Source organism: Tenrec ecaudatus, chromosome 13 (genome assembly GCF_050624435.1).
Source record: "Tenrec ecaudatus isolate mTenEca1 chromosome 13, mTenEca1.hap1, whole genome shotgun sequence".
Lineage (NCBI taxonomy): Eukaryota > Metazoa > Chordata > Mammalia > Afrosoricida > Tenrecidae > Tenrec > Tenrec ecaudatus.
In genome coordinates, this window is record NC_134542.1 from 5,486,078 (window position 1) to 5,557,644 (window position 71,567).

General features: G+C 51.6%; 1 protein-coding gene across 1 annotated transcript; it reads left to right on the forward strand.

The window, feature by feature from the left end:
* The first annotated feature begins 29,566 nt into the window (after nucleotides 1-29,566).
* ARL4C (ARF like GTPase 4C) lies at nucleotides 29,567-33,480 on the forward strand. Its single transcript, XM_075529356.1, has one exon. The coding sequence runs from the start codon at nucleotides 29,875-29,877 to the stop codon at nucleotides 30,451-30,453; it is 579 nt and encodes a 192-aa protein (XP_075385471.1). The 5' UTR covers nucleotides 29,567-29,874; the 3' UTR covers nucleotides 30,454-33,480.
* Nucleotides 33,481-71,567: the final 38,087 nt, after the last annotated feature.

Below are 71,567 nucleotides of genomic sequence, written 5' to 3' on the forward strand. Positions count from 1 at the left end.
TCTTCTCTCCTTCCCTCTCTTCCTTTCTCTCTCTCTCTCTGTTTGCATATATATATATATATATATATATATATATATATATATATGTTTGCATTCTCTAAGAAGAAAAAAGGCCAGATCACCATGCCCCCTCCCTGAAGCCCAGCACAGAAGTATCCCGGGCAGAGATGGTCTGGAGGGTTGGTCTCTATAACAAGCTGGGGTCTTTGGCCTGAAGCAGCCCTGAATCGGGGAATCCAAAGCATCTCAGAGCTCACCCTAGATGGCTTCTGCTCAGCAGACTCCTTTAACCCCCAGTGTGACAGCCTTGAATTCAGGTCCAGGCTAATTCTGACTCATGGTGACCCTATAGGACAGGATAGAACTGTCCCATAGCGCCCTAGACTGTGAGCTTTAAGGATGCAGACAGGTAGACAGGTCTTTCTCCTGGGGGACTTCTGCGATTGCTCCCCCTCCCTCCATTCATCCTTCCAGTGGCAAATCTCTGGGAACGAGATTCTCGAAAACTCTAGTCAAACAAAGAAATGTCCCTTCTCACCTCTCTCCAAGGGCCCTTCCAAGTATGTGGACAATTCTTTGGGGTTCTCCATCACATGTTGAAAGTTCTCCACCACGTGTTAAAAGTGGCCAGTATCCCCCCCTACTATTCCCAGAATGCTTCACCAGCCAGCATACCCCAGTATTCCCAGAATGTTTCACCAGTCAGCATCCCACCATTATTCCCAGAACGCTTCACCAGCCAGCATCCCACCATTATTCCCAGAAAGCTTCACCAGCCAGCATCTTCCCTGGGACGTCTAGACTTCTTCATTGGGCCACATCCTAGCTGGGACTTCCAGCAATCTCCTAACTCAGAGTGTCAGGGTGGTGCCCGAGTGTATGTGGTACCATCAAGTCGGAGAGACTGATGTACAGCAGAACAAAACACCTCCTCATGATTGTCCTTCGGTTGGAGCCTATTGTTGCAGCCACTGTGTCCATCCATCTCATCGAGGGTCTTCCTCTTTCTCGCCACCCCCCACCGTACCGAGCGATGTCCTTCCCCTGGACGGGCCTCTCTTGACGCCATGTCCAAAACACCTGGGAGGAAGTCTCACCTTCCTCGCCTCCAAGACCCACGTGTTGGTCGTTCCGGCGTCCGCGGTACTTTCGGTGCGCTCCGTAGCACTGTCATTCAGACATGTCACTTTTCTTCTCGGTTGTGGGGAAAGCGACTCTCGTGGGTCCTCGTCTTCTGGTGTTGTAATAAACACCCAAAGTGGTGATTTTAAAGAACAAACACGTACTTTCTCACAGGTGGCAAGGTCAGGCTCAGGGGCACCAGTGTAGAGCGAGGCCTCTGTTCACTCTGAAGGACCAGACCATCCTTTCTCTCACCTTCTGCAGTGCCAGCGGTCCTCAGCTCGCTCGTGATCTCCATGTGGCCACTGTCTGCACCCATGAGGACTCGGTTCAGTGTTTAATGTGCCCTGGTGGCATCCTAGTTACACGTTGGGCTGCTAACGGCAAGGTCAGTAGTTCAAAACCACCAGCTGCTCCTTGGGAGAAAGACAAGGTTTTCGATTCCTGTAAAGAGTTACAGTCTCGGAAACCCACAGGAGCAGTTCTGCCCAGTCCTATAGGGTCACTATGAGTCGGCATCAGCTGGAGGGGAGTGTGTGTTTCCTTCACTCAGAAGTGACGAGGTTTGAGCACCCAACGTTGATGCAGCCTCCTTAGCACAGCAGAAGAAACCCCATTTCCAAAGAGGATCGGATCATGGGCCATAAGGTTTAGGATTTCAACACGCATTGGGGAGGGGGCTTCCATAGAATGCCCCTCTCCTATCCACCCTAGGGCCCTTGGAGGCTGAGGTGGGTCCAGGGCACTTCCTGTGTTTGAAGCTTCCAGAATATTGAAATATTATCAAGAAATACCAAGACAGGGTTGTTACACTTGTGGTGTATTTTAAAAGTGTCGATCCAACACATTCACATTTTTAACATACCCCCAAAAGTCAGAATTGTAATTGTATATGAGAAAACACAGAATTGATTGAAGCAACAAAAAGAGAGAGCGATTGATTGGGGCACATGAAATCACATGATTCACAAGGTCATCACAGAGTGTACTTGCATGTGTGACACTCTCTGCTCTACCTAGGCAGTTGTGCCCACGTGACAGACTGAGGGTCTCCACAGACACGAAACAAGACACTGTCACCTCATCTCTCCTTTTGCCCACGTGTCTATGTGACCGATGCATCCTTTCCGGCAGTAAGGCCAAGGGTCTCACTGTGAAGCCCTTTATACAGATGAAGTGTGGTCCCCTGTGTGGTCCCAACTCACAGCCCAGGGCCCTGGGGGATGTCCCTCTGGCTGTCATTGGCCTCCGCTCTGTGATGGTCAGATGGGAAGTCCTGACACATGATTAAATCAGACAGAACAGGTTATGCTCCACCATGATGTGAATGGGCGATGTGTATCCCATCAGAGGCCTGAAGAGCAGCATGGGGCTGCCCTGGGTGTTCTCAGCCTCCAGGCCACAATCCACATTTTGCTAGAGCCCCTTCGCCCTTCACCCCTCGCTTCACCTGACCTATGGATTTGGGGATACAAGACAGCAGGAATCTTCTGTCTGTCACCTGGTCCACAGATCTTGGGCCTGGTCAACTTCTCCTCCACCCCAAAATCATTCCATTCAATTCCTTAAAATAAATCTCTCCCTCTTTTACTCTCTTTTTATGTCTCCATAGCATGTCAAACTCCCTGCCATCAAGTCGATGATGACCCACAGGACAGGGTCGAATCCCCTGTGAGAGTCTGAGACTGCAACTGTTTGCAGATGTAGAAAGACTCATCTTTCTCCTAAGGAGTGGCTGGTGGTTTGGAAAGGCTGACCTTGCATTTAGCAGAGCCCACTAGGTGATCAGAGCTTCATATCATGTAGCTAACTCAATATCCATCTCTATCTTATCCATCCTTCCATCCATGTGTTGTCTATTTATATAGATTCTATATGTATGCATCTAGCTAGCTAGGTATGTCTATATGTACATATGCATCTATCTATCTTCCACCAACTGTCTGTCAGTTTATTGTATATGTTGCTGAGTTGGAATCTATGTTATGGATATTTCACAGACCCACAGGGTCACCCAAAGTAAGCAGGAGTCAGCAGAGCTTCCAGACTGAGGACAGACTACGAAGAAGGACCAGCTTGTCCACAATCAATGCTCATGGAAGCAGCAGTCAAGAAACCAAGCAACACATCGTTTGCACTGGACAATTCTGCTACACAAGACCTCTTTAAAGTGTGGGAAAGCAAGGGTGTCACTTTGAAGAATAAGGTGACCCAAGCCATCTCGGAGTCCTGGTGGTGTGGTGGTTATACATTGGGCTGCAATCCACATGGTCAGCAGTTCAAAACCACCAGCAGCTCCACGACTAGGCTTTCTACTCCCATAAACAGTTGCAGTCTCAGAAACCCACTGGGGGTTGCTATGCATCAGAATCAACTCTATGGAAGTGAGTTTGTTTGTTTGTTTGTTTGCATGGTATTTTCAATAGTCGCATATGCAGATAAAAGTTGGATGTTGAATAGGGATGAGCAAGGAAGAGTGAATGCACTTGAACTGTGGTGTTGACAAAGAATATTGAAAGTACCGTAGACAGCCAGAGGAACAAACAGATCCGTCCTGGGAGAAGTACAGGCAGTGCTCCTTAGAGGCCGGGATGATGAGACTTTGTTCCATGTGCTGTGGACATGCGGTCAGGCAAGACCTGTCCCTGGCAAAGGACATCATGTGTGATAAAGCAGAAGGGCAGGGAAAAGAGGAAGCTCACCAAGGAGATGGATTGACAGTGTCTGCAGCAATGGCTCAAACACAGCCACCTGTGTGAGGATGGGGCAGGAGGACGTGGTATTTCTGTATGCATGAGGTAGCTTTGGGTCGGAACCAACTGGATGACATCTAACAGCATCTTATGGATTCATCTATCTCTACCCATCTGATTGTCACTCTGTCACTTTTCTATCCACCTACCTCTATCACATCTCAGATAGCTCTATGATCTCTCATCTCTGTTTCTCACCCACCTACCTACATATCATCTCGGTCCTCTGTATATCTATGCATCTATCATCTGTTTATCAATCTGCCATCTCCCTGTCCTCTACCTATCATCTGTCATCTACTACCTGTCTCTATCATCTATCTATCTACTGTCCATCTACTATCTATCTATGTATCTATCTATTGATCTATCTATCTACCTATCATCTATCATCTTTCTGTCACCTATCTTCTCTCCATCTTACTAGTTCTGTTTCTCTAGGGAACCCAAAGGGTCTCTGAGGAGCTTGCTGTGTGCTCTGTGCCGTCTCTCTATTTAGAAATGCACGCCAGGAACCGATGTCACAGATTCAAGTCCAATGTACTGCAAGGCCAAGGAGTGACAACATCTTCCCCACAGGCCCTTTCCTTGCAGAGCCAATCCATCCCCAGTCACACGGCAGGTGGCCACCCGGTGCTGCACCTGTCAGCTCTGAGTTCCAGCTCGCTCCCTGCAGGTCCAGGAGGGAAGGAAGTCCGCAAGGGGGCAGGCCTTGCCGAAACCGACCCTAATGAATCACTGTGCTGACTCTGTCAGACCCTTCAGGGGTGACTCACCAGTGACACCCAGATAGAAGACTGGGCTGCTGGCTACACACCTCTCCAACCAGTTCTAAGTCTTCCCTCACATTCATTCCAGGACCCCTCAATCCTTCATTAAGTGGAAGCAACACTTTTCCTGTGAACCAGCTCTCCTTCACCATCGGCCCCTCCCTCTGCACCCAGCTGCTGTGAACACTGGTCATTTGTCGGAGGCCCTGCGACTGGACGCCTGTGCTTTGTTTCTCCTGCAGCTTCAGGTTTGGTGGGGAAATGCACTCACTCCTCAACACAGAACCCCCATTTGTTCCCACATCCCCTGGCAGATTTGGCTTGCACCTGTGACGTGGGCTTGGCCAACCAGACACCCCACCCCCAAGTTTTATCCATCCACACAGTGCGCAAGTTGGCAAAGGTGCCCTTCTTCCAGAAGGCCAGTCCTGCCCCAAGGTGTGTGGCTCAGCATGGGGGGGGTAATAGGGTGGGGGTGGTAGGGTGGGGTGGGGGTTGCAGGCACTGGGATTCACGTGCAGATCATCCAGCATTGAAACGCAGGAGGCAATGGTAGGATGGGTTCTAGATGCTACCTTCAATGTGCTATGGTGGTGTTTCCAGTATCCATGAGTTGAATGATGTTCTACTCCCTGAAAAAGAGAGGTCGAGGTGTCCATCCTGACACGGGTGAATTTGACTTTGTTTGGGGAGCGGGGTTTTGCTGATGCAAGGAAGAATCTCAAGACGAGCTCATTCAGGGTGCTCAGTGAACTGGACTTTTATGCATGTCTCCCTCTCTATTTTTCTCAAATGACTCTTTTGGTCTCTGGGTCCTCAGCTGTGAAACAGGGGAATGCAATGAGGATCACAGAGACCAAGGACATTTCCTAATTCTGCCTTACGGATCAATGCAGGAATCCCCCTGCAGTACCATGATCAACTAAGGAGAGAGGAGACAGACCGTCCTCCAGTCAGCACAACCAGGACAGCTTCCGGCTTCTTCTCAGCCATGCCACTGCCGGGCCTCCTCCTGTCCTCTAGCCAATTGTGGCAAGTGTGACAGCTTGCCAAGGGCACCTCATTCTGCAGTCTTGCTCTGTGGGTCGGCGAGCTCACTGTACCCTCACACAGCTCCCTTCCTTCCCGCTACGTGTGCTGCTGCTGCCCTGTCTCCACCACGGGCCTCCTCTGCTGTTGCCTTGTTTCTCACTGTGCTGCATCACATCCCTCGACAGCCTTTAGCTCCTGAGTCTAGCAGGTTCTCAGCACAGGGAGCCCAGGTCCAGAGGATGTGTTTCACTCCAGGATCTTCTCCTCAATGGAAGTTCGGTTCCCCAGATCCTCTATGGGATTGGCCCTGAAAAGACCATAGGATGGCAAAACCAGCCAATCCCTGCCTAGGTGAACCACATCACTTCGTTTGCATAGTAATTGACCAAGTCCCACAATATCACTTAGTCCTAACTGTGGTTTTCCACACCCTATTTGCCCAGGAGCCCTGGTGGTGACCAGTTGGGCTTCTAACCCCAAGACCGGCAGTTCAAAATCACCAGCCACTCCTTTGGAGAAAGGCTTGGACTTGCATTCTGGAAGCCCCCAGGGGCAGCTCTACTCTGCCCTACAGGGCTGCTGGGAGTCAGGATTGCCTCGGGGGCAGTGAGTTGGGTTTTTAGTTTGCATCGCAGAACGAGTATTCTTTTTCAAGATCATGGCCTGGCCACTTGCTTTTGCAGAGTTGTAAACACTCCATCCAAACCCAGAAAGACCCCGTGTACAGGGAAGCCCGTAGGAGCAGAATTGACCGAAGTAGGAGCTTTCTGTAAACAGGATGGCTGGCAAAAACACAAAGAGGACGCTGACCTTCGAGCTGCCGGAGGTTATTAAAGGAAGCAAAGACGTCATTTATGGGGCAAAGGAAAGATAGTGCAAATTGACGCCAAACCCAGTTTCTTGCACTTTGTATAGATGGCTGAAGATCCGACTTCTTGGTGCCGGCAATAAATGCATATGGCTTGCATTTCCCCGAAAAGGCCAAACTCCGATGAATTTTTAAGAAGCGATATCTAAATATATTCTGCTGAGAAGGCACACCTAAAAATAAAATGACTCAGAAAGGTTAAAAATTTTTAAAAGGCAGAGATATATTTGGTAAAGGTGTTGAAAAAAAGGCAGGAATAAAAAAGAAGTTCAGAAGGAGACAGAAGATCCAAGGAGAAAGCATTAATTAAGTCCAGAGATGAAGTTTTGGACTTGTCTAACATTCACCATAAGCGAAAGACTCCATAATCGTGGATATTCATACGTCAATAAGTCATCATTTATAAAGACTTTAAAAGCCCAAGTATCACATGCTCTGGACATGTCAGGAAAAACCAATCCCGAGCGAAGGACATGGTTTGCTAAGTGGCGGGGCAGAGAAAGGAGAGGGGTGGACACAGAGGCTGAGGCAATGGGCCCGGGCAGAGGAACCAGTGAAAGCTCGGCGCAGGACTGGGCAGTGTGTCCTTCTGTTGTGCTTACGGTCCCTCTGGATTGGATCCGACTTTATGGCATCTGACAACAACAACGAAGAAAAGTGAACGGAAATCAAGGGGTCGGTAAAAAGAGCAGACATCACATAATGGTGGGTTTGCAAACCTTATCTGGTTTCCTCTGTAACTGCATCTCCATCTCCGCACTTATGAGGAACCTAGCAATGAATATGCATAAAGCAATGGTCACACTCTAGTGACGGAACCCTGGTGGTGCAGTGGTTACGAATTGGGCTGCTACCTCAAGGTCTGAAGTTCAAAATCACCAGCTGCTCCATGGGAGAAAGACGGGACTTTCTACTCCCATAACCAGTTACGTTCTCGATGACTCACAGGGTCAGTTCTCCCCTATCCTCGAGGGTGGGCTGTGACTTCCTGGCAGTGAGTGTGGGCTTGGGACTCACTAGCTAGACATACATGACCATTTACTATCCAGACGCAGAGACCTGAAATAATCATTAACAAAAATATCCTCTACTGAAAAATTATAAAGCCATATAGTAACTATTTAGAAAAGGTACAGAGAAGCCACCAGAGAAAAGCATGCTGGTCTCTATATTTTTTCCCTTCCAGATCAACTTCACAATTATTTAATCAGGTTCTCGAGCTGTTCCAGCAGGACCAGGAATGAACATGTGCTGACTGTGTTCGTCCCATCCAATAGAAGCGCTCTCAGCCCATTGTGTCAAGCCTTCTTTTCTCTTGGAAAAGCTCTATTGTTTTCATCTGGTAGATCGATACATTTTACACAGCTAGCTTACCTCCGATACCAAATACTCATGAAAACAATGCAAGAGAGAAACTATAGACTCATCACATTCAAAAACACACAAGTGGAAGCCCTAAAGAAAACCTTAGCAAAGAGAAGTAAGTGGTGTATGAAAACAACAGCACCGCAAGACCAGATCATTTCTCGTGATGAAAGCTGCACTCAGCAAATGCTACAGCGGTTGACAGAGAACGAGGGGATGCCACGGATCACCGGAAGGACAAACAAATTCACCTCGAGGCGTAACCCCCTGGCACCGAGCCAGCTCTAGCTCATAGTGATGCTGTAGGGGAAGAATAGCCTATAACCTGGGTTAACCCTATAACTCTTCACAGGAGTAGGGAACTTCATCTTTCTCCAAGGAGCGGCTGGTGAATTCGAACCGATGACCTTGCAGTTAGACGCCCAATGCTCCTATTTTGGAAGGAGTATAGCCAAGATGGTCCTTAGAAGCCAACGTGGTGATGGGAGACAGCAGATGGTGTAAGATATGAAAATAATACAAATTTATAGTCTATCAGGGGTTCAAGAGGGTAAGAGGGCAGGAGAGGGAGGGAACAAATGAGGAGCTGATACCAAGTGCTCAAGAAGAAAGAAAATGTTTTGAAAATGATGATGGCAACATATGTACAAATGTGCTCGATACTATGGATAGATGGATGGTCATAAGAGCTGTAAGATCCCCCAGTAAAATGATTTCAAAAACGAAGAAGAAGAAAAAAGGGTGAGATGTCTTCTTGCATGCTGTGGACATGTTGCCATGGAGAACCAGTCCCTGAGGAAGGACCCCCATACTGGGTAAAGCAGAGGGACAGCACAAAGAGAGGAAGGCCCTCAACAAGATGGGTTGGCACAGTGGCTGCAACAATGGGCTCAAGCACAGGAACAATTGTGAGGCTGGCGCAGGACCAGGCAGTGTGTCCCTGTACATGGAGACTATATGAATCTGAGCAGCACCTCACGACGGCAAGTATTATGGAATGTGCATGAATAAAGCTAACCGTCTGCTTGTGTGGTCAATCGGATGAATCTAGTTGTCAGTTTATTTTCACTAAATTTGCATGTGGGAGTGGGTGGGAGAGTCGGTCATGTGGTGTACCTGTGCAAGTTGTTTAGGCTGCCTGGGGTTCACCTGAGGATTTAAATAGTTCTCTAAGCTTGTTGGGCTGGGTTGTCTAGAGAAACAAAGCCACTGACACCCACCCATGTATCAGAAAGAGCTGTGTGTATAAAGAAGGAATCATAGCAAGAAGGCATCTCAGTCCGATCCACCTCAAGCCCATTGGTCCTGTTACCTGGGAGCCTTCTTTAGATGCACATCGCTGCAGGTCAATGATGCAGGAAGATCACAGGGTGGCGGGTACAGAGTCCTGTGGATCCCAGGTCAGTGGAAACATGGCAAGGAACCAACCGCTCTCAGGGTCGTGTGACCCATGAGGGACTTGCCCTGGAGGCAGGCACAGAGTCCCAGCAAGCAGGCAGGCTGAGGAGCAGCGAGAGGGAGAGGAGTCCCCAGCATCTCGCTTATAAGAAAGCCACACCTCCCAGGAGGCATCATCAGGCTGTGACCTGATTGACAGGTTGGACTCCACCCCTCCACCTTCATACAAACTCAAGCCGACGTAAGATCTAACTGCTCTTCTAGGGCAATGAAACGGAGCTCCCCTCCAGGTTTTTCTAAATGACTCCAAGTTGATTCTGACACACATCTCCCACAGAGAGCACGGTAGAATTTCCCCATAGACTCTTATTTTATAGACTCTAATCTTTAAGAGAACACAATCAACCATCTTTTTCCTTGTAGAGCCGTTGAGTGGGCTCCAAGCGCTGACCCCTAGGCTCACAGTTGAATGCCCAACCATTGTGCCAGTGGGGCACCTTGAGGCACCAATCAAAGATCTGAATGACTCACTCAGTAGAAAGACGCCTGCCGTGTCAAGGGGAGATCCCACGCGGCTGATATTAAACCAGCCCCTTCATGACAACCCACATGTTCCAGAGGAGAACTTCCCTCAAGAGGGTGCAGCGGATGATTTTCCAGAATTAGGTTTCCACCAGCCACGGAGCTCAGGGTGGGTTAGAACTAGCAACCTTTCCACTCACAGCCGAGCACGCCAACCACTTGCCCCACCCAGGGACTCTCAGTGCAAGTTAATATGATTTTGAACAAAGTCTCCAGACAGAGGCCCAAGAAAGAAGGCCTTGCTTTCCATCCACCGACGAGCCATGAGGCTTCTTCCCTCCAAGTAGCTGAGAGCTGGTGTCAACTTAGGTAAGCCAGGATTCTCCCATGATAGGTCGGCTCCCTGATGGGATATCCTGTGAAGAAGGAAAGCAGTTGTGAAAAGAAGAGGGTGGTGGTGTCAGTCAGGGTTGATCAGAGAAACCAATTCATTGACTCTCATATGTGTATAAGAAAGAGCTTTATATACAAGAGCCAGTGAATATTGAGAAAGAAAGAGCTTTATATACAAGAGCCAGTGAATATTGAGAAAGCATCCCAGCCCAGTCCAGATCAAGTCCATAAGTCTGACATGAGCCCATAAGTCTAATACTAGTCCATAAATTCCTCTTTAGACTGACGTAGCACATGCCATGATGCTGAATGCAGGAAGATCACAGGCCAGTGGGTAGAAAGTCTTGTGGATCCAGTAGCAGTGGAAACATCTCAGCTCTGGTGAGGGTCTCCACATGTCTCCTCCAGCTCTCTGAATATCTCAACAGCAGGAAAGGGAAGGCAGAGAGAGTGGGTCTGGTCTCCAGTGAGCTATTTATCTCCGCCATGCCTCCAAATGAGGTCATCAAGCTGCGACCTGTTGACAGTCTAGACTCCCCCCCTCCATGCTCAAGTTGACAGGAGATGATGTAACTGTCACCGTGGAGCGCCACAGTAAATAAGAGGAAGGCCCGTAAGGAGACGGATTGACCCAGTGGCTGTGACCACAGGCTCAAGCATAGGAACCACTGTGAGGATGACACAGGACCGGGGAGTGTTTCCCCCTGTGGTGCATGGGGTCACTGTGGGTTGAAACTAACTCAGTGGCATCTAACAACAACGACGATGACCTCCTTAATCTGGTCGCAGTCTTGATAGAGTACAGGGCGGTGTCATCCAGGCCAACTCTTGGTATGGATTGACAGTGTCAAAGCTCCTCCATGTCTACTGCTGGATCTGGACCCTGAACCTGGGTCATCAACCTCTATTACAGCCTGCTGATGCAGGAGCCATCAGGGAACTGCCAAGCTTGGGTTCACTCGGCTCTGCATCCACCAGCCTGTGCAATTCCTGGTTCATCTCCCTGCTTCCTGTTCATCAGCCCCTGCAGCTACTGGAGTCCAGCTGCCATCTGACCCACGGACTGGAGCCGGACTGACCTTACCCACTTGTACCACCATGTGAACCCTTTCTTGATGTCAATTTCTTTCAGCAGAAAGACACGTGCAAGTCTCGCTGTTGTTGCTTCTATGGAGAACCCAGCCTAACACCGGGCTCTCTTCCATCAAGGACGAGGGTGACCTCCAGCAAGCTCTGGGTCTCTGGTCAATTCTGCTTGGGGACATGCCCGTCACTATTCTCGGCCACCACCCCAGTGGCTACAGCTGAGTTCTCAAGACCGTTCTGGAATTCATGTTTGGCTAGGACCGCCTCTGCCATCCCCTGGTGGTCACTCCTCATTTAGGGTACAGTGAGGCTTGGCTTGTTTGGGTTTGGTTTGAATGTGTAGAACCTGCATCAGGCTGGACCTGTGATGGTTTGGCGGTAGATTCCTTGCCTTCCACACAGAGGACCCAGGTTCAATTCCTGGCCAGTGCATCTCATGCTCAACCTCCACCCACCCTCCACTGGAGGCGTATGTGTTGCTAGGATGCTGAAGAATTTCAGGGGAGGGTTTCAGGCAAAGCTGGAAGAGGAAGAAAGGCCTGGTGGTCTAGTAATTCTGCAAAGCAGCCTCTGGACTCCCTCTGGATCAGAGTTGGTCCATTGTGTGGGGGGTCCCAGGGGTGGAAGGCAGCTAAGAACAGCTACAGCTGCAGCGGACAGGATTCACACAGCTTCTCACCCCGACTGACCGACCCACCAGAACCACTCTGAGCCTGTCACCTGGACCAAGGTGCTCTGCTCCTTCCTTGCTGACGCCATCTCATTTCAGGGACATCCTCAGAACACGCTCCTCTTTCTTTACCAAATCAGCAACGAGGGTGTCCCCCTCCCCTGAAGGAGTGACATGCAGAACTGGATCTAAGAATAACAACCCACCCACATGATCCTCATCATGACACTGGAGACGGCCGGCTTGATCCTGTATGATTGGGTTTGTTCTTCGGGTCTTTGCACCCATTCACCCAGCAATTCATGTGCAGCGCAATTCTGGTCTGAAGGGTAATTCTGCACCCGGGGCCGATCTCTGCTCTGGGCTTAGCTGGTGGCATCCTTTCGGGCTCAGTCTCCTCCTCCTCAATGTAGACTTGACTCAGAGACGAGAGCCAGACACACGGCTGGCGTTCCAAAAATATTTGCAATGAATGTGCCAGTGAATCACCAGTTCCCTTTCACACTCCGCGGGGGCTGACTTACACACGCCTCAGACTCCGGGTGAGCCGGGGGCGGGGTTTCAAGAGGACACGGAGCGGTGGGTGAATGGTGCCATTTTCCCATAGTGCTCCCGAGTCCTTGCCCGGGAGTCCAATTCACTTCATTCACAGCGAGGCCAGCCACCTCCTCTGGAATCTCACATTGTAATTGCCCCACTGGCTCCATGGGGGTCCGTGAACGGACAGTCTTCGTGAGTGCCGTCAATGTCTACCGCGCTGGACCTTACCTTATACCAGGCCATTGTTGATGGCTCAGGCCTCCAGTGCTCGGCCAGCTCTCACTGCTGTTGGGTCCATTCTGATGGGCAGGGTAGACCTTCCCCTGTGCTTTCCGAGACTAAATATTTATGGAAAGCCAAACCCCCAACTTTCTCCTGCAGAGTGGCTGGCGAGTTTGAACTGCTGGCCTTGCGGTGAGCAGCCCGACACGGAACCCACTACACACCACGGCTGCTGCTTCTTGTTCGGGGCCGTGGAGAGAGCCCCGACACCCAGGGACCTGATGTACCACAGGATGAAACGCTGCCTGGTCCTGGTCCATCCTCAGGATAGTTGTCATGCCTGAGCCCATTGTTGCAGCCACGGGGACCACTTCGCCAGTCAATGACGAATGTCCTTCTCCAGGAACCCGTCTTTCCTCATGACAGCTCCAAAGCACGAGACACCAAGCCTCACCAGCCTCTCTTCTAAGGAACATTGCTGCCTGGACTTCTTCCGAGGCAGATTGGGTGGTTCTTTTGACGGTACATTCTTGCTCCTCCTCCGTCTCTGTCTCCTCCTCCTCCTCCTCCTCCTCCTCCTCCTCCTCCTCCTCCTCCTCCTCCTCCTCCTCCTTCTTCTTCTTCTTCTTCTTCTTCTCTCGCTCTCTCTCTCCTGCTTTCTAAACTGCTACCAAGTCGGTGCTGACTCACAGCAACCCTGTAGGACAGACAGAGTAGACCTTCCCGGTGAGTTTAGGATTAGAAAGTCCCATTTTCCTCCTGAGGAGCTGATGGTGGTTTTGAGCTGCCGACCTTATGGATCACTGCCCAACACGCACCTGCTATACCACCAGCCCATGACATATTCAATATTCTTGGCCAGAACCATAATGCAAAGTCCATGGTAAGTCTTCAGCCTTCCTTGCCCAGTGGCCCACTCTCAATGTATGAAGAGCAAGGACAGACACCATGACTTGCTCGGGCCAGGCACACCTGAGTCCACAAAGTGGCCCCTTTGCTTTTGAACTCCCCAAAGGGGTCTTCTGCATCAGATGTACCCAGTGCAATAGTGCGGTGCCAACGAGCAGTGACGGTGGGTCCAGGTGAGATGACACCGGGACCACTGCCATGTGGGCCCCATGTTCTACCACGCTGTCTCTGGTCCCCACGTTCTGAGGAGAAGCTGGAGCAGGGCAGGGAGGAATCTGGGCTCTGCCTCTTGGGACAAGGGTGGTGCCTTCCGTGGGTGTCCAGCTCCACCCCTCGTAGTACCACATCCTTCTTGCGTGTCCCTGGAGCGCTCCTTCCTCCCACGCCGTCTCTAGACTTTCACGTCCTCTCGATTCACTTTGATTTTTCAAATACATGCGCAATCTGTTCGGTATGGAGACAGATTGCATGCGCAGAACGGTGCAAAGCAAGACGCTGGCCTCGGGGTAACTGGGAGGAGCATGATGCCAGCAGTGGGCAGTCGTGGAGTGCACTGCGGCTGCAGCAGGTGGCGCCAGTAGACATCACCATGCCAGTGTCACAGTGGAGGGAATGGAGGCAGAGAGGGAATTCCGCACCAGGCAAGGGAGCGGGAGCCCCACCCTCCCTTGCGAAGGGCCCCAAGCACCAGTTTATCTTCACCACCTGCTCATAAGCATTTGCACCCATAAAGCCTGCCACCCACTTCTCCACACTCCCCTTGTCTCCCCCACTGCCGATTGCTCAGGTGGCTCCTTAGATGTTGTCCGTTGAGTCCTCACAGGACCAGGAGACGGAGGAGGGATAGATGGAAAGGTGGGGTGGAGTGCAGCTCGGAAAGGTCTCGGGTGGCAGAGACGACAGGGGACAATGTAAGATCCCGCCGGCTTACTCAGAGCCTGTCCCCCGGTCCCTCTGCCCTGGGTTGATGCACGTAGTCAGTGTACATGTGGGGGGAGGGGCATATGTGCATGCATGCAGTGTGTTCACTACTGTGTGTGTGCACACATGTATTTGCACATATTCCGTGTGTACATGTGTGTGGTGCATGCATGTATGTACTGTGTGTGTACTCCTGCATGTATGCATGGCTGTGATGTATGTAAGCACATGTGCGAATGCTGTTTATAGTATTCTGTTTGTACAATGTGTGTTCATGTGCATGCTGTGTTTGCATGTGGGGTGTATGTTTATGTGATGGGGTGTGTATATATGTGTATGTTGGGTATGTGAGTGTGCTTGTTTGCATGTAGAATGTGATACATATATGTGTGTAATGTGTGTATGTGCCTACATGTATACATGGGGGGGGAATATGTATGTGTGTTCCTGTATGCATGATATCTGTACATGTTTATGTGTCTATGTGTGGTATGTGTATATGCCTGTATATGTATGTATGTGTATGTTTATATGGCATGTGTTGTGTGCATGCACCTGTATGTGTGTGTCTACCTGTATGCATGTGTATGTGTAGATGGTGTGTGCTAGAGCCTGTAGATATGTATGCCGTGTGTGTGCTGTGTGAACCTGCACCTGTTCTCACACCCACATGCACTTTATCATGACAGAGCCGCCCTGCCTGCAGATGCTGTTTCTGGCCATCAGCATTGGTGGCCTGCCCAATGTCACCCGGGGCACTTGGAGCTTGTTCTGCACCCGGTGCTGATTGACACTCACATCACCCAGATGCCGTCCTGCAGGGTGGTCTCATTAGGAAGACAGTGCTGCTGGGCCTCTCTTCAAGGCGCACAGTCAGAGTCGGCGGGAGGGATCTGGGGGCCAAGATGGCACAAGGGCGGGCACAGCTAGGAGGAGGGGGAGTAAGAGTGCAGGATGCAGGGCAGTAGGTAGAGGGCAATGGAGGGGGGAGGGGAGGGGATTGCAAGGGGCAGAGGGAAGGAGGAGAGATGCTGACAGAGATCCAGCAAAGGAATCCCTTTCGGGAGATCTTGGAGGCGGCAAAGGTGCGTTTGGTGTGAGCGGACCGGAGCACAACCGATCCCTGGGTCCCGCTCATCTGTCCCGCCACACTCCAGTCTTCCTGGAATTATGATGTTTTAGCCACAAGTCTTGGCCATGCTCACCTTACTGAAAAGGTCAATGTACTAGAGATGGTCTGGAAGGATTCCTTCCATAAGGCGTGCCTGTGGCAGGGGCCACCCCAGCTTGAAGGGGAGGCGTGTCCACTGCTGTTGCATGTGAACCCTGAACCTGGAGTGGATCAGCAGGACTGACAAGGGGGCAGTACTCATCCTAGACCCACTTGCTTCATTTTGCCCAAGCACCAATGCCAGGTGCCCTCAGCAGAGCTGTGCTCCTCGGGGGATTTCAAGGAAATCACCAGGCCTTTCTTCTGAGGCACCTCTGGTTGGACTTAACCCTCCACTTAGTACTGTGAAGAGCTGAGTCCATAAACCGCTCATCCCACCCAGGGACTTCTAGAGGAAGTGGGGCGGGAGATGAGGAACACTGTGTGAGACCCACTTTCCCGATACCTACAGAGACAACCTTCCCTCGGAAATGCTTCCCCCGCACCTCGGTGAGATAAGGTGTTAATGATATGTAGATTAAATGTCATTATGAGAAATAATTTGCATGCACGCACAGCAGAAGGAAGCTTCTTTTCTTTTTTACACATCTAAGTCCTGGCACAAGACATCATCAGTACCCTTGGTACAGGAGCCCTGGTGGCATAGTGGGTTACATGTTGGGCTCTCAAGGGTAAAGTTGGCAGTTCAACACCGCCAGCTGTCCCATGGGAGAAAGATGAGGCTCCCGACTCCTGTAGAGACTTAGTGGAGTAGGAAGTAGGGGGGCCATTGAAAAGCAAAGGGACCTCGAGAAAGAGGAAGCTCCTCAACGCAATAGATGGACGCAATGGCTGCCACGTTGTGCCCAGGTGCAGGGACCACTGTGAGGAGGGCGCGGGATCACGCAGTGTTTTGTTCTGTGTGCACAGGGCCACTGTGGGTCAGAACCCACTCCATAGCACCTGACACAGAAGACTTGCAGTCTTGGAAACCCACAGGGGCGGTTCTACCCGACCCTACAGGCTCGCCGTGAGTCGGGATCAACTCCATAGCAGCGAGTGAGGAAGGCCATTAGGGAACCCGAGTGGCCGAGTGGTTATGCATTGGACTGCCAACCACAAGGTCAGCAGTTCGAAACCACCAGCCACTCCGTGGGAGAAAGAAGTGCTACCCGGTCCTATCGCGTTGTTATGAATCAGCATCGACAAGACAGCTGTGAGTTTGGTTTGAGCTTCAGTTTTAGTCCGGGTACCTCAGGGCCAGCCCTGAAGGGAAATCTTTGAAAGCCCACGAAGGACTTAAGGGACCTGTGCCATTCCACATCCTGGAAGTAGGAGGTGTGAGGAGAGTTGCACTTCCTTCGTACTTCCACCTGCACAGGAAAACAAACGCTTCCAGGGGCAAATGTTTTCATTTGACCTTGCCACTCTGATCTTGAGCTAGCAGAGTACCAGACCTTGAGCCAAAGGATGCTCCTCATGAATTGGTCCATACGCTTTCCTTTCTCCACTCCCATCTCACAGGCAGACTTCTCAAGACCCTGATTCATTTCTTCACAGACAGTTGTTCCCTCTCTGAGCACTGCCCAGGTTGTTCTTCTGCATCCCTCATAAGCTAAGTAGGAGACCTGGTGGCCCAGTGGTTATGCATTTGGCTGCCAACCAAAAGGTCACTAGTTTGAAAGCGCCAACTGCTCTCCAAGAAAAAGGTGAGCCTTTCTACTCCTTTCAAGAGTGATCACACTCTCAGAAAGGGTTATTACATGTTGGAAACGCACAGGCATTGTTCTGCTCTGTCCTCTCGCGCTGCCAAGTCAGAACCACCTCTATGGCCTGGTGTTTGGTTTTGATCGTTAGCTAAGTGTCTTTTTGTTTTGTTGTTTAACTTCTTGTTTCTTGTTCAGGAGCTCTGGTGGTGTCCTGGGTTAGGACTCGGCTGCTCGCTGCAAATTCGCCCCTGGAAACCAGCAGCGGGTCTGCGGGAGAAAGAGCAGGCTTGCTCCTCCCATCAAGAGCTACAGCCTCAGGTTCACCTGTCCGAATTGATTGGATGGCAGTGAGTATTATTTCGTATTATCGGGAAAACAGTATTTTCAGCCACCTAGAAAACAATTCAGACGTCATCCAGGGTTGACAATGAAACATCCCAGATAACTCCATTCCCAGAGAAAATCGCCACCAATGTGTATCTATCTGGGAAATTCCCAGGCATTCCCTAAGTCTGTATCTATCTATCTGTGTGCATGTGTATGCGCGTGCACAGGTGTGTGTGCAGTTTCTCACATAGAGAATGTGAGATGTGGTGTAGAGGTTGTGAACTGGGCTGGCAACAGCCAGGTCAGCAGTGGAAACCACCAGCCGCTGCACGGGAGAAAGGCGGGGCTTTCTGCCGCAGTACAGAAGTAGTCTTGGAAACTCCCAGGACCCGTTCTGCCCTGTCCTACCAGGTTGCTATGACTCAGAATTGGCTCAGTGACAGTGCGTTTGGTTGGATACTTTTGTCCCGTGCCATACTGGGTGAACTGAGCCCAATCAATATATACCAACTCATCTTGCTGCTTTTCACGAGTCTCAAGTGTTCCTTCCTTGGTGTGGCCCATCATCTTGCTGTGGGTGGAAATTCCAGCTCCGGGGCATTACAAACAACCTTTCCAGTGAGCTGATTCTGAGAGGGGGCAAGGATTTTGTCGCTGCCGGTTGTGAAGGATGGCAATCACCAGGCCTTTCTTCTGCTGCACTGCTGGATGGGTTCTAGATGCCCACCTTGCATAGCTGAGCACTCACCATTGGTGCCAACCGGAGACCATCTCAAGGAGCCCCCCACCCCTGTCTATAACCACCCCTGTGTCCTGGGGAGACCAAGCCGGCCCCCACATGATCTGCATCTTCCTGTCTAGGGTCTTTGAGTTTTCCTCTTTGAACGGAAGGCTCCTTCGGCAAAGAGAGCCTGAGGGGCGTCTCATGTCACCGTCCGGCCCACTGGGCATGAGATAACATCACAGAGCAGACGTGGCCTGTGAGCGGCAGGCTGGAGTGGAAATTAAGTTAAACAAAAATTCGAATTGAAAAAAAAAATCCCAACGTTCAATAAACACTCACACATTTCTTCTGTCACAGGAATTAGATTGCATCTAGTTTCTTGGCTTTGGTTTGACTTTTTTTCTCTTCTTGCTTTTCAGTTGTAGCTGAGCGGAGCTTCCCAGCTGACCTGCTGGAGCTCCCATGGTGCAGTGGGCTTTGCTCCTCCCTGCTGAGTCAGCCATTCATACATCAGATGAGTCGGGGCTGCAGGGCCACCCAGGACGTGGGTCAGTCACTGGAGGCACTGATGCAGGAGACAGCCAGGAGAGACCTGCGGGGGCAGGACCAGTACCAGGACACCATAGCCAACGACTGCAGAGCTGGTGATGACGTAACCAACCCCCACCACCCAATGTCTCCTCTCACCACTCTGGAAACTTGAAGTTCAGCATCCAGATTTGCGCAAGGCCGCAGTCTCTCCAAAGGCTGCCGGAGAAAATGGCCCATTCCCCCATCCTGGAAGCCTTCCTGGGAGCCCGTGGCTCACAGGTGTGTCTGTCTCTGCCTTCATCTCCACGTCATTGTGTCTGCTCTCCTCTTGGACAGGGGCACTCATTCATACTGGACTAGGGACACCCCTCCCTCACCCCACCCTCTAACACACACACACACACACACACACACACACACACACACACACCCCACTCCAGGCTGGCCTCTGGTTAACTTAAGGGATAACATCTTCAAAGGCCCTGCAGGCACATCGCAGAGGAGTTGCTGGCTCATTTCCAGAGCTTGGCAGCCAAGCCAGTCACACGAGATTTTTGGTTTCCTGGGACACCGAAGTGCTGGTGGCACTGGAATGTGGTCTGCAGCATGGTGGGAAGGTCTGACCTGCTGTGAGACTCACCTGTGTAGGGCGCAGACTGGACGTGAGTGCCCTCTGTGGGAAAATGGCACCCATAGAATTCTCCGTGGTTCCCTAGAGGCCAGACATCCTGAAAACCTGTCCTGGAGGCTGAGGACGAGGGGACTGGACCGTTCTTGGATCACTGTCAGGGTTGCAGGTTGAGGCTGAAGGTCTCGGTCCTTCACGGCCACCTCCCTAGAGCAGGAAGAGCCTCAGCAAGAAAGATGACCGCAATGGCTGCAACAGTGGGAGCACTCATGGGAGCAGTTCTGAGGATGGCCCAGGGCGAGGTGGTGTTTCACGCTGGGGGACTCGGAGAGGTGATGACCGTTCCCCCAAAAAATGGCAAGCTTGGGTGATGACAGGGGGGCAATGAAAAAAGGAACATCTCTCAGTGAGGTGGACTGGTCCCGTGGCTGCCACCATGAACCCAAGTATGGCAACCATGGGGAGGATGGCAAAGAGCCAGGAGGCATTTGGCCCTGTTGTGCCTGGGATCCGTACGCTTGAGAGCCCATGACATTGGACATCAATAGCTCCCTGAGCCTGTGGATGTCTCCGCCCCAGGTGGTCACCCCCGAGTCTTGAATCTTCGGGGCAGCGCGTGGAATGGGGAAGGGTGACGGAAGACTGCCACTTAGCCAGGCCATTTGGTTTTCTTAGGGAAGACTTTGGTTTTCATTAGGACCAGAGGGGCCAACGAGGTCAGCTGAATGGTCAGGGAAGAAGGAAACAGTGTTAGTCTGAGTAGACTAGAGAAGCAAATTCATAGACACTTATATGTATATGTATATACAAGAACAACTGAATATTGAGAAAACATCCCAGCCCAGTCCAGATCAAGTCCATAAGTCCAATATTAGCCCATGTGTCTGATACCAATCTATAAAGTCCTCTGCAGACTCATGAAATCCATGCAATTATGCTGAATACAGGAGGATCACAGGCCAGTGGGTTGGAAGTCTTCTGGGTCCAGTGGCGTTGTAAGCATCTCAGTGCTGGCAGGGGTCTCCACAGGGCTTCCCCGGCTTCAGAGATCTGAGTGCATCAGGGAAGGTCCATGTGGCTTCTTCAGCTCAGGGCACTGGCATAGTTCCATGTGTCTTGTCAGCCGCAATGTCTCCCAGGGAGTGAGCAGAGAGAGAAGTGTCTCCTATCTCCAAGGAGGAAAATTGCCAGAGTTCCCAGAATTCTCAGGAGAAGGCCATGCCCACACAGAGGCCTCATTGGTTACAGTTTGATTGACAGGCCTGACTCCATCACTTCAGTCATGATCCTCTCACATTGACAACAGTGAATGGAACCACCACAGAAACCAAAAGGCCTGTGGCGTTCTCCAGGAATCCCCAGGGATCTGGGAGAGCAGTTTGGGAAGATTGGAAGAAGCAGGTGAAAGAGATTAGAAGAGACGCACTATGACGGGTGGAGTAACAAGCCTTGGATGACAGGAGCCCAGCGTGCCCACCCCTACAGGGGAAACCATCATCTCAAAGTGGCCATCCCGCCAACAAAACGGGCCAAGGGACACTGCTTGGCTGCTGGGGGCTCATTCACCTGGGGGCTAGCTCCCCCAAAAAGCCAGCTGTTGGATGAGGGGGGACGCGTGCCCTGGAGTGACCACTGCTGGACACAGAGGGAGCTGGCAACACACGCTGTCCTCTCTGCTGCAGAAAGGGAGCCGACGAGGCTGATGGAGGCACAAAGCCACCATTGTATCCTTCACTTGCCCGTGGGTCCGGCCAGCTAGCTGTTAATTAAATGAACACGATAGGCCTCCAGCTCACCTGGGGAGAGGGGAGGGACGGGCAGGTAATCCAAGTTTCCATCAAAGACTTTTCGGCTCACAGTGCTGCCCTCGAATCACCCCACATTTATGGTGAGTCCCTTTCTCTCCCCTTCCCTGTAGCGTGTAGAGTGTAGAAATTTAATTACGGCGATTGATTTATTAAGGGAATCAGAAATCACTTGTGCATACCAAATGCTTCCTTCTCCTTAAATAAAAAGGATACTAGCACTGACAAGGGGCTTTTCTGTCATTGTCGAAGCTCTGGCCCCCAAGCGCCCTCCCCTGTTTAGGGTCTAAATGCCCTCCAGGCGTATCCGTGTACGAGATGGTATTTAAGGACAAGAGCGTCTAAACTGTTTTATAAAAGCGGGCTTCCAAAAGACACCTAAAAAGAGAAGGGCACACCCCCCCGCCTCCCCAACTTGTTGAAGTTCCCTCATTTAAAGGGAATGGCTCTCAACCACAAGGCCAGCAGTTTGAGCCCACCAGCCTTTCCTGGGGAGAAAGAGGAGGCTGCCTGCTGCTTCCAGAGAGATTCACAACCTCAGAAGCCCTGCAGAGTAGCAGTTCTCAACCTTCCTCATGCCACCCCCCTTTCATACAATTCATGTGGTAGTGACCCCCAACCTTAAAATTATTTTTGTTGCTACTTCATAATGGTCATTTTGCTATTGTTATGAATCGGACGACCCCTGTGAAAGGGTTGTTTGACCCCCAAAGGGGTCACGACCCACAGGTTGAGAAGCGCTGTTATAGAGGGTCACTATAAGTTGGGATAGAACGGATGGCAGTGGGTTTTCTGGTTTTTCTGTTGGACACGAAACAGATGGACGATTGATCATAAGGATTTCTGGGTGGGGGGCACAGGGGGGCATGTGGCGGCGAGTGTTTCTGCTATTTTCCAGATGTAACAATAGCAAGCATTACATCCGGATAGGGCATGTTCATAATATCCAATAATTTGCCTTTTCAGCCAGCTGCGTCCCTCCCCTCGGAAATATTTTAATATCAATGACTTTGATTTTGTTTTTTATCAGCACTATATACTGATAGAAGTGGCTACGGGAAATCATGAGCGCCTGGTTTACTTCAGCATTGCTTCTCGGCAAGCTTGAACAAAAAAACCCAAAAGAAACCTTATAAACTTGTGTCCACCATTAAAATCAGCAATACAAATGGACAGGCTCTGGATCAACTCAGGAAGCAGAAGACCTCAGGCACCAGAGATGGACATTTACTTCCATCAAGATCTTTTGCCCAGACACAGAATTTCCATGGGCCCAGTCTCTTCCCCACCTGGTCCTGACATAGGCATTTGGGGGAGTCTGGGCATAAGCTTGGGGGTATGGGGGCACTGTTGGCTACTCCCCACTGCTCTAGGAGTGTTGGCTGCGTCCTTCTCTAAGGACCTGCTCCTCCAGGTTGAGGGCTTGGATCCTGAGCCACTTGGCTTCAGTAGGTGCAGGCCTTCTTGCTCTCTCTTTCCAGGGAGTCCTTACAGAGGCCCGGTGGCTCAGGGGGTTTGAATCCACCAGCACATTTAATATGTTTGGCCGCTAATAAAAAATTTGACAGTGAGAGGTCACTCAAGGGTGTCTTGGAAGAAAGGCCAGGAGATCGACTTCTGGGAGGAAAAGACAGCCACAAAAAACTCTCATGGTGGACGATTTTCAAAAGGAAGAGAGTTAAACCCAAAATCACCCTGCCTGCCATTGCGTTGCTGTGAGTTTCACGTCACTACCCACCACCACCTAACGGTAAGACCCGCCCTGATTCCTGATTGACTGGGTCTGTTACTCTTCTTGTTAGGGCCCGCAGAGGAATTCCAACCACGTGCACAACGGAAGGAAACACTGCCTAACAACCAAGCCCTCCTGCACCACACTCACAACCACAGCTGTCTTTGAGCCCATGTCACAGAGGGGTTCAATGCTTTTTGCTTCCTGGACTCTACCAAGCAGGAAGTGGTTTTATGGTAATAGGACTAGGAGGGAGTGTCATTTCTCCCTTATACATCTCTGTCGGTCCCATGATAACGTTCCCATTATCCACGTCCCTGCCGCTGATGGCCACCAAGGCCTTCCTAGCTCACGATGGTCCTTACTTAGCACGAAGGCTTGTTGCGATCCAGAAGGTGTTCTGTGGCTGATTGTTGATAGCCGATCACCACGGCTCTCTTCCTAGTCTGATTGGGTCTGAAGTTCCACTGAACCTGTTTAACATCATTCCAACATTCTGCAGGGGGTGGAGGGAAGCAAAGCCTAATGCACTGCCAGTCATTTGTGATTCAGAAGGACCCTATAAGACAGGGTGGAACTGCCCCTGTGGGTTTCTGAGGCTGTAGCTGTGAGGGTAGAAAATCCCTCTTTCTCCTGCCTAGCAGCTGGTGATGCGGCCCCTACATCATCGGAGCTTCTGGTCTCTCGCACAAAAGGCAAACTTCGACCATTGACTCACCAAACCAAGGTCCGTATTTAAGCATACAGTGGTGTTTTGTGCCACATAGGTACGAAACAAACATTACTAGGAATTGGTTAGGATTTGTTGTTAGTGGGAAGGAAAGCCAAGTCTTTCCAAGGTTGGAACTATTTACAGAAGAAGTAGGTCTCCGATGACTTCAAACTTGCAACCATGCAGATCATAGCCGGACACGTAACCACTACACCACTGGGGCTTCAGGAGCAGCAGGAAGGTGGGTTGGGGGTGCAGGGGGTGGAGAAAGGAAGCAAAACTTCCTGGGCGGGACTTCGTCTGTGACAGAACTGGTCATTAGAGGGCGCTCGTGTATAATAACCTTTCCGCGTGGGACAGGGAGCGCCAAGCCGGCCCCAGGTCCAGGGGTCCAATCAGAATCCACTCTGGTACGCACGTCCGCGCCCCGCATCTCCATCCCTGCTGGTTGTGGATTTTTTTTTTAATCTTTGCATTTTTATTGCCCTCACTTGCTAAAGCAATGATAGTAAGGAGCCTGGAGATGGACAGCTATTTTAATTGGTGGCAGAGTTGACCTTCTAAGACCCTGCAGAAGAAAACAAGAGGGAGAGAAGGCATATTTCAGAAGGTGATTCCAGAACGAGTGGGAAATTACTGCACTCTGTTGACTTGAAGGGGCCCAGTTTATCTGCCTAGGAGATGGGGGGTGGGGGAGGGGGCGCTGCCATGTCCCCCTTTGCAAGGGAGGGGACCTGTCTCAGGCAGGACATGGGTGTACCGCCCTTCTTCCAGACCCCTTTATTCTGATTAATCCAGTGCGGAGACTGGTGCATTGGTGCCAGTAATTCCCACTCAGCGGAATATGTGCTAACTGGGTTGTAGTCCGTGTTTGTTCTTGTTCCAACTCAGAGCAACTGTGTGGACAACGGAACAAAACAGTGCCAGCCCTGTGGCATCCTCTCCATGGCTCCATGCTTCAGCTCACGGTCGCCATCTATCTCACTGAGGGTCTGCCTCTCTTCTGCTGCCCCTCCACCTCACTAAGCCTGATGTCCTTCCAGGGTCTGGTGTCTCCTGATAACATCTCCAAAATACACGAGATGAAGTCTCACCATCCTTGTCTCTAAGGAGCCTTCTGTCTATACTTCTTCCAAGATGGATTTGTTTATTCTTTTGGCAAACGCATGTCCTTCCCCAGCACTAGAATTCAAAGGCGTGGATTACTTTTCCATCTTCCTTAGTCAACATCTAACTTTCTCCTGCAGAGGAGAGGATTACAAACATCAAGGCTTGGGTCAGGCACACCTCAGTTCTCCAAGAGACATCCTTGCTCTGCAGCACTTTACAGAGGTCTGTGCAGCAGATTGTCCCAGTGCAGTGCATTGTTTGCTCGCTTCGCTGCTGCTTCCATGAGCAAGCAAGATGAAACCCTAGACCACGTCAACCTCTTCTCCGTGTGACATCATGTGATCTACTTGTCCAGTGATTTAGCTTCCTAAGAAGGACATCGTGCTTGGGAAAGTGGAGGGGCAGCGACAAAGAGGAAGGCTTCTGACGAGATGGATGGACACAGTGGCTGCAACAATGGGCTCAAACACAGGAACAATCGTGAGGATGGCACAGGACTGGGCGGTGCTTCGTTCTGTGATGCATAGGGTTGCTATGGACTGGAACCGACTTAAGAGTACCTAACAACATAACAATAACAACATGCATTCAATATGTAAATGGCTGTGTATATATATTGGTTTGTCCTATTTTGGTTACTTGTCCATGGCTGGATACTGGATGCTGCTCCCCCAGTATTCCACACTCCAACAGGGTCACCCATGGCAAATGGGTTTGAGCTGAACATCCAAACAAACATAGACTTGGAAGAAAGGTCTGGCGATCTCTTACTACCAGTGATTTGATCTTAACTCATAGCGACCCTACAGTACCAAGAAGAACTGCCCCAGTGGATTTCCGAGGCTGTCAGTCTCTATCGGACATATCTTCGTCCTGAGGCAGTTAGTCCTAGGGCGAGTTCCTTAAATCTTGGGTGTGTAAGCTCCAATTGACTTGACATCTTTCCAGTAGGAAGACAACCTCTCCCTGACTTCCCAAATGGGTTAGGGTGGGGGCGTGCGGGACTGATGGTCGCTAGCACCTTTCCCTGCCTCCCCAGGGTGAGTCCCGATCAGCTTTGAGCTCGGTGGTCAGATCTGTGTGGGTTAAGTCCTCAAGCTGACCTTAGGACTGTTTTAAGGCACAGGATGGACTGAAGGGCCTGAGGGCAGGTCTTTTGCTTGTAGGCACTAAGGTCTCCCTCACCAGGAATGAGCCAGTGTCTTGTTTTGATGGTGCTTAAAAAAAAAAAGTTCTTGGCACAAATGCCCTGGCCTTATTTCTCCCCAATGTTGTTTTTTATTTTCTTAAAACTTCTTCCTAAGAAGTCTCTGTGATTGTCCTTTTTTTTGGGGGGGGGGGTCCTATCAAATGACCCCCCCACCCTTGGGATTCCAGAAAACGCAGAAGCATAGTGGTAAGAAGCGGTGCTATCCACTACAGGGTAAGAAGTTTGAAATTGCCAGTGGATCTAAGGGAGAAAGATGGGGCTTTCTACTCGGATACAGAGTTACGGTCTCAGAAACCCCACGGGGGCCATGCTATCCTGTCCTGGGGCTGCTATGAGTTAGGACTGACCCCATGGTAGTGAGTTTGGTTTGGTTTGCTGGTAGGTAGTTTACTTTGGGGTTGCATTGGCCATGATTCAAGCCTAGGCCCCTCATTTGATAGACGAGAATTCTACTCTGGAACCAACCACTGTCCCCTCCAGCAATGATGCCCCCATGAGTTTTCAGCCTACTGGTCAAAACTCCATGTTGCCCTGGAACCCAAACTTAACTCTTTCTGAGCAAAGGGACAACAGGAAGAAGAAACAGCTTCAAGGAGAGCTTGGGAAATTACTTCAAAACACAAAATACCCTTCTTGGTGGCAGATCCCCAACTCTTCTTGGGGAGCCACCCCGCCCCAAATTTTGCCCCTGGGCCACATCAACCAGTAGGCTCTGTTGTTTGGAATATGACTGTTCCACTCAGCACAGGGGAGAAATCAGGAAAGAAATGCCCCGTTTCTCTGCTAGGATCTACACCTAGGCTGTGCTGCGTCCAGGAGGGAGACCAAGCACGGAGCAAAAGCAGAAGAGAGACCCAGAGACCTGGCCTGAAGATGTCTTTGAAGCTCCTGGATCCAGTCATGCCTAATGAGAACTTGAATCCTGAAATCTCTGAGCATAGAGGTCAATAAATGCCCATTTTAGTCTGGGGTAAGTTGAATTGGAGTTCCCTGGTTACAGCTGAATTCAGATTACTCATAATTGCCCCTCCCACCCCCAAACCCCACTGCCCTTGAGTCAATCCCAGCTTGTAGTGACCCTCTCTGTCTAGGCTTTCCAAGGCTGTAAACCTTCACTGGAGCAAACGGTGAAAGGGGCTGATGTGTTTGAATGCAGACTCTGCAGTTAGCTGGCAGCCCAGCCCTGTCTTACCCAGCAACCCTCAGGTCAGTGTTGAGAGCCTTGTGGGTGAGGGGTGGAACTTGGCAAAGGTCTCAGGTACCCTGGCTTCTGTTTCCTCCTCTGCTGTCATTCCCAGGCACAGCACTTCATTTCTATTATATGTATACGTATGCATGCAGCACTCATCCATGTGGACATAGAATTATCCACAATCATACCCATCTGAGGGCCTTCAATACGTTTGGGGAGGGGGGCGTGGGAGTAGTAGAGGGGATGGAGAGTATGCTTTCATTAGATCTTTCCAGGAACTGTTGGAAGCCCCTTCACAGGGGTTTGCAGGTGTGTTTCTGGATTAGTCCTAAGGTCAACAGCCAAGCCACAGTGCTAAATGCAAGGTGGGCTGTTCAAGCCCACCAGCTGCTCTGTGGGAAATAAATGAGGCTGCCTGCTACTTTCCAGATTCATAATCTTGGAACTCCCATACAGAGTTGCTATGAGTCAGAATTGACTTGATGGCAATGGGATTTTTGTTTATTTGCTTGGTACCTCCTGGTGACCTCTGTCACCCAGCCAGCATACAAGTTTACCTGTGATTTACACACACATTGCTGTTGGCGCAGGACTGACTGTCGAGGCTATGACATGGACCATAATTGCCCTGTTATCCGTGGGTACCTCTCAGGTGCCCTGATTTCCCCACATTGACCCATAATTAACATGCATCTTCGGCCTAGTGAGTGACCCTTCCTCCCCTCCAGTCCCTGGCGACCATTAGAGTATGCTCCTTTCTGTGTGTAAACCTATTCTTGACCTTTTAATCCTCGGGTCTCACAGGATGCTTATTTGTCCTTTCATGATTGGCCAGTTTAAGGCAGCAGAACGCCTGGCCTCCGGGTCTGTGCCGGTTGTGAGCAGTCTGGCAGGTGCCTCCGGACTCCCCAATCATTGCTTAAGCAGTCCACAGTGCGGGAGCCACACCGTGCTTATCCATGGGTCGGCGAGTGGGCACTTGGATTGTTTATATCTTGTTGACTTTGGGTCACCAACACAGGTTATTTGGCACCCACGAAGCCTCCTGAGCTGAACTACTGACGGATTTGGCTTCAGACCTCAAGTTCATTCCAGGAGGGGTTCACCTGAGGGGGTCCCCAATTCTTGGTTCTCAAGGTGGGGTGACAGGGGAAGCTCATGGGATGTTCATGCTTGCCCTGAGATGTCCAACAAAGTCTGTAGTAGGGACAAAGGAAAGGCAGTCTGGAAAAAGTGACTGATAGGGTTACCTGGGACAGGTGTGTTGCCTTATTCCCCACGAAAGCCAACACAGGCCCCACTTCTGCACAAGAAGGAACGGCCTGGTCTCTGGTGAGTGAGGTCCCTTGGGGATGGCGCAGGACAGTTGGGCATCAGGAGGTCCACCCACGGCTCCGGGAGCTGAGAAAGGTCCTGGCTGGCCCCTGGCCTATGCAGCAGGGTTGGGTATGGGTGGGCGCTCCTTTCACTTTATTTTGGGGTTCCGGTTTGCTCAGCGCACTAATCTCCCTAGAGATCCCCAGGCCTCTGAAGCCCTCTGGCAGACTCTGCCTCTCCTGCGCGCTCCCGCTCCCGACTTGTCCTCTGGAAGGAGGCGCTGTTTCTGTGCGCCTGGTCTCCACCACCGTCTGCGCACCCGGTCTCCTCCTGGGGTGGAGTGGTGGGAGCGCGATCTGCTCACGGTGTCCCCGCCAGGGACAAGAGCAGCCTGGCCTCGGACGCAGTCTGCACACTATGTCCCCGCGGGGTGGGGGTGGGGACAAGAGACATGGGGACAGTCTGCCCACCGCGTCCCTGCCGGGGGTGGGGAAGCGGGGCCTGGCACTGGACACGGTCTGCGCACGACCTCCCCGCGGGGAGGTGGGGCGGTGACAAGAGGTCCGGCTCCGTCTGCGCGCCGCGTGCCCGCCGGGGGTGGGGAAACAAGGCCTGGCCCTGGACACGGAGTGAGCACCAGGCCCCCTGCTGGGAGGGGTGGTGGCTAGAGACTGGACAAGCGACCCGGGCGCGGTCTGCGCGCCGCGGCGGCCCATTTGAACGCGGGGAAGCGCGCGAAAAGGCCGGTGGCGCGCGCCTCGGGGGCGGGGCCTGGGTGGGGCCTGGGCGGGGCCTCGCAGGTCCGCCTCCCCGCTGCAGGCTGGCGGCGGCGCAGGCGGCGCGGGACTGCAGGGCCAGCGAGGCGGCCGCGCGGCAGAGGAAGCCCGCGCCGCCTGCGCCTCCGAGGCGCGCAGGGAGCGGGAGCCGGAACGCGGGGCTCCGCGGCGCCGCCCAGGCCGAGCGCCCGACCGAGGAGGACGCAGCCGAGCCGAGCCGAGCCCGGGCCGGCCGGCGGGAAACAAAGCCGAGAGGCCGCGATGTCCGGCGGCTCGGGCCCGGCGCGCGGGGACTGAGCGCGCGGCCGGGGCGCGGGGCAGGCGGCCCGGGTGCCCGCCCCCCGCCGCAGCCGCAGTGGCCGGCGCCGCAACCAGGAGCCATGGGCAACATCTCCTCCAACATTGCGGCCTTCCAGTCCTTGCACATCGTCATGCTGGGCTTGGACTCGGCCGGCAAGACCACGGTGCTCTACCGGCTCAAGTTCAACGAGTTCGTGAACACGGTGCCCACCATCGGCTTCAACACCGAGAAGATCAAGCTCAGCAACGGCACGGCCAAGGGCATCAGCTGCCACTTCTGGGATGTGGGCGGCCAGGAGAAGCTGCGGCCGCTCTGGAAATCCTACAGTCGCTGCACCGACGGCATCATCTACGTGGTGGACTCGGTGGACGTGGACCGGCTGGAGGAGGCCAAGACGGAGCTGCACAAGGTGACCAAGTTCGCCGAGAACCAGGGCACGCCGCTGCTGGTCATCGCCAACAAGCAGGACCTGCCCAAGTCGCTGCCGGTGGCGGAGATCGAGAAGCAGCTGGCGCTGCAGGAGCTCATCCCGGCCACCACCTACCACGTCCAGCCGGCATGCGCCATCATTGGCGAGGGCCTCACCGAGGGCATGGACAAACTCTACGAGATGATCCTGAAGCGCAGGAAGTCCCTGAAGCAGAAGAAGAAGCGGTAAGGCGCCCGCCGCGGCGCCCGGGGAGCGAGTGAGGCGGGAATGAATGAATGGATGCGGTGGGTGGGGTGGGGGGGCGGCGAGAACCCGCGAACAAAGACAGCGAACCAAAGCGATGCTACCAGTCTGGCAGGCGGAACCTCCGCGCCCAGATGCGGGGCTGGTGACCCGGGCGTGAAGGCTGACAAGGCTGGCCTGCCGCTCTCCTAGCTCAGGGGACCTTTTGTCTGGACGCCAGAGCTTCAGAGGGGGGGAGGGGACGGTGAAGAGACACCCCCTGCCGCAGCGATGGCAGGGACCCCTGGCTGGAGTTGGCCCTTGCAGTCCCAGCTGAGAGACTCAGGTGCCAGAGACAAAAGGGATTTCCGCCCACCCCGGCAGGGGCGAAGTTCAGGCTGCCCCGCCCCCACCCAAGGGGCAAAGCACCTGTGCTTCACCTGGAGCCCTGCGAGCGCCCATCTGGGGTGCAGCGGGGTGCTGGGGTGCCGCAGCGCCTTGCATTCGCGGGATGTGGGTAGTTGTATGTCCCAGGGCAGGCCCCTGTGGAAATTCCGTTGGTCCTGCACTGGGCACCCTCCCCCCTCCCGGGGGAGGTGGAGGTTTGGGCCATCAGGACAGAGCTGGCACTGCGCCCCAGCCCGGCTTCTGCCTCTGCCGCGGCGCTGTTGGCTCGGCTAGGGAACGGCCGAATGGCCGCAGCAATGTGCTTTCCTGGTGCTTTGCGGTGGCTGCAGAAGAATGATCTTCCAGCCTGGAGTCAGACATCTTCCCGCCGGCTGGGACCCTGCCCATGTGAATGGAGATCACAGCACACAAAGAGCCGATGCCAACCAGAAGCCCGATGGAGGGGATGGCATAGCTGCCTTCATTGTACTGTTTGCCTGTGGGAGGCGGCATGAGGGGGGTGTGGACCCAGGGACCCTCCCTCCTCTGCTGGGTGATGGGCAAAAAGACCCAGACCCCTAGGTGTGGGATTTTTAGATGGTCTTCACCTCCTGATTGGTTTGGGCTGAGCAAGATAGCCGCAGAGGTGTGCCGAATAATCCCAAAATGTGTTTTTGTAAGGGAGGTCTCTTGTCATGGTCACCACATGAGGCTGGGTGTGTGGACATGTTCAGAAGGAAAAGGGGGGAGAAAAAAAACCCACCAACTTTTACAAATGGCTATTCACCTTAGAAATACTGACCTTAGGGGGCAGCGGGGGGGTGGGGGAGGTTTTGCTCTGCCCTTAACCCTGCCAAAGACAGCCTGGTGGGCTTTCGAATCTGGTTCCTGTGGCCTATCTGGGATTAAGTGTTTCCTCAAAATGTCTCCAGTGTTGATGTCATGCGCCAAAATAAAGAACGAAAATCCCATCTTACCGCCAAAGGCGACCTGGTTGCATGGGTTGAGAAGCAGAAAGGAATGAGACAAGGTGAAGGGGGCTAGTCCCCGACCCATTCCTGGGGGGGCTGGCCCCGCCTGCATAGCCCCCAGCTCCCACCCCTCCCATACTGACAGCACCGCCCCACCAGAGATCAAAGAAAGCCCGTGACGGCACGGCACGTCCCCGGGACTCAGGCACTTGCTGGTTTACTTGACAGGGCTGTGGAAAGCAGATCGAGGCAGAGAAGAATAAATGCATATTTTTAATAGTGTCATTGAAAAATCCTTTATAATCAGGACGGAGCCTTGGTTTGCATTTGCCCTGAAACAGAGAATGAAAAGGGAAATTTAAGCTGATGATTTAATTTTTTTTAATTTCCTCGGTGAGTCCGTGCTTACTGGCAGACGTGTGGCCCCCCTCCCCACTCGCACTCCATCCCCTCACCTCCACATACCCTGGTAAGTAAGGCATTTTTTTACAAAGGAAGCCCGAGGAAATTGGACAGGACCATGCCGGAGCATGTGACTTCGCTCAATTGCAAACCCAGACCTATTGTCCATTGCACTCGGCAAGTTCTTTGAAGCACCTGAGAAGTTCTCACTTCCTGCCTGACACCCAATTCTCCCATGCACCGTTTTCACAGAAGAACCTTGACCACCCATTTTCCCTTCCCCTTTGGTCCTGGGTCCCCCCTCTGATGCTGGTCCTTCTTGTCCAGACTCCGTGGAGAAGATCCAGCAAAGCCTGCAAGATTTCCATTTGCAGATTAACCAGCAGACGGACTGTATCTCTGAATGGGCTGGTCCCATTGTCCGAGAATTCTGGGTAGGATGAGAAAACCGAACAGAACAAGTAACCACCCAACAAAAAAGCACCCATCTTCCCTTTCTCTCCTTCGCCTGCCACTATTTCTTAAGCACTTTGCCATTTGGGGGAGTTCCGCGTTCTTGAGAGAAGAGTCTATTTATTTTGTGAGATTGCAGATGCCAAATACCGTCACCTTCTCGTGTGGTCAGGACCTGGGATCCAGCCCGCTCTTCAGACCCGTCAGGCTTTGCTTTGCTTTTTTTTTCCTTCCCACCCCCCTCCAAATCCCAGAAGGGGGTTTGGGTTTTGCATCATCAAATGTTGAAGGGTGGGGTCAGCTGTTAGTAATTGTGCCGTAAAGTAAGAGCCGTGTGATGTATCAACAAATAGTCCCCAGTCAGTCTCAGTTGATTTCTGTAATGTTCAACCTAACAGTGGCCTATCCGTCTCCCACCCAACAAGACACACAGAGTGCCATCTTGGCAGGGGTCACCCTGGAGGGGGGCATCCCCTCTGCCCCTGTTTGAAGCATGGGTGGGTTTCCCATAGAGAGCTGCGCCCCCTGCCCTCCCCCCCCCGCCCCCCGCACGCGCGCGCGCGCGCGCACACACACACACACACACACCCAGGGAGCTTGGGAACTTCCTTCTTCCACAGTGGGAGACCAGCTTTAGTTTCAGAACACCATTCTCTCCAGCTCTGTCACCTTGTTGGGACTTGGTCTCCTCCGGTCCCCGTTTCCGTTTCTGTTTTCTCCTGTGACCCTCTGTCCTGTTTATTCCCTTCCTCTGGTTCCTGTTCCCTTTTATATGCATACATGATGCTGTGAACAGAAATAAATTATTTATACAATCAAACGCCTCGTTTCAGTGTCTCAGACTCCCTTTGCGGAAGGATGAATGGTCCATGGGGTGGGGGAAGGACACACCTCCCAGGGAGTCTTGGAGGTGCTACCTGGATCTAGGCCCCTATCAACATTATGGTTGGTTTTATGTTTTGGGGTTTTAGGTGGCTAGGTGGTAGAAAAGGGGGTGCCACAACCCACCACCCAAGGGCAGCTTGGAAGACAGGCCACAGAATGTACGTCCCAAAGGCCACGGTGCTGAAAACCCAAGGGAACCGTTTTACTCTGACACGAAGAATTGGTGGGGGGGGGCGACTAGAATCTAGTGTACACTTGGGAGAAGTGAGGTTGCCTCCAACCCAAGTGTCAGTGTGCGTCCAAGGGCCAGCTACCTGTGTTCCGGCCTTTTCCTGGGCCTAGGCTAATAGTTACCACAAGCTCTTTAGGAAAAGGGCACCTTGATGCCTAGCCGGTCCTCAGCACCTTCATTTGTGGAAAGGGTCATTACTTCAAAGGTCCTGTCTGAGGATATGAAGTCGGAGATGTTGATAGGTGCTGTTCAGTCCCTTTGACCCATAGCGACCCTCCTTAACAGAACAAAGCACTGCCCTGTCCTACGGTGCCCACCCATCTCTTAGAGGGCCTTTCTGTTTTCCCCACCCCTCCGCTCTCCCAAGTATGATGTCCCTCCTTCAACAAGCCCAGGGTATGGGACAGGAGGTCTTGCCATCATCATGTCTAAGGAGCCCTCTGGGTGCACTTCTTCCAAGACATCTGTTGGATGTCTTGTAGTCCTGGGACCTTACACCATCATTCAAATGCAGGCCTTCTCTGGGCTCCCTGATGGTTGGTCAGCTTTCACGTGCAGATGAGGCGATTAAAATCCATCCATACTAGTAGGACCACAGTGGGGAAACTAACTCCCAGGGGACAGTTCCACCCTGTCCTGTAGGGTTGTTGAGTCCAGTCTGCTCAGTGGCAGTGAGTTAGGTTGGGGGAGGGGGACGGTGATTGGGGGAGGGCACAGGGTCACATGTGTCATCACAAAGTGCAAAGTGGTTTGGTGGTGCCTCTGCTCCATATCGGGGTCTCTGCTTATCAGCTGCAACCCAGCAAAGTGCCCTGGAGACGTCGTGAAGAAGTCTGCTTTCCAAAGCAACAGGGATTGGGCCCACATCTGTAGAACCTGCAATGCAGACAACCTGTGGGCCCCTGGCACATACCAGGGGGCCTCAAAATAGTCACAGAAAAGTGGAATTAGAAGGTAGCGGAATTTGTCTACGAGCTTCCGAAGCCCCCGTCTGGTAAGCAACACGCTTAATAAGGATTCGGTGTCCAGCGGCTGCCTGCAAGGCCCGCAGCTCAAACCTACCCAGTGCTCCTCGGGAGAAGCGTGAGCCAGTCTGTGCTCATCAAGACGTGCAGTCCCAGAAAGGCCGGGGAGCAGTTCGACAGTGTCCCTGAGGGTCACGATGAGTCAGACTCCATCGATGGCAGTGGGTTTGGACTGGGAAGATCCGAGGAAGGAGCTGGGTGGCACAGTGATGAAGCGCTCGGCTGCGGTCCGGAAGGTCCGTGATTAGACCCCACGGGCCACTCAGAGGGAGAAACGCATGGCAGTGTGCTTTCAGCAAAGATGACAGCCTTGGAAGCCTGAAGGGGCAGCTCTACTCTGTCCTTTGGGTCTCTGCAAGTCAGTGGTTGTTTTGTTTTTTTTGGGGGGGGGGGTGTTTCAACACTGTCACCTGGGTCAAAATGATAAAGTTTAAATTCTGACGGAGGAGCTTAGCGCCATGTGATCTTGCTCGTGTTTCTTGGTCTCTGCCTCAGTGTCTCCATATGGAAAATGGGGCTCAAGAGGGAGCAGGGAGAATGAGACATGACAATAATCCCAGTGAAGAGCTTCCCCTGGAGCCTGGCATTAGCCCACGCGATCGGTGATTGACCATACATGTATATGGGGTGCGCAATTGCTTCACGGAGTGGAGGAGGCTTCATCTATGAGATGAGACTGTGGACATGTCATCAGGAGAGGCCAGTCCCTGGAGAAGGCCCTCCCGCGTGGTAACATAGAGGATCCGAGGCAAAAGCCCCCGCATGAGATGGATTGACACCATGGTTGCAACAATAGCTCAAACACAGCTGCAGTGGTGACGATGCCGTCAGACAAACAAACAAACAACAGCAAAACAAAACCCCAAACGCACTGCCATCGAGTCGACTCCTAGTGACCCTCTAGGGTAGGGTAAAACTGCTCCTGTGGGTGTCTGAGACGGTCACTCTTGACAGGAGTAGAAAGCCCCCTTTTACTCCTGTGCAGCAGGCTGGTGATTTTGAACTGTCGACATTTTTGTTAGCAGCCTGTCTCCTAACCACTATGCCACGTGGGCCCAAGACTGGGCAATATTGCACCTTGTTGCACATGAATCTAAACCAGCTGAAAGGACACGAAGCAGCGACATGTCTACTTTCAGGATCCCTGGTGGTGCCATGCCTTAAGCATCTGGCTGCTTCCTAACGTCTGGTGCTTGGGAATCCCCAGGGTGCTTCGTGGGAGTCGGCGTCGGTAGGGATTTACAGCCCTCTGATGGTATAACTCCGCTTAATGTGATTGCACTATTGAATTGTACGATATGTGAAGTCCATGCCAGTAAAACTATTAAAAACAGAGATTTACAGCCTTGGAAACCCTGCAGGGCAATCCTACTCCCTGCTACAGGGTTGCGGGGAGTTGGAACCACAATTTGCACAATAACAACAGGCTCTTGAGTTGCTTACTCTCATACTTCCAGATCCCTAGCCTGTGCACCTCCTGGGATAGCTGATACCCAGCACCGTGTGGCGTATGTAGCAGGTATGCGACAAAAGGCTGAATCGGTACTTTGATGTTGGTTACCTCTGTTGGGGCACAACATGCAGTAGTTGATGGGCCACCTCTAAATACGTGCATTCCAGCAAAGTAGGCAAGACACGAGAGTCATTTGTTGAGATCAGATGGGTTGTTGTTAGAAGGATGTTGACATTTGCAGGTTCACAAACGTGTTGGTGGCCACAACGTTTCCCTTAAAATATGAGCAAGTCTTGACTTTATCATTCACAAAGCTGTAGGAAACAATGTTTATCAGCTAAACGGCATCCTGCTGTCGCAGATGCTACACTGTCGCAGATGCTATCCTTAGGGCCTTGCTGGAAGGTACCAGCAAGCTGGCTCCAGCTCCCAGCGACCCTGTTGGCAGCAGAAGAAACCTTGCCCAGTCCTGCGCCATCCTCACCATTGCAGCTAGATCTGCACCCATTATTGCTGCCTCTGTGTCGGCCCATCTCATCGAGGGTCTTCGTGGTCCTCACCAACCCTCCCTACTTTCTCAGGCCTGATGTTCTTCCCCGGCGTCTGGTCTCTCCAGTTGAGATCTCAAAGTACATGAGATGAGGTCTCCCCTCCTTGCTGCCATTTAGGGATCATTGTTCCTATCGATGGCTCACGTGCTTTGGACGTGTTGTCAGGAGAGACCAATCCCTGGAGAAGGACAGCTTGCTTGGTAAAGTCGCAGGGCAGTGACACAGAGGACAGGCCCCCGGCAGGATGAATGGACACAGTGCTGGCACCAGTAGGCTCAAACCTAAGGAAAATGGTGAAGATCGTGCAGGACTGGGCAGTGTTTCGGTTGTTGAACAAAGGGGTTGATAGGAGTCCAAATCTGCTCAATGACACCTAACAATAACAACAATTTGACTAACCAAAACCATAAACTCACTGCCATCAAGTTGATGACCACTCATGGAGACCTCATAGGACAGATAAGACAGGGTAGAACTGCCCCTGTGAGTTTCCGAGACTGTAACTCATTACGGGAGTAGAAAGCCCCATCATTCTCCAGGGGAACCGCTGGTGGTTTTGAACTGCTGACCTTGAAGTTAGCAGCCGAATGTGTGACCACTACACCACCAGGGCTTGCTCTTCCCCATGACTAAAGATATGAGAGCTTTGAAGAAGCCAGCGTTAAGATCCTTGCTGCGTTACAGTGCAACTTAAAGGAATAGCCTCTTCGAGAACCAGGGGACGACTGACTCTTGGACAATTCAGCTCATTTAAGGTTCTCACCAAAGTGACCACAAAGGACCAGAACCGCCTGACCAGCAATGGGAAACCAAAGCCAACCCATGAAACCCACTGCCATCGAGCCATTCCAACTCAGCGGGACCCTCTCGGACCGAGCCGAACTGCCCCATGGGATTTCCAGGGCCGTCCTCTCTCCAGTGCGAGCTGCCACACCTTTTGCCTGCAGTGTGTCACTGACCATTCTGTTCGCAGCCGAGCGCTTTCACCGCTGCAACACCAGGGCCTTTCTCCAGTGGCTGAGGAGGTTCTTGTTACTTAGCAACTGCTTCATCTCTCCCATCTGCGTCTTCACCCAAAGATCCGGTTGCTTTTGTGTGTGATTTCTAACAGACCTCCGGCCATTGCCTGATTGTCTTGTGCCTTTACATGTTGTTTCAAGAATGTGGGCTCTTCAAACGGTCCAGTGGCCAACATCATAGACAGCTGGGTGTCCCCTTGAGGGTGGAGGACATCCAGGAAAGACAAGCTTATGTGCAGAGAGCAGGTGATGGAGATCGGATACAGAGAAAACAGCACACAGACAGCAAGACCAGGACAGGAGGCCCTTAACCCGACAGCCAGCTCGGTTCAGCCCTTCCCGCCCCACTTGCAGGTCTCAGTCCAGGCTGCTATTTGCATGCAGGGAAGCAAACGTAATGCCTTCTTGCATAGGAAGGCATTTCTTCCTCCTTCCTCATTCTGTTCATTCACAGCGGATTAAAAGCTCACTGCCCTTGAGTCGATTCTGACTCTTAGCAACCCTATAAGAGAGGACAGAACTGCCCCCTGGGGTTTCTAAGACGGTAACTCTTCCTAAGAGTTGACTCATCTTTCTCCGCCAAGCAGCTCCTGGTTTCAAGGTGCAGGCCTTCCGCTAGCAGTCCAGCGTGTCACCTCGAGGCCACCAAGGCATTGCGCATCCTCAAAGCAGCTCTCCGCCTCTTCTTGGTGCTGTTGGAATGGATCCCTGGTGGTGAAGTGGGTTACATGTTGGTTTGGACTCCTGTCCCCAAGGCCAGCAGTTCAAACCCACGGGCTTCTCCGAGAGAGAAAGATGAGTCAAACTGCTCCCCAAAAGATGTAGTCTTAGAGATCCCCCAGGAACAGCACCCTTCTGTCCTGTGAAGATATAGTCTTAGAGACCCCCAGGAATGGTTCCCCTCTGTCCTGTGAAGTCCTCGTGAGACAGAACCTCCTCGGTGGCCGTGGGTTTGGGGGTACAGTTCTTGAACAAGGTGCTAGAGCAATTCTTCTGATTGGTGTTTGCTGAATGGGGAATGGGGCGGAGCTGTTTCTGAGCAACGGAAATGGCCATTTGAGTTTTTCCAAGAAAGTAGCATGTATTTTCCCTCAAAGATATGAAGTGAGAAACAAGGCGGCTGTGGTTGGCCCCACCCCGGTGTTCAGAAGTGGCAATGCCTTTCCTGACCTCGCAGGAAGCCCTGACACTCAGCACTCTGTGGAGAAAGACGAGGTGTTCTACTCCCAGAAAGCAAAGTGTTACAATCTCGGAAACCCACAGGCGTGCTCCTACCCTGCCCTAGATAGGGTCGCTATGAGCCGACCTCGACTGGAGCCTCGACTGGAGCAGAGAGGGGCACTCCCTCCCTGGACCACCACCGGTGAGGGTGGGGTGCAGACTGAAGCTCCCTGGTCCTGGGACCCAACCAAGCCCGCTGTGGGGGCGTCCACTCTGACTCCCGCTGAGCCCGTGGGGCAGAGTAGAACTGTGCCTGAGGGTTTGTGAGTCTGACCTTGGTGAAAGCAGACGGCCACATCTTCCTCCCTCAGAGCAGCTGTTGGGCTTGAAACGAGGACCTTGGGGTGAACAGGCAAGGCTCTAACTGCTGCACCGGGCATCGATCAAGGAATGGGGAGAAAGACAAAACCCACTGCCAATGAGTAAGTTCCAGTGCCTTGTGGCCCTCCAGGACGCAGTCGAACTGCTCCGTAGCCAAGGCACTGACTCACCCCCAAGGGGGGGGGGGGGGTGTTTCTATCTCTACAGGAGACGGAGACCAAACTTCAACTCGGTGTGCCAAGACATGAATGCAGCATACTGGACGGAAGTAGGGAACCAATAGAGAGGTCTGTGGGACCGGCCAAATCCCAAATTCATGGACACCGCACCCACTCCCCCGCAGAAGAATGCACCACTGAGGTCAGCACTGAAGCCGCAACTCAGGGAGAGGGGCGCATCTGATCAGAACACACAGGAGCAAATGAAGATGGAAGGAGAGAGAGTGGAATACATCCTGGCCCACCAAGCCCAAGGATGACATTCCTGCCCAGAGCAGCCAATGCACAGAGAGGATCACAGGGCCGGCCCCACCAGGAGACACGACAGCCCTCCCTGACCCGTAGCACTATGAGAGACAACACGGGAGGCAAGGTCGGGCATTGTGCCCCACCACACCAGGTCAAAACACTAAGGGCGTGCAACAGAACAGCAAGGGGAGCAGAGCAAGGAAGTCCCCAGGGAATACCAAAAATAGACTTTAGGACCAGGCTGTAGCACCCCATCAGACAGGACTGGAAACACTCCTAAAGGCCAAACACACAGACCTGGAACTATTTACAGGCTTTTCTTTTTTTGTCCTGGGGTTTGTTGTTGTTGTTGTTTTTATTTGTTATCTTTTGTTCTTTGCTCTGTCTTGTTTTTGTGCTTATTATTGCTTCTGCATGTCTATCTAGACCAAAGTTTCCAGGGAGAAGACGGGAGGTGAGGAGTCGGGGGAACGTAAGTGGGTGTTTACAAATCCAGGGACAAGGGAACAAGTGATCCAAAATCGATGACAAAGAGGGTCTGGGATGCCTGGTAGGGCTTGATCAAGGGCAATGTAACTGAGAGGAATTACTGAAACCCAAATGAAGGCTGAGCATGATAGTGGGACAAAAGGAAAGCCAAAGGAAATAGAGGAAAGAACTAGGAGGCAAAGGGCATTTATAGAGGTCTAAATACAGGCATGTGCATATGTAAATATATTTATAGATGAGGATGGGGAAATAGATCTATGTGCATATATTTATAGGTTTAGTATTAAGGTAGAAGATGGACATTGGGCCTCTACTCAAGTACTCCCTCAAGACAAGAACACTTTGTTCTAATAACCTGGCATTCTGTGATGCTCATCTTCCCGACAGGATCACTGAAGACAAAATGAATTCATAAGCAAATGTGGTGAAGAAAGCTGATGGTGCCTGGCTATCAAAAGATATAATGTCAAAAAAAAAAAAAAGATATAATGTCTGGGGTTTTTGAAACTTGGAGATAAACAAGGGGCCACCTAGCTGAGAAACAACAAAGTCCACATGGAGGAAGCACACCAGCTTATGTGATTATGAGGTGTTGATGGGATCAGGTATTAGGCATCAAAGACTCAGAACAAAAAAATCATATCATTGCAAATGAGGGGTGTGTGTGGAGTGGAGACGCAAAGCTCATCTGTAGACAATTGGACATCCCCTTACGTGAGGGTCACAAGGAAGAGATGAGCCAGTCAGGGCACAGTATAGCACCAATGAAACATACAACTTTCCTTTAGTTCTTTAATGATTTCTCCCCCACTATCATGACCCCAATTCTGCCTTACAAATCTGGCTAGACCAGAGCATGTACACAGGTACAGATAAGAGCTGAAAACACAGGGAATCGAGGACAGACAAACCCCTCAGGACCAATAATGAGAATAGGGATTCCAGAAAGGCAAGGGGAAGGTGGGAGGGGAAAGGGGGAACCCACCACAAGGATCTACATAGAACCCCCTCCCAGGGGACAGACAACAGAAAAGTGGGTGAAGGGAGACATCAGTCAGTGTAAGACATGAAAAAAAAATAGTAGTTTATAAATTTTCAAGGGTACAGGAAGGAGGGAGGGTGAGGGAGGGAGGGAGGGGAAAAATGAGGGGCCGATACAAGGGCTCAAGTAGAAAGAAAATGTTTTGAAAATGATGATGGCAACAAATGTACAAATGTGCTTGACACAATGGATGGATGGATGGATTGTGATAAGAGCTGTATGAGCCCCCAATAAAATGATTAAAAACAACAACAACAAAAACTGCTCCCTGGATTTCCCGACTGTGATATTTACAGAGGCCAACAGCCACATCTTTCTCCCCCAGAGTGGCTTTGGGTCCTCACTGCCACCGTCCCATAGCCTCTGGGACTGAGATGTGTACAGGGGTGGGTGTCACTGGAATTCCTCCTGAGTGAGTCATCACACTTCTGGAGGGCTGGGCCCCTGGGTTCCACTCTTAGCCAAGAATACCTGCCCTGCTGGGCCCTCGGGGCATTTCAGAGATATGTGAGAAACTACTGGAGACACCACATCCCAGACTCAGGTCCAGACACAGGGCAGGGCCAGCTGAGGGAAGAGTAGGCCTCCCTGTCCCTCCTCCTGCCCTTCACACTCCCCAGTTTCACTGACAAGAAAAGTCCAGAGAAGAAGCGAAGGAGAAAACATCTCTCCTGTGAGTCCAGAGAGGGAACCTCTAGCGGAAGTTTCCATGAAGTGACTGGGGGTGGGGCAGCGGTGGGTGGTGGGAGCGGAAGGAGATGTATCTCCTTGCAGACTAAGCATTGAGCTGCTAACCATAACATCAGTAGTTCAAACCCACCAGCCACTCCACAAGAGAAACACGAGGCTGCCTGCCCTCCTAAAGAGTGAAAGTCCTGGAAACCCAAAGGGGCAGGCCGGCTCTGTCCTATGGGGTCACTATGAGGTAGACATTAATGGCTCCTTACGGGCAAGAATGGTGAGACTTTGTCTCACACTCTTTGGACCTATAATCAGGAGAGACCAGTCCCTGGAGAAGGACATCATGCTTGATAGAGTGGAGGGAGGGGCAGCGAAAAGGAGCAAGACTTTCAACCAGTTGGATGAACACTGGCTACAACCACGGGCTCAAAGGTGCCAGGAATTGTGAGGACAGCACAGGCCTGGGCAGGGTTTCAGTCTGTCCTACACAGGGTCGCTCAACGTCAGAACTTACTTGACACCCTCTAGCACCACCATCACCATGACCACCAACGAGTTGGACCCAACTTGTTGGCAGGGAGGGAGTCGCTTTTATTGGAGGGAGGGAACTCTGGTGGCACGGTGGGTTAAGCTAGCCTTAAGGTTGTCAGTTCAAACCCACCAGCGGCTCTGATGGAGAAGCTGTGATGGTATCTTGGGCACCCAAAGGGGCGGGTCTACTCTGTCCTGTAGGGTCGCTGTGAGTCAGAACCGTCTCGGGGGTACCGAGTTTCGGTGATTTCTCTCCTGTGCAGAATTCTCCTTTGTCTCCTGGCTACTCATGGTTGCCTTTGATTTCCTTTAGCTGTGCAACTAATTTCAAGTGCCCGTGTCTCATACAGAGGAACAAATCACTTCAGTGTATCATTTTCATGGCACCATGCGAAGCAGTGGCAACCTCAACAGCTTATTCCATAAAATGTATGTTTGAGTCCCTGGTTATTACGCAGATGGGTACTTGTGTGATGTGCAGTTGGCAGTCTGCAGTGTCGCCGTCGTCCTCAGCTGAGGAGTCCTACTACAACCAACACCAACAGAGAGGCGTGACACTCCCCCATACTGGGGGGACCCACCCCACGAGGCAGTAGTTCCAGAATAACCTATCGTATGGTTCTTCCACACCCAGAGCCAATACTCACAAACCAAACTCATTGCCATTGAGTTGATGGTGATAGATAGCGGCCCTATAGGACAGGGTAGAACTGTCCCTGTGGGTTTCTGGGACTGTCACCCTTTACAGGAGTAGAAAGCCTTATCTTTTCTCCGTGGAGCAGCTGGTGCTTTCGTACTGCTGACCCCGTGACTAGAAGCTTAACTCATAATGAGGGACCACCTTCTAGCTGGCCAGACAGAGCTGAAGTATCATCTGGGATGCTTGCCTCCCGTGGGAACTATGCTTGATCTTATCAATGACAATGCCATTCATTCCATCTAATGTGTGTTCCCCACAGCAGCCTTGGAGTTGAATGAGGAGGCCAGTAGTTTCCTGAAGTATCATGCATCCTCAGATATGAAGAGATCAAGTTGTTCCTTCAGAAGTGGCCCTGATGACTAATAATTTCGCTGCTCATTCAAAGATGGGTCTGTAGGAAGAAAGGCCTGCTGATCCGCTGCCCACCTTGAAAACCCCAGGCAGCAGCTTGAGGCTGCACATATGGGGTCGACACAAGCCAGGGTCAAAGGATATGATGGCAAATCCAAGTGTAAGCCTTCCATCAGATTCGATGGCAAATCGATGGCCTTCCATCAATCCCCACCCCCGCCCCACCACTGTTTCTGAGCTCTCTCGGCTCTTCGCAGTGCTAATGAACACAAACGTTCCTCTTCTCCTGCCCACCCACTCGACCCCGAAGGGAGGGACCTGGTGGTGGTTTTTCAGGAAGGCACACTCCTGGTACTACTGACACTGGCCCCAGACACTGCTGGTGGCACCTGGGCTGTCTCTGCCTCTGGGCACTCAGCAGAGAGCCATCCAGGAGGAAGGAGTCCTTTAATATCTGCTCTCGGGTATGATACAAAATAAACCCCAGAGCCTCACTGCCATCAAGTCAGGCCTGACTCATCGTGCCCCCTGTGGATTTTCGAGACTGGAACTGTTCATGGGAGTAGAAAGCCCCGTCTTTCTCCCTCTGAGCTGCGGGCGGTTTCAAACTCAACACCCCAGGGCTCCCACTGTGGGGTGCGAGGAACTCAGCAAGCCAGCAGCCCCGAGCCCGTCGGATGCTGTCGACTCTCCCTCCTGAGCTGACTTGTCCTCTGCACCCTTGTTCCCTTCTCAGATGGCTCAGGCCTCTGTTAGTGTCCCATGTCCTCCAGCCAGCTCTGACCCATGGTAACCCTGAGCACAGCAGAAGGAAGTGCCGCCCGGTTCCTGCACTGTCCTAGCGTGCGCTCCTCGCTAGCCACGGTGTCCCGCCATCTCATCGTAGCTCCTTCCTCTTCTTCTCTGACCTTTTACTTGACCAGTCATGATGTCCTTCCCAAAGACTGGCCGCTCAGAGGAATGAGAATGAAGCCTCTCCAGCCTTACTTCTGGGGAGCATCGGGCTGAACTTCTCCTGAGTCAGATCTGCAATTCTTCTGGCAGTCCGTGGCACCTACAATATTCCCCACCAACATCATCATTGAACAACTCAGGTCTTCTCTGGTCTTCCGTATTCAATGCCCAGCCTCTGCTGCATAGGAAGTGATTGGAGATTACCAAATGTTACGCAGAGAATTTTCAGGAAATTCTTCCACTCATTAGAAACTGTAAGGCCCACGGGAACTCTGGTGTGGGCCTAAAAGCAGCGTGGCTCATCTGTTTTGGAAGGGAGCCTTGAGGTGCAGGAGATGAGCCAAATGGTCAGAGGGTTGAACCCTCCAGCAGGAGAAAGATCAGTCAGTCTGCTTTCATAAAGATATAGAGCCTCCGAAACCCTATGGAGCAGTTTGACTCTTTCCTGTAGGGTCACTAAGAGTCAGAATCGCTTGAAGGCCGCGGGTGTTTGGGTTTGGGATCTGTTTCAGAGACAGAGTTTGCTCCCTTAGTCAGGACTTTGCTGTAGACGTAGCAACATTGACTGCAACCTTTGAAGTTCACTTCTGCATCTGTTTGGGGAGGTGAACAGGGACTGAGGAGGGACCTGGAGGATACATCTCTGGAGGAGACATTGGGAGACAGACTGGCAGCTGTCCAGAGATCAAACGATGCATCGCACTGGGTCGATCTGCTGCCCAAGACCTCTTTAAAGACCTGGGTCGATCTGCTGACCAACTAGGGCGTGGCTTGGAGGACCGACATGATCCTGACCCACGCCACATTTCAACAGCATGCTACTCCCAGGCAACAAGCTATGGTCTGTGCTACAGTTTGCCTCCTGTGCATGTGACACTTGGGCGCTGAATTAAGCGGATCAAAGAAGAACCGGTTCCTGTGAACGACGGTGCTGGTGAAGGCTATCGTCCGTACTGTGGGCTGTCCAGAGAACAAACAAATCTCTCTTGGGAGAAGTATGGCCAGAGGGCTCCTTAAAAGCAAGGAGGGTGAGACTTCATCTCGTGTACTTTGGACATGTTGTCCGGAGAGACCAGCCCCCAGCGAAGGACATGCTGTTTGGCAAAGTAGAGGGGGCAGTGACAAGGAGGAAGGCCCTCACCAAGGTTCAGTGACACGGTGGGCACACCACAGGCTCACCCACGAGGACAATGGTGCTTCCTGCTGTTGACCAGCAAGCTGCTATGTGATGGAGCCGGCTCCGCAGCACGTAACGGCAACAACAACACAACCCCAGTCCATTCCTCGGTCATCTTCCTTCTGAGAGGTCCCTCGGTTTGCTTGGAGACTGTGTGTGTACCATGACTGTTCAGGGAGAGAGATTCCCCCCTAGCTTTCGAGGGAGGCTGGTGGATCTCAACTGTGACACGAACTCCCTTGTTGGTCAGCCTTCCGCTTAGGAAGAGCTACGTGACATGACTCTAATCAGTACGACTGGAGAGAAAGGGCTCTGGGAGAGGAGTGGGTGGGTGGCCTTTTGGAAAATTGTCCTTGTGCTTTCAAAAGAAACCTAGACACAGCTCTCCTTTCCTGCCTCTAAACTTCAGTGTCTGCAGCCACCTTGACCCCAGGGGGCAAAGGCAACCCACACACTGAGGAGAGCCCAGGGAAGCAAGGAGGGAACCTGACACTCAGATGATGTCGTTAAAGGGATGACGCAGCAGACACTGGGGCAGGCTGATGGCTGAGCTTGTGCTTATAGGAGAGAACAAATCACCCTTGACTTGGAACTTGCCCGATGGCCTCATAACCAACACAGGAGCTGAAAAAACACCAGCTGCCTCTCATCAGAGATGCCTGTCCCCACCCTCTGTGCCAGCAAATGCCTGGCAGGCTGAAGCCTGCCTTGCTGGGACCAGCCCAGGCCAGCGTAAGGTCCGGCCACTCTGCTTCCATCCCACAATCCCCACTGAGACCAAAGGGACTCTGGACAGGAGCGTGCAGCAGGCCTGGCTCAAGACCCTGGACAGCTGAGGTTGTCATGCTACCTCCTGTCCCCACAGCACATTTTTGCCAAAGAAATGATCTGGATATTAATTGCTGTTATTCATGGAGTATTTGTTGTCTTTGTTGAATTAAGCACTCATGATGGTTATTGCATTTAATCTCCTCTGAAAGGTGAATGAGTGTATTTGATCTTCCCAACCTCAGCTTCAGACCTTGAAGAGGATGGATGGATAGATAGATAGATAGATAGATAGATAGATAGATAGACAGACAGACAGACTGATAGATTGATACATACATGAATTATTGGTAGGAAATGTATGGATGGATAGAAAGAAACAAGGTAGATGATAGATTGATACATGTATGGATGAGAAATAGAACAGAGAGATAGATGAGACAGATAAATAGATAGTGGTAGATAGATAGATACGTGGCAGACAGGTAAGTAGACAGAGAGGCAGGTAGACAGACAGGTAATGTTGTTAGCTTGAGTTGACCCCTCAAGATGACCCCCATACACAAACACAAGATTGAGCTATTATAATCCATAGAGTTTTCATTGAATAAATTTGTTTAGAAAACTATTGGCAAGCCTTTCTTCCTAGCCTGTCTTATTCTAGAAGAGCTGAAGAAGCCTTTAAGCATCATAGCCGTACATAACCTTCTACAGGTGATGACTCCCCATGAGGTGTGTTGACTGGGAATTGAACCTGCATCTCCCACATAAACTCAAACTCACTGCCATCGAGCCAATCCAATCCATAGCGATTCTATAGGACAGAATAGAACTGTCCCCGTGAGTTTCTGAGCCTGTCACTCTTCATGGGAGTACAGTTTGCAAGTTTGGTCTTTCTCCCCCGGAGTAGCCGGTGGTTTCAAACTGCTGATCTTGCAGTGAACAGCCCAACACAGCACCACTATGCTGCCATAGTGACCATATGACCCTCCTAGGTGCAATTCTACTCCTGGGGGCATCTACCCAAGAGACATGGGAGCATATGTTTGCACAAAGACTTGGACAGTAATATTTATAACAGAATTATTCACAAATGCTCACCAGCTGATGGCTGCATAGACTAATCATGTTACATTCATGCATGTTATATCCTCAGCCATACAAGAACCAAAGCACTAATTCACACTATGACATGGAGCCAGACACAAAAATCCATCATAGGAAAAGTCCAGAAAAGGGAAATTGTATAGACAGAAAGTCGTTCCAAGGGGTTGGCCGTTGGGGAAATGGGTAGTGACTGCTAATTGTGATGGAAATACTAGACACTGATGGTGGAAATAGCTGTGACTCTCCTAAACCAAACCCAAGTCCACTGCCACTGAGTTCTTTCTCACTCACGGTGACCCTACGTGGGATTTTGGAGAGACTGTCGATCTCAATAGGAGGAGACCATGATCTCTTCTTCGCGTGGAGCGGTTGGTAGCTTTGAACCAGTTAAGAGTCCGGTTTTTAACTCATAAGGACTCCTGGAAATTATACCAACATCCACCAAGTTGTACACTTTAAGCTGGCAGTGTGTATGTTTGTGAATAGCGCAACAAGAAAAAATTGCCCCCCAAACCTGAAAACAGCCAACCACTGTGATATCTGACAGGTAGCTGCAGTCCTCCTCCCTCCTCAAGGGCCCTTATGAATACACTTACTTCCATTCAGCTTGAGGAAAGGATGCGTCAGCATTTGCTTTTTTTTGTCCCCAGCGAGAGTTCTGTTCTATTGCTGCTACATTCCGGCAGCCAAGGAAAAGAATGTCCCAAGCATAGTTAATTGAGTTATTAGTGAAAGCTCTCTTTGAACTTGTGCTGTGCACTTGACTGACTCTGGTTGGGCTCCGGGGAATGAGGTCACATGGCAGGGTTCAGATTAACTCTTACCTGTCTGGTTACCCCTGTAAGTGAGGAGCACCACCACTCAAGTTCAACATCAATGACACGTTTACTTGGAACTGACAAGTCTATAGACCCCTGCTGCTACAATGTCAGTGTGCACTGGGGTCTACCTGGGGAGCGTGCTATCATGCCATGTCTCATTGCTCTGGAATAGGGCCGTGCCAGGTGTTCCACTATGAACCCAGAGTCAGTGGTGTGACCCCAGGAGCCACGGCGCAGGAGAAAGAGGTAGCAGTCGGCTTCCTTTCAAAGGACTGCCTTAGAAAGAAACCCCACGGAGGGTGAATTCTGCCCTAAAGGGTTGTTATGAGTCAGAATGAATGCATGCTTCCTGGGCTTCCTGGTGGCGCCAACAGTTAAGCTGACTACTAACCTAAAGGTTGGCAGTTCAAACTTACCCAGAGAGACGTCTTGGCTAATTATCCTGACAGTCTGATCCCGAGAGGCCTCAGCCTTGGAAACCCATAGAGGCCGTTCTACTCTGTGGATAGGAGTCAACATCGACTCAAGAGCAACGGATTGGCTTGCACTTGCTTGGAGTGGGGCCCAGACTTCTGCATGGCTCTCCAGCTATCTGGTGATGCTGCTGCTACTGGTCTATGGACAACAAGGCCATCAGGTCCCCCCTGCAGGAGTCTGACTATAATGCTATTTCAGGGTTTGCACAGGCTCATGCACTTATAGCTGCAGGTGGTTAACAACCTGCGGTCCATGCCAGGAGAGGACCCAGACACAGCACAGACCTACCTCCGCGAGAGGACCCTGCAAAGACTCCTGCCAGCACATCACCTGGAGGGGCTGGCTGAGATCAGCCCCTTTGTTCTTAGTGTCCCTGGAGTGGTTACAGGCTACTCACTACAAGGTCAGCAGTTTGAAATCACCAACTGCTTCTCTGGAGAAAGGTGAGGCTTTCCTTTAAAATCCTATAAAGAGTTACAGTCTTGGAAACCCACAGGGTCAGTTCTACACTGTCCTACAGGGCTGCTGTGAGTCGGAATCAACTTGATGGCCTTGAGTTTTGAGACAGTTTTTCTGGAAGTCTTTGAGACTTAGTGTATAGTCTGGCACTCAGAGGATCCAATTCCAGGACACCTCTCAGGCTCAGTAGCTATGATGTTCTGGGATCCAAGAGGGTCCTTCTGATCATGGGACTTAAGAGAGGTTGAAGGTAGGTGTCCTCCCCCAATGGCACCTTGAAAGAAAGACCTACTCCCCCTGAGTCTACTCCCTTCCCTGTCTAACTCTAAATCCACTGAGGAGCTGGTCGAGAACCTGAGACACTATGAATCAGAGTCAACTCCACAGCAACTGGTTTGCGTTGCTTGTTGGTTTGTTTGTTAAAAGACATTCCCTGGCAGCAGGTCGTGTATTGGGTTAAGAGAGGCTCACTGCTCAGCCCATTCTCCCACAGCGTGAACCCTACCCCTTGCTTTATGTACATCTTCACTGAGGCTAAGACTCTTTGTGCTCTCTGAAAACTTCCCTGGCCCCAGGCCCTCGTTGCATTGGGCCAACTGGCTGCACTAGGCTTTGCAGCGTTAAAAAGCAAGGATGCTACTTTGAGTACTAAGGTGCGCCTGACCCAAGCCATGGTATTTTCCATTGCCTCATATGCAGGTGAAAGTTGGTCATTGACTAAGAAAGACTGAAGAAGTAATCAAAGAATGGGAATGATGGTGCTGGAGAAAAATAGAGAAAGCACAGAGAACAAACAAAGTACAGCCCAGAATGCTCTGTGGAGGCAAGACTGGCAAGACGTCATCTCGTGTACTTTGGACATGTGGTCAGGAGAGACCAGTTCCTGGAGGAGGACATCATGTAGAGGGGCACTGAAAAAGATTTGACAAGATAGATGGGCCCAAACAGTAGTGAGGATGGCACAGGACCGGGCATGCCTATGTACCTATGTACCACAGGGTCGCTCTGAATCAGACTGACTTGACAGCACCTAACACCACAACCCCAATTGTCTCTGGACCAGTGGGTCTCAACCTTCCTAATGCTGCGACCCTTTAATACAATTCCTCATGTTGTGGTGACCCCCCCCCACTCCAACCATAAAATTATTTTCATTGCTATTTCATCACTGTCATGTTGCTACTATTATGAATTGGGCGACCCCTGTGAAAGGGTCTGTGTTAGTCTGGGTAAATTAGAGAAACATATCCACAGAACATCATCTGCAGAAGAGAGAGTTTTATTTAAAGGGTAAGTGTGCATTAAGAAAGCATCCCACCCCAGTGCTGACCAAGCCTTTAGGTTCAACGTTACCCCATATGTCTGACACCAATCCAAAAGTCCTCCTCCATCTCACAAAACAGACACAATGATGCCAACTGCAGGAGGAAAGCCAACTCAGTGAGCGTGTAAGCATCTCAGTGCTGGCAGGGGTCTCCACACGGCTGCTCCACCAACCAGGGCTGCCTTAGGGTAGGTCCATGCTGCTTCTCCTCAGGGATGTCTTACAGGAAGTGAGCCTTGCCAGCTGAAGCAGGGAGCTTCACGCGGCTGTACCCTGGTCTGACCATCAGAGAGCAAGAGACCCCGAGAACTAGAAAGGTGAGGCGCACAACGCCATTTCTTTCTCCTCCCTTCAATTACTCCCGCGTGTCTTTTCTGGCCAGGATGCCACAATGAACCTTAACTATCTCAAGATTGTTCGACCCCCAAGGGGGTCATGACCCACAGGTTGAGAACTGCTGCTCTAGGCTGCGATGGGGCTGTGGCCCTGCGTGTCCCCAGTGCAGCAGGAGTGAGTGAAGCGGGGCACAGTGGGCGCTCCCTCTGGTCTGTAGGACTGGCTGCCGCATGAAACAGGTCTTGGGGTCGCCTGACCCAGAACGTCCACTCCATGAGCACCCAATGGTGACAAGGGCTGAACAAGCATCTTCGTCGTCTGAGGTTTCTGAGTTGGTTGTCGTAGCAAAATTATCTCTCTGAAACATGTACCCACCACCTGAAGGCCCACACCCCATGGCAAGTGACAGGCGATTGGGCAAATTTGCAATGAAACCACCTGTTGCGGCTGTTTGCTGTTCAGAGCCCCAGACGTGGCTTTGATGCACAGTGATCCGACACACAACACAACAAAATGCTACGGCACCTTCACCTTGGTCCTGCTGGGACTCAGGCAGCAGCCACTGTGTCAGCCCATGCCATGGTGGGTCTTCCTCTTTGGGGGGTGGGGGAGTTTGATGGTCTGCTTCAACAAGCATGGCGTTCTTCTCTAGGAACTGGTCCCTCCTGGTGACTTGTCCAAAGTGCACGCGACAGAGTCTTCCCATCCTTGTTTTGAAGGAATAGTCTGGCCTTATTTTACCAGCACAGATTTGCAGGTGCTTCTGGCAGTCGCTATGAAACGTCTTTCGAAGCCGAGGCGTTGGCCTTGGACATCTTGTTTACGAGCCTGTTGCCTTTATAACAGAGTGCACCTGCCCACTGGTCTTTTGCCACTCCACTCATCCTTTTGGGTCTTTGCCATCTTGACTTCCAGGGCAATGCTCCCAAAGGTCAGCACCTGGGAACATCAAGCTTAATGAACTCATGTGTTTCCCTGGTAAGTGTATATCATTACACTCCAGCCACAAGCCAAGCCTCAGATAAAAAGAGGGGGCTGGGTGTAGGTGGGCAATAAAAGCTTCCCTTAGGAAGGGCTTTATCTTCCTGAGCTTTTATAACAAATTACCCAAATGAGGTGGCTTATGACAGCACACACATGCTCTTCTGCCCAGTTTTTGGGGCCAGACCAAGGTGCTGGCCCAGTTGAATCCTGAGAATTGGGCCTCGGCTCCAGCAAGCCTTGGCACCCCTTGTTTAGGGGCACCGCCCTACAACCTTGACCTCTGTCTTCAGTTGGCCTTGTCCTTTGGGTTTGTGTGTCATCCTCTCCCCTGTGGTGCGACAGTTAAGTGCTCAGTACTCACCGAAAAGTCAGCATTGCCAATTCACCTCGTGGCTCTGCAGGGGAAAGACCAGATGGTCAGATTCGGGAAGGAATAAGGCCAAGTGCTAAGGACTAAGGACTAAGGCTCTTGACTGTTGAGTCAATTCCAGCTCATAGCAGCACTCTAGGATGGAGTTCTAGAGGAGAACTGCCCAATAAGGCTCACAAGATGATGAAAGAAGACTGCCAGATCTTTCTTGCGCAGAAAGAGGTTGTTTGAACCGCTGACCTTTCCGTTAGGAGCCAGCCTCCTCACCTCTGGGCCACCAGGCCTTCCTGAAAGATGACAGCTTCGAAGGCTCTATTGGGCCATCTACTCTATCACATGGAGTCCCTATGAATTGAAAATGAACTCGGCAGCCCCCATCGTATCTCTTCTCTTATGAGAACACTTGTCATCAGGTGAAGACCTTCCTGAATCATCGCAGGAACCTCACCTTAATTACATCTGCAAAGGCACTTCTTTCAATGAAGGTCACATTGGCAGGTTCTAGTTGAACGTACATTTGAGTGTGGGGGTTGGGGATTGGGGTTGGGGTGGGGATCACAGTTCAACCCACTATGGGAGGTGATGAGAAAAGGCACTCCATCTCCACCCACCCAAAGAATTCTTGGTCACCGCCATGGGATCCACAAGACTTTGCACCACCAACCTGTGATTGTCCTGCATTCTGCATCATTGCATGTGGCTGTGTGTCTGAAGAGGGAGTTATGGTCTAGTATCAGATTTGTGGACTTGAGATGGACTGGGTCGGAATGTTTTCATGATGTATAAGGCTTCTTGATATAAAACTTTTTCTTACACCGAATTCTTGGCACAGAGCTCTGTGGACTGGGAGCATGCATCTCTTCGGTGCCCAGCTATGGAAGCTGGTCCATCTACAAGAGCTCTCCTATAGTATAAACAGGTGTCCTCTTTGCCCAAAGAATAGCACACAGTCGTGGGAGGTAGCCCTTCTTCTCATTACTCTCTCTCTCTGTGGGGGCTGAGAACTCTGTCAGCCTGGTGATTCACACTTACAAGGAAGGTCTCTGGTGCTGCAGATGCAACTTCATCTTTCTCCCTCGGAGTAGATGGTGGGTTTGAACCACTCATCTGGGGGTTGGCAGTCCAACACTTACCCGACCATGCCATCCTTTCGGTGTGTTTACAGGGCTGAATTCAGGGTACCAGTATTTGGAGAGAAGTCATACCACCTCTTCCCCAAGCTGAGGAAAGCCAGGCAGGCTGCCCCGATCAGCTAAGCGCAGTCAAGTGACTCACCTGACAGGTGCCAAGTAACTGGGTGCAGGAGGCTGATGGAATCAGACACAGGGTGACCCTGGGATGTCAGGAAGAGCCTCACTGAAATGGAAACAGAATGCAGTGCACCGTTCTGAGCTTTGCCACGTGAACTCCAGGTAAATGACTACCTTACGAAACCGGGACCCTGTGCGGCAACAGGATCACGGGAGATGCAGGAGAGAAGAGCCAGATGCCAATGTGTGACGGTCATGCTCGGCCCCTATCAGCTACTCTGCCTAATCAATCAACACCTTTGTGCCCACGTTTCAGGTCATGGGCGGCTCCCCCGGAAGAACCTGGGTGCCCCTGCCCTAGCAGAATGCCAGGAATGTGCCTGTTCGATCCTAAAAAAGAGGGGTGTCCCTCACAGGGGAAGCTTCCAGCCGGCAGCTTTTGTGAGGTGCCCAGTGAGTCGGTTGTGATTCGTGGCGATCCCACATGACTGGGGAGAACTGTCCCATGTTGAGTTCTCGGCTGTTATCTTGGGAGGGCGAGTTGCTAGGTCTTACTGTCTCAGAGCTGCTGCATGGATTTTGAACTATCCACCAATCCTTCAACCTTAACTTTTACTGAGCTTCTCCACCAGGACACCAGTGGAAGTTAGTGCCCAAGCCCACACCCACTTGCACCAAGTCAATTCCAAGTCATACTGACCCGATAGCAGGTTTCTAAAACTGTCAGTCTTGGTGGGAGCAGGCAGTTTGCTCTCTCCTGTAGAGAAGCGGTGGGCTTAAAATGCTTACCATTCAGTTAGCAGTCCAACGCTTAACTCACATCGCCGCCACCCAACCTCCATAGAAAGTTCGTTAGGGTAACTTTAATGGACATGGAAGTGCCTTCAACCAACTCAGTGGTCTGTGAGTGGATCACAGGGTCCCAAGTGTCTGTGGCGCAGACCAGCCAGAGCGGCCCCCTTAACAAAGACAAAGGATCTTGGTGTGTGGGCAGGTGGGCTCTGTGAGGCTTGGGCTTGGCACTAGTGTGGCCCTGGAGGAGCAGCCATGCTGCCAGCAAACTCTACAGCCTTCAGATGGCAATGACATGAAGAATCGATGCCAAGAGCTCTTTGAATCTGCTGATGCCAGACCTTCCCTAGACTCCGGAGCCTGGGAGACCTCCAGGGCATCCAGTGTCATAATAATAATAACAGGCCCCCTTTGCTGGGTCCTTTTCATGTTCAGAGACTGGCAGTTTTATTTCTTGCAAATTTCTCAACAGCCCGGGAAGCCGTGGATTAGGGAGGGCAATCCGGCTGACACATTCAAAGTGAGACTGAGTGGGAGTATCTTGGGGTAGCTCGGAGTCTGGAAGAAATAACCACAGAAGCCAGAATCTCTCCAGGGACTTGGTGCCTAGAGAACAGGGGATCCCCTCCCCCCTCAACAGCTCCCCCCCCTTCCTCTGGTTCCTCTGTACACAGGTTGCTTCCTTTTGTATAAAGGAAAGGCCTAATGCCATAAAGCAAGCAATGCCATCTTCCATCATGGTCACTTCCCTAATTTTCTCTGCTCTTGGAAGTACAGTCAGAGTACGCCTTAGGAGGGAGGGTGGGGAAGCTTTGCTTGTCTACTGGGAACCTTATCAGGAGAGAAAGGGGAGGGCAGCATGCTGGGCCAGCAATAAATAAATAAATAAATAAATAAGGTAGATAGATAGACAGACAGACAGATAAAAGAAGGCCCTCCAGGAGATGGACTGACATAGTGGCTACAACCACGGACTGACACAAACCACAGACTGACACAGAGGCAGGATGTGGGGATGGCGCTGGTGCTTCGTTGTGTTGTGTGGAGTTGTTGCTACGAATCGGAATCAACTCAAAGACCCCTACCAACCACAGCGACCCTTTCCTAGGGCTGACCCAACAAAAGGGCCCCATGGAGAGGGGGGTGGGTTTCAAGAACAGGACTTACTAAGGCATCGTTTTGGAGACTGGAAGTACAAACCTGGGGGCCACCAGGACCACTGCCCTCTCACTCTGATGCCAGAGACGCCACCTCTCCCTGTCTTACTCCTGTGCAGCCACTCGGGTGCAAACACCCCGTCCGTCATCCTTGCGCTACCCTGTCCCTCAGGAGCCCGGCACTCCAAAGAGAAGGACCCTCCTGGTCCCACAGATGCGTACACAGGACAAAACTGTCAGGAGTGGTGGCATACCTATGAATGGCAGGTTAACAAGGAGACCTCAGATAGATGTGCCGGTCACACTTAGGACACTGACATGGCTCACAGCCCGTCCATGCACCTGCATCCCATGCAAGATTATTCCTCCCGACCCATGAATCCAGCGGCACGGTCAAGCTCAGACCATCAGTGGTGTCCTTCTCTGGCCCCAGTTTAAGATTGACCTGTGTAGGCACTTGAGCCTGTTTCCTCCTCAAGATTATCTTCTTGAGAAACTTCAAACCCAAACGCAGAGAGTTGGACGACAGAACGTGTCTTTCCTCTGACTGGTGATGAATTGTCCATCATGAAGCCTCCGGGATTCACAGCCCAGGAGGGGCCAGTGGGACAGTCTTAAAAGGTAGGCTGTCTTGGTGTGATTGACAGCATGCGCTGTTTGCCTGAAGGGAAAGGGGGCGTCCCTCGACCGAGACATCAAACCTTGATGACTGCTTATTCAGGGATCACGCTCATGCTGTAATGGATATCTGTAGGAGGGGAGTGGTCATGAATGGATGGATGCTTTATATGTTACGTTGAAGTCGGTGTTCTCTTGAAAAATCTTCCAGCTCTAAATTCCTATTCTCTGCTCCCTTCCGGAGACCCGTCACACTGGAGTCCCCAACGTGCCAAATTAGTCAGCATGCAGCCTTTAATTCTAAGTGACTTCGGGGCAATTCTGCTTACCTCCGAATTTTGAAACAAAACGGGTTCACCCTCTGATGAGGTGAGCCAAGCGACTTCCGTCTTCATGTGAAGCGTGTGGCTCTTTGAATCCATCAGTTATCAATGCTATGTCCTGATTCCAGAATAGAACGTAATCAATACTCGCTTATTAGGCACCTGTCTTCCTGCAGCGTGCTGAGCCTAGCAAGTAAAATATTTACAGCCAGACAGGCCTGTTCTCACTAACCTCAAACGTGATTTTATTGCATTCAAGTGCTGATGTCTCCGACCTAAAGCTAATCCATTTTGAGTAAAACTTGCAGAATCTGGTTCCCATGTGTCTGTGGATCCTTAGAATCTAGAAATCAAACTAATTCACAGCATCGGCTTTTCTGCCCCAGTTTTCACACTTGTATTCATAATTTCCCATTTTTTTCAACTTTCTCGGGTACTAAGGTTATATTGAATATGAATTTCTTCAACCTCCCCCTTGGACAGAATACTGCCTCAAGAACAGAGAGACCCAGCAGATAGTGATTAGTGCCCTTCTTTGTGGAGCTGTCGCTTGGGAGCAGAGTCAAGGAAGACCCTCTGTGAAGTGTAGGGGGTTCCCAAAGCTCTGGTCATATCCACCATGTCTCCCCAGCCCCAGCCCACGAGGGCTCTGACCACTGTTCATGGAGATGTTGACTATGTGCATCTGTGAGAGTCAAGGCTTTGTGTTAACTTGGCTGAGCCAGGGTTCTCCGTGGTTTGGCAGTTACGATGTAGTAATTCCTCCAAGATGAGATCTCTTCTCAGGAGTCTGGCCTGCTTCTAGTATAAGTAGACACAATGGAAAAGCTTGCTTGTTTTGTTCTGGGTCTGGATCCTGCGTCTGGTGGGTCCCCGGACTTCTAGTTCTCCGGACTTGAGCCAACTTGGCATTGCTGACCTTGGGAGTTGTCAGCAGCTTGCTGTCTCAGGTGGGTTATGAGTAGATCGTGACTTGACTTGCAGGCAGAATGAGGGTGGGGAGGAGCGTGGATATGCAGATTGACAAACAATATTTGTATATGCATATTTACTTTTGCTGCAAATATATCCACGGATATGGTAGAGTCTACACAGGACAAAGGCATGATAACTTCTTCAGCATAATCCAATACCTTGCAGATAGGAGTTCCTGGACCAGAAGCAGCAGGACCATGGTCACAGGAGACATCAAAATCCATTGGCATGGCACAGCCAAGAAGACCATGTTCTAAATGCTACTTCGCTGGGTAGTGAGTGGGGTCTTAAAAGTGGGTGAGCCGCCATGTTCGGTGCCACCACCGGTCTCTCCCTGTTCAGGAGAGAGAAGAATGGAGAAAAGTTGCACATGGATATCATTAGTCCAATGGACTAATGGACCATGAAAATGTTCAGCCACTACGGCTTTGAGACCCGAAGAACTAGATGGCGCCTAGCTGCCATTGCCAACTGCTCTGAAAGAAACCATAGTAGAATGTCCTGGGATAGAATGAAAATTTTAAAAAAGCCATGTGGAATCACAAATACAAAGTCAAAAAATTAGACCTTGTGTCCTGATTGGCTAGAGAATGGTGGAAGCCCTTAGGCATCCTTTGGCCCATTTTTTTCAGCCAAAGAATAGACAGGCTTTTAAGAGGCATAATACCACTAATGAGTTACATACCCTTGAGAGTAAGTAACCATTTGAGATCAAAAGGGCAGCACTCACCCAAGGACGGGGTTCATCGATGCTAGGAAAGAAGGGGGGATGGAAACAGGAAACACGGGGAGCAAGTGGGATGAGTGTAGGTATTGTACTCAATGAAACGAAACAAAATATGTCAGAACTGTTGAATGGAAAACTGATCTGCTCCCTAAACCTCCACTTCACTCACACTTTTAAAGAGCCCCCAAAGCACAGTTCTACTCTGACCCACATAGAGGCGTCCTCTTGTTAGAACTGACTCCTTAGCAACAGTTAGACTGGTCAGGTGGGGGAGGGGGTCCCCATGCCTTCAGATGAGTCAAAGGGAGTCTTTATAAAACCCTTGTGGCCGCAACTGTGGCACTGTTGATGTGGGGGATGCTCTCGATCAGTGTTCCCCAAACTCCCCCACTTGAAAGGACTTCTTAGGAGGCCTGCTCAGGGCAGCAGATATTCACAGTGGCTCTCGTTCAGGGTCAGGGAACTGAGAACATTTGCTTTGCCTTAATGGGTTTCCCAGGTGAGACGCTTTCTCTAGAACAGCGGTTCTCAACCTGTGGGTGGTGACCCCTTTTGGGGGTCAAACAACCCTTTCACAGGGGTCACCCCATTCATAACAGTAGCAAAATGACAGTGATGAAGTAGCAATGAAGATAATGTTATGGTTGGGGGGTGGGGTCACCACCACATGAGGAACTGTATGAAAGGGTCGCGGCATGAGGGAGGTGGAGAACCACTGCTGTAGCACCTTTGGAAGATGGCCTTCTGGTTCACCATACAGTGTGGTCCATCCAGCTCCGCCTCTCTCCTGAGGTGTAAATATTCCTCCATGAACTATTGCGCCCCCTCCCATTATGGGGCAGATAGGGAGGGCCCCTTGGAGAACTCTGGCCAAGGGTTTGGGGACCTCAATATCCCGGAAATGGTGGCATTCAGCCCTCTCCTATTTTCAGCTGGCATCTTGCAAAAGCACATGGGAGGGAAACCCTCTCCAGGGCCGTAACCAGTTGGAAACCACTTGATGGCAGTGGGCTTGGCTTGTTATTCCCAATGTCCACAGCTATCCGAAGAAAGCCAGCATCTTCCTGGTGTTCCCAAGAAGCATATCAGAGGGCCCAGCACTCTAGCTCAGGAGTCAAGTGAAACACTTGCTACCCACGGTTCTCTGATGCCCCTCGTTTGTCCTGCCCCTCAATGCACTTGCTCGTGAGTTCCTAGCGCCATCCCGCGGGCTGCGGATGGGCTGACCATGGGTGTGCAGAATGCTCTTGAAAAGTCACTAGGGTTTCCATCAGAGGGGTTGCCTGTCTTAAGTTCTCCAGGGTAGTCAGTAGGCAGTAAACTGCTCAAGGCAAGGTTGTTGAATTGGTTTGAGTCAGATGGAGCTGGGAGACAAAGAGCAGGGTCCTGCCTAAAAGGGCATCACACACAGACCCCCGTGTGGCCACTGCAACTCAGAACTGAGGCCACACATGAGCCAGAACAACCCGAGCCCTGTGCTTTCTGCATTGGCAGTCTCCCCAAGCCATCGTGAGGTGGTGGGCATCCGTGACCCAGTCCATCAAGCAGTGAGATGGAGACTTAAGAGGACTCTACCCTTGGCTTCTTTCCTGCATTTAAAGAATGTATTGACGGTTGATTCCCAATGGACTCTCGTCCCTGGCTAGGTAAGGCACAGTGAGGCTGGTTGTCATGGTGATATCAGGTCAGCACTCCCCTCTGAGTGGGAGAGAGAGTTGCCTGCTTCCTCCCGTCTTGAGTTACAGGTGGATGTTGGGGTGTGCTGTAGTATCCAGCCTGGTGCAGGACTGGAGCAGTGAAAATATCCATCCATCTCTAGTGCCTTCCTATTGCTCATTGGCTAAAGGTCAAGGAAATTGAACTTGACCCCAAAGGCCCCCTCTCTGGGCCACCCCCCCCCCCCCCCGCCATTTCTGTGTTCCAGACACAAAATTCTTTCCAGAGTGCCGGGTCTGAGACTCACCTGGCTTCTCCCTGCCGGAGGCTCTTGGCACATGCTATTTCCATGGCCTAAAGAGCTCTTGGGCTTCTTTGGCCCTCTGTGTCTCTTCAGCACCCCAAGGAAGCTTGACTCCCTCCCATGGGCTTCCCTGGCCTTGCTGACTGGGCGGCACTGGCAAGGAGGAGGTCCCGGGTCTCTTGCTCAAGCACCATCTCGACCCCCATCTCACTGGAACTGTCTTCAGGAGGGACGAGTCCCTGGAGAGTGCCTGGTGAAGAAGTGGGCTCGTGACAAGGAGGAAGCCCCTGCAGGAGATGAACTGGCACTGCGGTGCCGCCAGGAGCTCCAGCAACAAAGGTGAGGCTGGCGCAGGACTGCACAGGGTTCCACTCTGTTGTTCACGGGGTCACCAGGAAGCGGGTCTCACGGGTGGCACCTAAGGACAAGCACATCTTCCTTTCTTCAACAGTTCTATTGGCCCTTCGTCCACACAGCATACCATTCAACCGTTCAGTCATCTCAAGAAGAGTTGTACGATCACAGCCCCCTCAGGTTTAGCACATTTTCTTCTCCCTGGTACTCACTGTTATTCGTGTAGTTAGTATTCTTATTAGGAATTGTGGCAGAAATAGACACAAAACATGCTCCAACTCATCCGTGTTTCCGTGTATAGCTCCGTGTTGTCCCTCTCCCAACCATAAAATTATTTTCGTTGCTACTTCATCACTGTCATTTTACTTTTGTTATGCATCCAGCGACCCCTGTGAAAGGGTCGTTTGACCTCCAAAGGCTTGTGACCCACAGGTGGAGAAAGGCTGCTATAAAGGCTAAAGGGCATGTGCCCGGTCAACTCAGGCCCTTGAGTTAAGTGGGCGGTACACCTGGGTGGGTCCCAAACTAGGCCAGGTGAGCCTACTCAGGCCCTTGAGCTAAGTGGGCGGTACACCTGGGTGGGTCCCAAACTAGGCCAGGTGAGCCTACTTCAGCCACTGGAGTCAAACACCCCTCCCAGCCACAGGCCCCCAAAGGCTGGAACCTGGAGACGACCGACCTCTTTCCCAGCGGCTCTGCTGCGGTTCTGCATGGCCAGGCCGAGGTCTCTCTCTGACCTCTGGCCGCCCTGTGTGGGTGTGCAGGGCCCTGAGGGTGCCTGTGTTCAGTGACTGTAGCCCTGAAACGGCTTCTGTCCTTTATAAAAACCCACTTGGATCACAAGCCGGGCTTGGAGTGAATTTCTTTTTCCTGAGAAGCCAAGGACCAAGGTATGTCTCACCTGCGGAATTTAACACTTTCACCACCATTAACATACACTCAGTGCCCCCCAAGCATAAAACCACTTCCTACTTCACCCGTGGTAACCATTGGTCAAATTTGGTTTCTTTACCAACATTGTTCTCTCCTGCCAAGTGTGGAAGAGCCTCAAGAACTGCAACTAGGTCAGCTTTGTCCACCTGGCACCTTAGCTGCTGGCACTGTGCCTGCCTCAGCAGGGAACGGGGACATGATGGGTCCATGTCCCAGGTCACAGGTGAGTAAACTGGGACTCAGGGATGACGTGGCCTTTCGTCTGGTAAAGCCACAATCCCGGGCACTCAGGAGACTGCTGATATCAATTCATGTTACCCAGTGCTGCCCAGTGGGGCTGTGGCAGACTTGGCACCATGCTGGACTCTAACACAGCAGCGTCTTCAGTACCAGGAGCCCAGGTGGCCCGAGTGGCACTTGAACAGAAAGGTCAGCAATTCAAAACCACAAGCTGCTTGCTCCCTGGGAGAAAGGCAGGAAATTCTACTCTCATAAATAGTTAGGGTCTCAGAATCCCACTGGGGCAGTTCTGCACCCCGCTCAAGGCACATACCTGTGGTCACATCCCCCTTTGGGAATGGGCCTTCTTTGTTATGCTAATGAAGCGAGATTCTTCAGGGGAGGGGGTGGGGCTCATCTCGTCAGAGATTTGGAAGCTCAGGCGAAGCCGGCAGAGATGGGGCAGAGAGAGGAAGGACCATCAAGATCCTGAGTAGCAGAAGCTAAAAAGAGACCAGGGCTACGCCCACCGCCAACAGAGAGAAGAGCCTGGCTTCTGGCCTCCCGGGCAGGGAGTGGACACACTCAAACCCCAAACTCACTGCCATTGGGTCCATTCCAATTCACAGCAACCCTGCAGGACAGGGCAGAACTGCCCTGGTGGGTTTCTGAGACCATAACTATTTATGAGAGTCCCCCGATGCATGACAGAATTAACAGCGTCAGGTGCCGCACCCTCCCCCAAAAGGGTTGCTGGGTTTGGGCCCATTGTTGCAGCCCCTGTGTCCTGTGTCGGGCTGTCTTGTGGAAGGTCTCCCTCTTTCTCATGGCCCCTTCCCTTGACCAGGCATGATGTCCTCTCCTGCCAACTTAGCATGGCTAAAGTGTGTGAGCATCCATGCCTCTGAGGAACATTCGGGCTGTACTTCTTCCAAGACAGATTTGTTGGTTCTTTTGACAGCCCATGACCACAGGCCAGCATTTACAACACCTGTGTGTGTGTGTGGGGGGGGGGGTAGAGGCACAACATTCAGCTGACACAGGTGCCAGGCACTGTCCTAATTAACTTACCCTTGGAGCCCTCTCTTGTGTCCCAACACCCTGGGGCCCAGGGCATACTGTTGGCATCACACACTGAGGGCACTGGGGTTCAGGGAGGTGGCAGTTGCTGTCAGAGCCCCACCCACAGCCCTGTGACCTACCTGAAGGCTACCTGCCAGGCCTGGCCTTCACGTGGGGAAGGTTGAGTTCAGGTAGTCCGGGCTCTAGGAGCAGTCCTCAGTCAATGAGGCTGGGAGTTGGTGGATACACGCCCTGCTTCCTGTCCCTTCGGGGCTTGGGGACAGTCACGATGAGTGAGTCCTGTGGGACTCCATGGTCCCTGAAAACAGCAACATCGTCTTCTTCTGCCAGACATGGAGGTGTCATGAGAACACGAGCCGTGTCTGCTCCGTAGCACACTTGTCCAGCTTTCCACTTTGCCACCTGTCCCTCCTCCAGCCCAGTGCCTCCTGGAGCCACCTCTAAAACCCACGACCTGCCTCTGGAATCCCGGTACCCACGCTCAGGCAGAGGGAGACAGTCTCCACTGTGTCCCGGAGAGCGAGGGCAGGATGTAGAAGCAGGCAGATTCAAGTGGCACCCTTGTCCTTCATCGCCACATCACGCTTGAATCAGAGGCTGGTGACACACAGCAGGCACAAAGCCAGTGCCCCAAAGATGCTCACGATGGAAACCCCACCCCACCCCCAAATCCACAAAGCTCATTCTGAGCCACAAGCATGCTACAGGACGTACAGAACTGCCCTCTAAATCTAAATCTTTACCGGAGTAGACAGCTTCATCTTGCTTCCCCCCGAGCAGTCGATGGGTTCAGATCTTGGATCTGGTGGTTAGCGATGAAATGTATAACCCACTCCCGCCACAATCTGCAGGACCTGTGAATAGATTATGTTACTTGGCAAAGAGGATTAAGGTTGCCGACGGACTTTGTGACAACTTCGATGATGATGTTGGTGAAGAACATTGAAAGTACCATGGGCTGCCAGGGGAACAAGCAAGCTTATCTGGGAAGAAGTACAGCCAGAATGCGTCTCAGAAGGAAAGATGGGGAAACTTCCTCTCTCGTCCTTTGGGCACGCGATCAGGAGGGATCCGTCCCTGGAGAAGGACGTTGTCGTTGGCAATGTAGAAGACTAGTGAGGAAGAGGAGGGTCCTCCGGGAGCTGGATGGACTCAGTGGCTGCAACCATGGGCTTAAATGTAGGAGTGATCGCCAGGATGGGAGTTTGTCCCATTGTCTGTGGGATTGCGGTGAGTTGGAAATGACTGGAGGGCACCAGGCAGTTGACTCTGTGTTGAGGAAATGATGGTGGACTCTCCAGGTGGGCCAGTGGCATTTCAAGGACTCAGGCAGGGCAGAGGAGTCAGGGGCTGTGGGTGTGGAAGACACATGCAGAGAGATGCAATGTTGAGGATGGAGGAAGAGGCCCGCAGCCAAGGATTACAGGTGGCCTCCCTCCCGAAGGAACACAGCTCTGCCAATCCCTTGATTTAGACTGGGGCCTCTGACCTCCGGGCTGTGGGGTCACACACTTTTGGCACTGAGTCCTCCCCATTCAAGTTACCATGAACCTTGTTGTGGTAGTAGCTACTGTTGTGACAGCTTGTCTTTACTATCATGTACTATATTAAAAACAAGCAAACAAACAACAGCAAAAGAACCGGACTGACTATCCTGACTCACAACAACCCAATAGGACAGAGTAGAACCACAGCAACGGGGTCTTTGCGACAGGACCTCTTTGTGGGAGTAGGATGCCTCCTCTCTCTCCCTTGGAGCAGCTTGTGGGTTTGAACTGCTGACCTTGAGGGCTCCTTATCTGTTGCTGAATACCAAATCACAGGTTGTCTCCGCCTTATCTTGCGAGGCCATCCTGACCTCTTTTTTACTACCTACACTAGTCTAAGATCGCTGTAAGATTGTATGTCAGGTGGCCAACCCCCAAAGATAAATAAAGAGCAGATTTATAAAGATACTACTTATAAAAGATCATAATAATGGAGGGAGGGAGCTTGAAGGAGACCTTCAGCTTATATCAAATCTGACTTGGGGTGGAGTTGGCAGGGTAGAATCCCAAGCTAAGACGGGGACAACCTGTCATTGGATCTGGCAGCAACAGGCCAAGAACACAACCCCCCCACCCCCATCCCTCCCACTGCTGGGTTTTATGGGCATGGCTCCATATGTGGTGGCTGGTGGTGGCAGTGGAGGTGACAGCTGGGTGGTGTCAAGCCGATTCTGACTCACAGGGACTCTGGAGGACCTTGTAGAATGGTCCCATGTGGTTTCCAAGGCTGAAACCTTTCTGGGAGCTGACTGCTCAGTCTTCTCTCCCTCAGTCTGACCTGTGGACTAGCACCTAACCACCCAACAGCCGGGCCACCACGCTCCTTCTTGTCATGACGTCAATGCATCCTGGACCACTCTGGAGCCCAGGCTCAGTGCTGGGCTAATGGGAAGGTCGGACGGTAGCCCCCCAGCTGCTCTGTGGGAGAACATGGTGACAGCTTGGACACCCAAAGGGGTAGGCCTACACTGCCCCTAGGGCCGCTGTGAGTGCGATTTGACCCCGTGGCCGCGAATGGGTTTGCGATCTTGGAGACGTTGGAGACACTTAGTGCGTTCACTTGGTTCTGAGCACCCAGAGCTCCACACAGGGGCCCGGATGGCCTAGTGGTTATGAGTCGGGCTGACAGCCACATTGTGAGCAGCAGACAGTTCTGAGAAGTGGGATGGGGAGCAAAAGCAGGAGGACCCCTGCTCATGGAACAGCTTCTCCTCTATCGTGTAGAGCCAACATTCCTCGTGGAAGGGATTACTCACTGGGCTGCTAACCTCAAGGTCAGCAGTTCAAATCCACCAGCAGCTCCATGGGATAATGAGTGACAGTTTCAGAATCCCACAGGAGCCATTCCCCTCTGTCCGATAGGGTCACTGTGGGTCGGCCTCAACCTGATGGCAGTGAACTTTTGGTTCTGTGTTTCCTGGTGGAGAATAGCAGATGGGACCCCAGCGCTGCCTGAGCATCCGGGGACTTGCAGAGTGAGACATCTAAGAAGTCAGCTGCAGACATGCAGGACACCCGAGGGACACCTGGAGAGCGCCCAGGACCTGGGCGAGCCCCGAGGGTGGAAAGCTGCAGGACCAGGAGGTTGGGCCCTCGTGTGTCTGCTCAGCGACCTTGTGGGGTGGTGGATTTAGGCCTACCGGCTTTGAGAAAGCACAGGGGGTAAAATGTTCTGCTGTTCACGGTAAGGTCGGTGGTTCAAACCCATCATCTGCTTCAGGGGGGAAAGATGAGGGTGTTGCTTCTGTTTTGATGTGCAGCCTCAAGGACAGAGGCAGCTCTCTCTGTCCTCGAGGGTGGAGACGAGCTGGGAAACTGACTGAGCAGAAGTGGGCCTTGCTTTTGCTTTGCAACACAGGAAGCAGTGGTCAGAACTGAATGCTCCTCTGCTTCAACACTTCAACACCAGGATGTAGGGGAGCCAGAAGAGGTGAGAGGGGAGGTGGGGGCCAGGGGTGGGGGATGGACAGGAAAAAATGGCCGACTTCCTTTGGAGGGATTGTTAGGGACCGATTCCATCACACTAATATGAATTTTTAAAATTTGACATGAAAATGTACAGAACGGAACGGACACCTTCCCAGTTTGCACACGCACCAGTCACTGAAATCATCATATTCTTCAGGTGCCGCGGCCCTTCCCACCGCCCTGTCCCGAGCCACTCCCCCAAGGGGCCCTCGGCAAAACTCAGAAGGGGTCAAAATCAGACTGCCAAGGGACTAATTTGTTAGCAGAACCGTCTGTGCCAGGCAGGGAGACAGGAGACCTGTCCCAGCCTGGCCTGGATTCCTTGCACCTTGTTTGGAGATTGAGTGTCTGAAGACAGGCCTGTCCGGGGCGGGGCCTTGCAACCTAGCCGTCCTTCTGTAAAATGCAGTGGCTCTTGCTGTCCTGTCCCTCCCCGGTGATTAGGTCTGTCTGCTCTAATCTGGCAGTCTGGATTTAAAGCTTAACTCTGAGATGGGGACGCTTATCCAAGTTGGAACGAAGCCCTGTAAGGGAATTTGACACGAGGTCCTTGCTCCAATCTGTCCATTTATATTTCCACTTAGGCTCCCGGTGGTGTAAATGCTTGGCTGCTCTCCAAAGCGTTGGGGGTTTGAGTCTACCTAGATTATACATTGGGCAGCTCACTGCAAGGTTGGCAGTTCAAGACCACAAGTCAATCCAAGGAAGAGAGAGGAGGCTTTCTATTCCTGTAAAGAGTTAGCATCTTGGAAACCCACCTTTGGAGTGCTACCCTGACCCACGGGGTCGCTATGCGTCAGAATTGACTCAATGGCAGTGGTTTGATTTCGGGGAGGAAACTTGGAAGAAATGTCTGCTGAGAACCCTGGGGGCCCAGTTCGACTCTGACTTGCCTCGGGTCTCCATGAGCTGGGGTTGACATGCGAGCAAGTGCCATCTATGTATTTATTTTAATATTTCTATTACATTATTTCCACATTGCAAAGACCCCTGGGAGGCAATAAGTTAAGCTCTGAGCTACAAGACCCAAGGTCAGCAGTTCAAACTTACCAGCTAGTCTGAGGGTGAAAGACAAGGTTGTCTGATCCCCTAAAGACCCCCAGCCTCAGAAACACTTCTGCCCTGTCCTCCAGGGGCCCCTGAGAGTTGGAATCAATAAGGTGAGGGAGTGGTGTCCCTTCTAAATTTAAAGTCACCAGTAAGGACTATGTGCCATAACTGACTGGTTTAAATGTATTTATCTTAAAAGCACAAAAAACTCAAAACATTAGTTCTGTGGAAGATAGAATTTCCTGAAAAGTGTGAAACAAATTTAGAGTCTATAAGTTGCAAATTTGATTAAAAGCAATGATAAAGAAAATGTGTGTGTGGTTTTATGTATACAGTGGGTCTAAGAAGCAGTAGTAAATGGTAAGTTAGTAATACTGACAGCTGGCCCTTACTGTTTGATATGTTTTTACTTAGACTGCTCCCTCTTATCTGAGGGGGATATGGCAAGACACCTCCCCCCACTTAGGTGCCTGAAAGCAAGAATAGTGTGGGTCCTATCTATGCTGTTTTTTCCTACACACACACCTGTGATAAAGTTTAATTACAGAGGAGGCATTAGAAAGAGAGTAGCCCTGGGTCATTGGAGCCTCAGAAAACAAAATCCTGGATAAGGACGGAATAGGGTCACCAGGGTGTGGGCGAAGAAGACTGAACGTCCCATGACCTGCCAGAAGAACAAACAAGTCTGTCTTGGACGAAGTACAGCCAGAAGTGGGGAAGGCAGACTTTGGCTCACACCTTTTGAATGTGTTGTCAGGAGAGACCAGTCCCTGGGGAAGGCCACCCTGCCTGGTCAAGGAGAGGGGTGGCGACAGAGAATAAGAGGAGGATGCTCAAAGCGATGGATCAGCACAGTGGCTGCAACCACAGCTCCAATGTCACACTGAGCGGGGGCGACGGAGCTGGACAATGTGTCCCTCTGGCCTAACATTGGGTTGTTAGGAGCTGGAACCTACCAATGGCCCTTAACAATGGTCACCTCAGTGTGTGTACATGAACTTCTCAGATGGGCCGAGTAGAACTGCCCCTGTGGGTTTCCAAGGCTGTGGATCTTTAAGGGAGTAGACAACCTCATTTCTCTCTCTCCCAGGGAGCTGCTGGTGCTTTCAAACTGCCGACCTTGCAGCGAGCAGCCCAACAAGGACCTACTCACACAATGGACCCCAGCAACTGAACTCTGCTCACAGTCATCGTTGAAGTGGAAAGGGCCCAGCATCCCAAGGCGCAGTGGCTCATTTTTTTCTCTTCCTATTTCATAACAAATCCCAATTGTTTTTGGCCACCCAGCTCCTTAGGAAAGGGGTTTTGCTGCTAGCTCCAACCAACTCTGTACACTAAACAGACCTTGGTAACAGGCTGAGGTCAGAGCTGGGCTTTCTCGTAGGCCAGCCACCTTGGGTTTCTTCTGGAAAGGCCATCTCAGCCATGTAAATTATCTTCCCCTATGAGCAGGCACCGAAGGGCTGTGGATTTGTGCAACTGGGCTGGCCAAGTTGCGCTGTCTGTAATAAAACCCGCAGTTTCGAAGCGCTCCAGGCAGTGGGAAGCAAAGCAGCAGAACAGGTCCTGCAGGAATGGCTCTCCTGGGAGTCAGCCAACTACAGGAGAGAAGGCACGCCTCCATGGAAGAGCATCAGGACCAGGAAGGCTCGCACCAGTGGGGAAGCAAGATCATCAAGTTTCCAGCAATGGGGACGACCTTTGGCACAGCCTGGAATGTTCCAACTCAGGAGATGGAGCACCAGAGATGGTTCTCACAGACTCCCACTTCCCCCACTCCACTGCCCCCCAACCCCGGGGCCACAGGGTGGGTGGATTCATGCATGATAAGCAAATGCATATGACCCTAGAATTGGCAGACTGGAGTTTTGTCCCACAAATTCCTGTGGATTTGAGATACAGAGAAATACAAGTGACATTTGACTTAATGCATTCTAGAATCCGCTGGCATGGCCAGGACAGTATCCAAGGACGAGCAGGCATCCCTGGTTGTCCCAAAGGTTGGCAGTTCGAACCCGCCCAGAGGCCCCTCCGAAGTCAGGTCTGCTTCTGACAGGTCATAGTTTCAAAGACTCTTGTGGAACCTTTCTGTTGAGCACACACAGGGGCTCCACGCGTCAGGATTGGCAGTAAAACTGAGACGGAGCTGGGTCATCCTGAATGAGGGTGTTCTTTGGCATAGTCCAAAGACGTGGAGTCGTTCAGCAGTGAAGGGCTAGGTTGTTTTCTAGGCTGGACAACTTGGGTTTCCATACAATGCTTTAGATGCACTTTGATGAAGGTCAAAGATATCCACTGTATGGGATGAAGGCAAGAATTACCCCCAGTTTCACAGATAAAAAACTAAGGGGTTGACCTAGGTTTGTCTAAGAGACTTGACCTGACCAATGCAACACAGACACACACACCATCGGAGCGATTTCTTGACTCTATCCACTCTTCACTTCCCAAGCAGCTCAGCTTCAAAGAGCCGGTCACGGTCCCGTATTTTCAGGCAGATAATGGCATCTCCCAGTAGACAGACACCTGAAGACTGAAACAGGACCTGAGAGGGCAAAGGGGAGGCTCCCGGATGCCTGATTGCCAGGCTGGACTACAGAAACTGGAGTGGACGGTGAGAGGGTCCCGGGCGTGATGCTAGCCAGAAGAGTTTACACGATTGATCCAGGCACCGCTGCTGACAAAGGCGGTCAGGATGTGACTCATGGCCACCAACCTCAGTGCCCCAAATGCCACCCAGGGTAACCCCAGCAAGTCCCTGAGGTGAGCCTGTGTCCCCTGGTACCCTCCAACGCTACCCACCCCTCTCCCGACCCCTCCTCTGGCTAGAGGAGTGTTAGTGATCGGCTTTCTAATACATCCTGTCTTCCTGAGGGGAACGCTACTCATGATGCTGCCTAATGGTCGGACGGACGGAATTCAATGGAGGCTGAACTTTGTTGGAAGACGCGCCAATGGATTTAGGGTTTCCTCTGAAAACCACAGTCCTCTGGGCACTCAGTGCTCAGCAGTGTAAGCTCCAATCCAATCGACACCGATAACACTGACAAGACTAGAAAGTGACTAGGGTGGATGCATCTGAATTGTCGTGTTGGTGCAGAATGTGGGAAACATCGTGGACTTGCGGAAGAACAAACCAATCTGGGTTGAAAGAAACCCGCCTAGAACACCCCTTAAAAGGTTGGTGCGACTTCGTTTCACATACTTCAGGTGTGTCATCAAGAAGGACCAGTGTGGACAAGGACATCTGCTTGGTGATGTTAGAGGGTCAGCCAACAAAGAAGGCGGCCCGGGATGAGATGGATGGGCACGGTGGCTGCGGCAATGAGCCCAAACGATGGTGAGGACGGCGCAGGACCAGGCAGTGTTTGATTCTGCTGCACACGGGTCGCCATGAGCCCGAACGGACTGGATGGCACCTACCCAAACGCCAGCAAGGGTATGCATTATTCATGAGGCCAGGGGACCGACTGATTTGTCCTTCAGGAAGCAACCCTGCTTGTTGAAACTCTGAGCCATTCCAGGGAAAAATAAACATTATCTCTAAATCAGCAGCGAGGAAGGAAAGCATATTTGTTTAAAATAATATCAATTCAAGGGAAGACAGGAAGGAGAGGAAAATAGGAGCAGAGAGAAAGCATGGTACCTAAAACCCACAAACAAACAGCAAGTCATCCAAACAAACAGGTAACCACAGTCAATGGGGCCCGATTCACTTCAGGCGTGAAGTGACTTAGGGTTTCAGATGAGATCCAATCTATTCTGGAAGTTGTGCCCAGCTTATCCATCTCACTCTGAAGACTTTTAGAATTACCATATGCCCCTGAGCTATGAGCACTGGCCGTGCTCTGAGAAGAGAGAGTGCTATCAAGAATCCAGTCTGCAGGGTGTTACAGCCCAGCCGAGTACAGCTGCTAAGACCCACGTGAGGATGCTTTCAGTCTGCTCTTAGGACTGATGGGGTTCCTAGCCTGGGCGCACTGGACATTCCCTGGGGACTCGATTCACTTAAGAAAACAAAACAAACAAATTAAAAAAAATAAAACCAACTCACTGCCATCGAGGGGGTGCCAACTCATAGAGACCCTATAGGACAGGTAGACTGCTCCTGTGAGTTTCCAAAAGTGTAACTCATTACGGGAGCAGAAATCCCCTAGTGATTTCAAACTGCTGACCTTGCAGTTAGCAGCCCAACACGTAACTATG

What these genes read in the sequence shown, in the direction of transcription:
- ARL4C (XM_075529356.1), top strand. Translation starts at nt 29,875, where the DNA reads ATGGGCAACATCTCCTCCAACATTGCGGCCTTCCAGTCCTTGCACATC.